General features: G+C 47.3%; 11 protein-coding genes; 5 read left to right on the forward strand and 6 right to left on the reverse strand.

The window, feature by feature from the left end:
• Positions 1-7,296: 7,296 nt before the first annotated feature.
• On the reverse strand, positions 7,297-9,494 carry GSTUM_00004241001 (uncharacterized protein). XM_002835489.2 has 4 exons: positions 8,924-9,494; positions 8,749-8,849; positions 7,603-8,697; positions 7,297-7,512 (listed from the first exon to the last, which is right to left on the reverse strand). The coding sequence occupies exons 1-4, from the start codon at positions 8,964-8,966 to the stop codon at positions 7,483-7,485; spliced, it is 1,269 nt and encodes a 422-aa protein (XP_002835535.1). The 5' UTR covers positions 8,967-9,494; the 3' UTR covers positions 7,297-7,482.
• Positions 9,495-10,180: 686 nt separating this feature from the next.
• On the reverse strand, positions 10,181-13,883 carry GSTUM_00004242001 (uncharacterized protein). XM_002835490.2 has 6 exons: positions 12,641-13,883; positions 12,380-12,571; positions 12,203-12,293; positions 11,968-12,128; positions 11,611-11,902; positions 10,181-11,550 (listed from the first exon to the last, which is right to left on the reverse strand). Exons 2-6 carry the CDS (start codon positions 12,387-12,389, stop codon positions 11,130-11,132), a joined length of 975 nt encoding a protein of 324 aa, XP_002835536.1. The 5' UTR covers positions 12,390-12,571; positions 12,641-13,883; the 3' UTR covers positions 10,181-11,129.
• Positions 13,884-15,223: 1,340 nt separating this feature from the next.
• Positions 15,224-16,712, reverse strand: GSTUM_00004243001 (uncharacterized protein; the record flags this gene model as incomplete). XM_002835491.2 has 3 exons in its annotated part: positions 15,224-15,865; positions 15,922-16,013; positions 16,077-16,712. 3 exons carry the CDS (start codon positions 16,710-16,712, stop codon positions 15,352-15,354), a joined length of 1,242 nt encoding a protein of 413 aa, XP_002835537.1. The 3' UTR covers positions 15,224-15,351.
• A 1,245-nt stretch (positions 16,713-17,957) lies between these two features.
• Positions 17,958-19,443, forward strand: GSTUM_00004244001 (uncharacterized protein; the record flags this gene model as incomplete). XM_002835492.2 has 5 exons in its annotated part: positions 17,958-18,235; positions 18,284-18,667; positions 18,721-18,969; positions 19,034-19,350; positions 19,408-19,443. The coding sequence occupies exons 2-5, from the start codon at positions 18,598-18,600 to the stop codon at positions 19,441-19,443; spliced, it is 672 nt and encodes a 223-aa protein (XP_002835538.1). The 5' UTR covers positions 17,958-18,235; positions 18,284-18,597.
• Positions 19,444-21,964: 2,521 nt separating this feature from the next.
• GSTUM_00004245001 (uncharacterized protein) lies at positions 21,965-24,385 on the forward strand (the record flags this gene model as incomplete). XM_002835493.2 has 7 exons in its annotated part: positions 21,965-22,253; positions 22,330-22,756; positions 22,819-22,944; positions 23,008-23,395; positions 23,489-23,887; positions 23,944-24,002; positions 24,063-24,385. 7 exons carry the CDS (start codon positions 21,965-21,967, stop codon positions 24,115-24,117), a joined length of 1,743 nt encoding a protein of 580 aa, XP_002835539.1. The 3' UTR covers positions 24,118-24,385.
• Positions 24,386-29,677: 5,292 nt separating this feature from the next.
• GSTUM_00004246001 (uncharacterized protein) lies at positions 29,678-30,819 on the reverse strand (the record flags this gene model as incomplete). XM_002835494.2 has 1 exon in its annotated part: positions 29,678-30,819. One exon carries the CDS (start codon positions 30,817-30,819, stop codon positions 29,860-29,862), a length of 960 nt encoding a protein of 319 aa, XP_002835540.1. The 3' UTR covers positions 29,678-29,859.
• Positions 30,820-33,211: 2,392 nt separating this feature from the next.
• GSTUM_00004247001 (uncharacterized protein) lies at positions 33,212-35,972 on the reverse strand (the record flags this gene model as incomplete). XM_002835495.2 has 6 exons in its annotated part: positions 35,739-35,972; positions 35,450-35,661; positions 35,314-35,383; positions 34,868-35,236; positions 34,172-34,722; positions 33,212-33,500 (listed from the first exon to the last, which is right to left on the reverse strand). Exons 1-6 carry the CDS (start codon positions 35,808-35,810, stop codon positions 33,212-33,214), a joined length of 1,563 nt encoding a protein of 520 aa, XP_002835541.1. The 5' UTR covers positions 35,811-35,972.
• Positions 35,973-36,629: 657 nt separating this feature from the next.
• Positions 36,630-40,472, forward strand: GSTUM_00004248001 (uncharacterized protein; the record flags this gene model as incomplete). XM_002835496.2 has 6 exons in its annotated part: positions 36,630-36,662; positions 36,724-38,978; positions 39,028-39,364; positions 39,419-39,948; positions 40,004-40,122; positions 40,174-40,472. 6 exons carry the CDS (start codon positions 36,630-36,632, stop codon positions 40,410-40,412), a joined length of 3,513 nt encoding a protein of 1,170 aa, XP_002835542.1. The 3' UTR covers positions 40,413-40,472.
• Positions 40,473-46,501: 6,029 nt separating this feature from the next.
• Positions 46,502-47,937, reverse strand: GSTUM_00004249001 (40S ribosomal protein S5). XM_002835497.2 has 4 exons: positions 47,858-47,937; positions 47,596-47,761; positions 46,945-47,424; positions 46,502-46,886 (listed from the first exon to the last, which is right to left on the reverse strand). The coding sequence occupies exons 2-4, from the start codon at positions 47,733-47,735 to the stop codon at positions 46,865-46,867; spliced, it is 642 nt and encodes a 213-aa protein (XP_002835543.1). The 5' UTR covers positions 47,736-47,761; positions 47,858-47,937; the 3' UTR covers positions 46,502-46,864.
• Positions 47,938-48,185: 248 nt separating this feature from the next.
• On the forward strand, positions 48,186-48,517 carry GSTUM_00004250001 (uncharacterized protein; the record flags this gene model as incomplete). The annotated part of the gene is made up of 2 exons (XM_002835498.1): positions 48,186-48,427; positions 48,511-48,517. The coding sequence occupies 2 exons, from the start codon at positions 48,186-48,188 to the stop codon at positions 48,515-48,517; spliced, it is 249 nt and encodes an 82-aa protein (XP_002835544.1).
• Positions 48,518-48,528: 11 nt separating this feature from the next.
• GSTUM_00004251001 (uncharacterized protein) lies at positions 48,529-50,866 on the forward strand. XM_002835499.2 has 8 exons: positions 48,529-48,607; positions 48,673-48,715; positions 48,777-48,843; positions 48,913-49,158; positions 49,211-49,378; positions 49,431-49,739; positions 49,794-50,282; positions 50,354-50,866. Exons 1-8 carry the CDS (start codon positions 48,593-48,595, stop codon positions 50,616-50,618), a joined length of 1,602 nt encoding a protein of 533 aa, XP_002835545.1. The 5' UTR covers positions 48,529-48,592; the 3' UTR covers positions 50,619-50,866.
• Positions 50,867-60,948: the final 10,082 nt, after the last annotated feature.

Consider the following 60,948-nt stretch of genomic DNA (forward strand, 5'->3'; position numbering starts at 1 on the left):
ATACTCATTCATGAGGCTAACCGACGAAGAAATCAGAGAGAGAAAAACAAGCACAGCATAACGCCATGTCATGGACAGTATGCTATGATGACAGTTGCTAAATATATTTTGGCAATAAAGAAGGCTCAGGATAGTTCCTGAGGGAATGTCGAAAGCGTGGTCTGCACCTGGACCACATCCTGAAGCATTGGCAACAATGCTTCAGAAATGAGTACAGGATGCACAGGGCACAGAAAGTCTCTGCGGGATTCTACCCACAGAAGGATGGAAGCAGGAAAGAGTTGGAAGAAGAAGACGCCAGGAAGGCATGGGCCGCGAGGACGCAGTCCAGCGAGGGAGGGGCCCAAAACTCCTCAGCAGACACAGAACAATGTCAGGAGCCTACACAGGTAAATCTGGGGACTCCAAGAACTTGGCCAAGCCGAGGCCATAATTTCAGCAAACGACAAAACAATCACGGAGCTAAGACAGCTGAATGACAATCAGTGGCACATGATCAAAATGGCGAATCTGACCCTAGAATCAGTAAGGGTCAGATGGAGGATGGCAGATGAAATGTTCCACAAGCTGAGAAGGACCATGCGCTCAGCAGGACGGGAACTATTGAAACTGGGAGAAAAAGCCTAATGGGACTCAGGCTTAGGAGGAGGGGAGCTAATGTCACAAATGTGGCTTGGCATGAAAAAGGTTTTCACGTGACCCATGGTTATGAGTCACAGGTATGTTATTGTTACACACATATGACTTATTCAAGTCATATGATTTGTTATGTGTGGGATTTGTGATGCTTTTGCACATGGCTCAAATATGAGTCATGGGACGTGCACCTGGTGAGTATGCCTTGCGAGTATACCTTACGGGTAAGCCTTGCGCATATGATTTATGTTTCGTACATGACCTCATTATGAGGTCATGGGTTTCACGCATATGACTCAGTCAAGTCATATGACTTGTTTATTGTATTATGATGTGGTTTCACACATGTGACCACTTTGGGTCACATGACTACGGGCGGGAAGAATACTATATAAGGAGGCCAATGCGGCCGAGGAGGATAGGTTCTTCACGCTTTGTTCTAAGTACCTTTCCTACTCATTACTTTAATGAATATAAAACACCTTTACAATTTTTATCTTTATTGCAACGTTATTGTTACGCCAAGGAAAGCTCTTCACAAAGCAGAGTTAGAGAAAGCTTACCATAGGAGTTCCCCATAGAAGACAGTGGTCTTGTACTATCGGTAACGTAGGCAGAGGCCTAGTGCTATCATAAGACAAAGAAACCAGAAGAAAGAGAAGAGAAGTATCGTTCCCCATCGCTAAGAACTAACCATCCAAGGAGGGATCATTACACAACTGGTGATTTCATATGTTGACAATAGGGTTATAATGGTAGTGGCAGAGTCTTGTAAAGCCACTCAATACCATGCAGGAGAGATATTTGCAGACTGTGATCGCATAGCCAGAGCCAGGGGAATAGGGTTCAGTGCCCTCAGACTCAGTGGATAGGGTTTGGAGATAGGGCATAGGGAGAAATAGAAATATTAGGAGAAATGGTGTTGCCTTTAGAGGACTTGCGGATTCTTGGATATAGGTTTAATGTATTTCTTAACTTTTCTTCTCATATAATGTATTAGTTGGAAAGAGGATTGGGAGTTAGGAGAAGGATTTCAGTGTTGGGGAGGAGGTTTGGAAGTGTTGGTGGGTTAGGAGCGTAGGAGACATACAGCTTAGTGCAGGCAGCCTACCTTCTGATCATCTACTATGGACTTGAGTTTGTAAACGACCATGCATCGTATATGAAGCAAATTCAGGTCGACATCAACGACTGTCTCCGATCAGTATTCCAAACACCAATGAAGCTAGCAAACAATATACTGTTAGCAGAGTTCAGGGTACCGCCCATCCCTATTCAGGGAAAGTACCTACAACGGAGGTGTTACAGCTGGTTCATCAATTACCGATACTGTGACCAGCATCCCTGGTTTGGGGAAATATGGTTGGAATGGAAAGAGGAAGGTGGTAGCACATCAGCAGACTTGAGATAAGGAGCTCACCTGCTGCCCAGCGGTTTCAATTGAGAAAGGTAAGACGGCAATGGCTGTACAATGCCATGTACTGTACACAGACCTCTGTAAATCCTCAGATGTAGTAATATACACAGATGGGTCTAAGAGCTCTGAAGGAGGTGGCATGGCCTAGGCGGTTTTTGAGAAAGAGACCTTGACCCGTGTTGACAGGTGCTCAGTTCATCCATCTTAGACCATTGTGGAATGCGAGTTGTTCGCTGTTGTATGCGCCCTCTGATACGCTCAGGGTATGGCCAGGGGGCATCCAGTTCACGTATTTTTGGATTGCATATGGGCCCTCATCATGGTGGATAGTATGTTTGCGGATGGTGATTCAGCTGAGTTGTGTAAGGTAATGGTACCCTTGTTGAATGCATTCTTACACATCAGTTTTGGTTGAGTCCCTAGTCACATAGGCATTGATGGCAATGAGATGGTCAACCTGAAGGCTAAGGCCTATATCGGATGCCTCTTGTGCACCCTACTTTGGGAAGGTATGAGTTTCGGGATTGATCATGCAGTCCTGGCTTGTAAGATTTGTAAGGAGGAATGGGGAAGCTGGCATGTTAGGGAAGGACATGATTATTATACCCAAGAACCGAAAGCACCCTGACACCTCTGAGGCCTCACCCCGATGGATTCATCTGTTTTAATAAGGATCCGTAGTGGGATGGGCATAGTCAGCCATGACAGCTGTGGAGGGAAGGAAGACAGACACCACTGGACTCAATATCCCCACTATGCTAGAGGCCATCCTTCTGATGAAGACTTGTATAAGGACTCGGCAGTCTCAAGGTGGAAATGATAGTGGGTTGATCATCAGTGGTTGGACCTTGGAATCTCTCATCATGTTGGGGTCGCGAATGGGGAGTTAGTTGTGGCAGGTAACCCCTTTGATGGCACACGGATAGTGGAGAGAAATGGTGGGACAGTATCGATAAGGGATCCTACAACTTGCACCCAGTGTGTGAGAAGATACAACTGTAGTCGCTGCCTCTTGCCAGGTGAGGTGACACTGCCAAAGAAGTAGTTCTTTTTACCTAACCAGTGTCAGTAGGAGTATTCCTGCTGTGGTACTGCCATTTCCACTGTGGCCATCAAGAAACACGCCATATTCATGGAGCACTTCAAGAGATGGCCCTGATGTTTACAGATATGTCACAATCAATTTTGACATTCTCAGCACCAGCAGTGGGACAAGCTGAACTTGGCAATATGGACATCAGTGGTTTTGAGGTAGGCTAAGGTAAACGGGTTGCTGAAAGAGCCCTGTTGCCCCTTTTGTGGATTGCTATTGGCAGAGGGCAATTTGGATCTCGAGTTGCATTATAAGAGAACAGAGGGATGTTGGGATAGACTGTATATTTCTTTTATCGAGTTTGTAGGACAAATTGTGTTGAAGGCAGATAGGAGTGAGGGTATGAGATAGTGGCTAGGTAGCAGGGTAGGAAGACATGTTAATCTAGGGCGGCACTAGTTACTGTGAGCGCCCGTTAGCCCACATGAGTAGTGATTTTTGGATTTACATTTGGGAGGAGTGGTTTTGGGGCGGAATGAGTCCGTGGTAGTGTGTATTTTAGATAGTTTGTTTTATGGAGCGTGGGGGGAGACTAGTCATATGTCAGTGTTGGTGGTACTAGTATAAATAAAATTAGATTGAATTCAAAGTACTTTTTCTACTTATTACTTTAACGAATATAAAACACCTTTATGCTCTTTATCATTACTACCCTCTTTATTGCTACTATGATAAGAATACTCTTCAAAAAGAAGAGTTAGAGAAAGCTTACAATAGGCATTCCTGATAGAAGACAAAGGTCTTGTACTATCGGTAATGTAGGCAGAATCCTAGTGCTATCGTAAGGTGAGAAGAAGAAAGAAAAAAAGAAGTATCATTCCCCATTGCCAAGAACTAACCATCCGAAGGGGGATCATTACACTGTTTCTGATGGAGGTTAAGGCTGGTTGGAAGAAGATAGTAAATTTGAGAAAGCATTACAAGAAGATAATGAAGGCATTGTGTATAGAGATTAGGAGGAAAGGGCGTAAAAGGTGCTGTGTGAGATAAATAATAACAGTTTTATAGCCAAATAAAAATTATGATATTCAAAAATTATTGTTGAGTATGAAATTATTGTTGAGCTGTCGGGCACTCCTCGGGAGTGCCCAAGGTTTGTAAGCGTGCGAGCAACCGGGGGTTGTGGCTGGTGAGCCACAACCTTGGCACGTGTAGTACCACGGTAGAGTTGCCGAGTAATCTCTGCTCTAGTCAACAGCTCAATTGCTTAATGAACCCATATCAAAATATTACGTCGTAGTCAATGACAAAACCTATGCATATTCGGAAGTCATATTACAACAAGGTTGTCGTGCAGGGCACTGAGTGATGGTCGATGACGCCTAAACTCGTTCCGCTCCTTGGGGGAGGGGGATATATTGACGGGGGGGGGACGATATCGTTCCTGCCCTGCATGAGCGAGCGACGAGATCTGACATGCAAGCAGTGTTTAAGAAAAGGTTGTGAGTTTATCTTGAGCGCTGGTATAATACCTGAAAGGATTACTCTGCTTCTCTCATATCATACCTCGGGTATGATGATACAGGCACCAGAGTGTTCAATTGTCTTGGCGAGCAACGGCGACAAAAATATTGAGGTTAGATGTGTGGACTACGGTATCCATCGTCGGCGATGGGAGGGGAAATTCCAGTAACGGTTCTGGGGTCTACAGGTTCTGGATATCGTGCTGGGTTTATTCTATGCCGTATCGAGAGCATGTGCAGCGATCGTTCACGAGCATCTCCTGCATTGGAAGTACCGGTACTGTACCATCCCCATGAAACACTTTTTGGTTCACTAACAGGATGAACTTGGCGCGTTCAAATCCCTAGCTACACAGTAGTTGCTGAGAGATAAACCGGGGGGTTGGGCACATTGCCGGATCGGCGCTCCCATGGGGACTTTTCCCTGATCTATTCCGTCCTCGGCTCCGGTACCGTCGAATCGATCGATGTATGGTATAGGACCCTTTTTGCGAAAATCTCTCACGGTGACGGTGGGGAGGAGCGCAGGAAGTCCCACGTAACATGATGCAGAATGCGGATCCCCTCCTCCTCCGCCTCTTCCCCCTCCTAGACCCTTAATGTTACTCTGAACCGCGGAGTGAGAGTAGGGAGGAGAGTACAGTAGGAGCACGGGGTTTTACGATCACAAGGGACGACATAAATGATTAGGAATCTCTCACCTTTTTTTTCTGTTTTGCTTTTCCGTTCTGTGGTGGTGTGTGCCTGTGTCTGTGTTTCTGTGTCTCTCTCCACAAGGCTGCAAGTACTAACTATCATGCTGTGCTCGTACAATACTGTACAGAATCGAAGTGCAATTATCAGCTGAATATTGTATTTTGGGATTCCTCCCCGAGACTCTTTTAATATAATCCACACATACGCACATACCACCCACGCCCCCCCCTCCTCTCCTCCACTCGCTGCTGCCCCGCTCTATTGGCATTCCCCCGGCAGTTTTTTTGGTGGACTATTACTTCGGAGCTCTAAGCATTCCTGAAAACGAAAGAGGTTCGGTTCAACCTGTGGGATGAAACATTGCTTCTGATCCGATCCCATCATCATCTCAACATCGAACGCGCTATCTACTGTCAACCCCGCCCGGGACTTGACAGCGACAGACATCGTAAAGTATATATTCCCCTCCGTTCGCACTCTCGTGCGCGAAACTATCCTTACGCTCGAGTTACAGAATAAAAACGAGAAGGACCCTTCAAACCTCCCTCCTCCCCCCCGCGAAGGATACAAATAACGGTGGATAAATAGATAAATAAATAAAAGCTCTATCTATTGCGCACATACCCCAAATAACACAAACGGGAAATAAACGAATTAAATGCCGCACTCCCACAATTACCCCGCCAACCAACACCCCGACAACCAAAACCCGATCCCGACCCCATCACGCCGCCACCACCGCTGGCAACGGCAGACCACAAACCTCGCGCCCCAAAAGCGTGCTACTAGGTCCCTAGAATCATGGCTCCTCTCCGACCTCGGCCGTCTCAGCATGACCACCGCCGTCCCCAACCCTACCCGACCACCCCCCAACAACGACAGCGACGGCGCAAGGTCGAGAACCCCACCGAGAACCTGCTATACCCATACCCATTACACCTCTTCCTCACCTTCATGCGAACATTCGTGCTCGTCGTCTTTGGCTTCCGCATCCTCCTCCCTCCCGCGATCACGAGGCCGGACGCCGTCCACTTCTAGCAGTGGCAGCAGCAGCAGCAGCATCAGCAGTGGTGGTGGTGCTCGGGGAGAACGCGCGGAGGATGGTGATGGATTACCAACGTACGGATCCACCATGGAATTACGAGGACGGGAGAATGAAGCGTTGTGCGCACCACGACGATGACGGGGAGTGGTGGTGGTGCAGATGCTTCGGGAAATTGAAAGTGGGAGCGATAGTGATGATGACGACGACGGGTTGGAGAGGGAGAGGGGGGGAGGAAGAATATGTTTAGGAGGTAATGTTTATTGTCTATTATTATTTATTGATTTCTGTCTCACCATCTATATCGTTTTGGCTTTCGCCTATTTGTTTGTCTTGTTTTTGAACCTCGTTAGTCCCCCCCTCCCCGTTACCTTGTATCGCTACGGAGGGAGGGAGGGCGTTGGCGACGTTCATTTTCATTTTCAATGGGTTCACAGGAGTTTACGGCGTACCATACACCAACGGTCGGTGTCAGTGTTAGTGGCTACTATCCATTTTTCCTTCATTTTCCTTATTTTTCTCGGGCGTTAGGGCTAGATGGATTGATGGATCGTCTGGTGTAGACTTAGACTTAGACTTGGGCTTGATCTAGGTGTTCGAGTGAGTTTGCATGATTGGGCGGCGTTGGTTGGTGAACCGGTTGGAGTTTTATTTATTTCCTGGGTGTATCATATATTGGTAAATAAAATTTGGGTTTGGTATGGTGTGATACATGGATGGGCGAATGGATGGTTGAATTGGTGTTTAAATGTTGGGTTCTCATGTTTGGAGAAAGGGGACCTTGAGTACCGTAAATGGTGGGCGGGGAGCAGGATCGATATCACCAAGCGAGCCAACCAGCACGGGGAATCCCCGGTATAGCGACGTACAGTACAAGCGAGTACCGTAAATGAATGGGTGGACAAGATGATTTGAATAACCGCAGGCAAAAAGCAATGAATGGGGTAGGTAAGTGGGTAGAAAATATCATGTGAAAAAAGCCGGACGGAATCGTGGTAACGTAAGTACCATGAATTAGGATACATGACTTGGGGGGGAGAAATTGGGGGATATGAAAGAAAATGAACGAATGAATGAAAGATAGAGTAGACTGAATGGATGGATGGAGAGAGTTTTTGTCTTGTTGGTCAATTAATCAATACCGATACGCCACTGGTCCGGGGGTCTGCAACATTGTATCCTCGTTAACACTTGCTTCTTTTTTTATATATAAAAAAAAAACATGGGACAAGATATAGTAAAGCATAGTACATACCGCAGGGCTAACTGGACTATCCGGTACCATCTCCCTCTCTCTCTGCCCATCCCTCTGCACATTCACCCCCGGACCCGCACCCCTCCTACCGCTCTCCCCCGGCGTACTTGGTTCATCACCAATACCACCACCACCCCCCATCGCATCCATACCTCTCCCCGCAACATCGGTAATCCTAGCCCCCTCCACAGTCTTATGCACCTCCTGCTTCTCGAGCGCCTCCTTGACAGCACGGGCATGCTTGCCAACAGCCATGGTTAGTAAGTCATTTGTCATTATCAACGTTGTCAGCGTGTCCTCGTCGATTCCACTGCCATCCCCGGCGCCGTCGCCACCTCCGCTGGCAACAGATATGTATCTCTGCATGGAGCGCGAGGCAGTTTTGCAGCGGTCGGCAAACTCGCGGATAAGTTCATTGCGCGGGATTTCCGGGTGCGGGGTAGATTGTAGCACTTGTTCGAGGAGTTTGGCGGAGGTTTGGGCTTCGGAGATGCGTGCTGCTAGTTCTTCCATGTTTGGGAGGTCCGGTTGGGTTTGGTAGTAGTGGTGAGGTCGGTATTGACCGTTGGTGTTGTTGGGGTTACCGGTGAAGAGACCGCCACCACCGCCGGAGGCGGGGGCAGACTTGGACAGCTTTGCCATGTTCCTCTTCTCCTTGGCCCATACCTCCACAAGTCCCTTCAATCCCTCCACCTCTTCATCCCCATGCCCCCCGACTCCGACTCCGACTCCGGCCCTCGCCGTCACCCTCCCGTCAAAGTGCTCCAGCGTCTCGACCAGTTTCAGTCGCACGCTCGGCTCTCGCCCATGCTTTAGTAGCTCCTTCACCGCCGCAACGAACTTGGCCTCGGCTAGATTGCGCGTGAAGGCGCAGCTTGGGTTGTCGCTGAGAATGCGTGTCAGCATGATGGCGTTGCACTGTGTGTGCGGCCGCAAACTGTTATTCTTCTTTGTCTCTAGGTACTTGCGTATCGTGTGCGCCGCCGCGCGCGCTGCCGTCGGCGAGGATTCGGCCAAGTCGACGATGGTGGGGAGGTAGAGCACCTCCTCGCCCGGGTTTTGGTTTTGCGGACCGCCAGATTCGCAGAACGATTTCTGGGTCGATTAGATAAGGATGGGAAGTGGGGCAGGGGAAGGGACGGGTACAGTAGCGATCACGATCCTCCCCTCCGGGGAATCATCCTCCGCTAGTGAAGCTGAAGAACCGCTTCTTCCGCGATCTCCTGCGTCCCTGTATCTTTCGCTTGCTGCGTTATCCCTCTCCCGATTAGCACCTCCAACCTCTCACGCTAAAGGCGAATAAAAGAGGGATAAGACAAACCATCCCCTTTCTCCCTCTTGAACGTTGTCAATATCCTCTTCATCTCCAATCCAGTCCACCTCTCTCTCTCTCTCTCTCTCTCTATCACACTTGTAGTCGTTGTCGTCGTCGTCGTCGTCGCTGTGTGTGTAGGGGAGCAAAGATGGCAAACGGTGGATGATTCTCTCCACAAACAAAGGAGTAAATAAAGAAAAATCAGACGTCGGTGGCTGGTTGACTGGGTGGATACGGTACTGTCCGAATCAAAGGGTACTGTACTTGTACGTACAGCACCGGTACGGTAGGGCTGCTGTAGGTAGCCCAAGTTATGTTATGTTATGCTATTAAATTACGGTAATCTACTAAGCGCGGGGTGGGGTGAAACGTAGAAATATGATACAAGCTCGAGATCGCCCGGCGCTTGTGTGTGTCTGGGGTTGTTAAGAGGCGGTGATGGGCACCTATCTTTCTCTTAAAACTTTCGGGCTCATGATATTATGGTAGATATCTTCAAATATATAGAAAAATCATCTCACATAAAAGTCCGCGTAATACTCTGCTCTATCATCGTGGAGTACCTGTCCTAGTTATGGTGGGTTGGACGTGATGATGGTGGCGATGATTATGATGATGGTGCAGTGGCTGAGCATACGGTACCACACCCTCACAACCCTTTGCCGCGTAAGTTAGGAGGTCATTACACTACGATAGAGGTATCACACCAAGCCTTAATTACTCTCGAGCAATCTTTCCCAAAGTCTAAGAATCCAATATGGAAGAGGTTTGCGTGGACAAGTGAAGGAGATAAAAAGATATCGTATTCTTGTTGCTTGTATAGTGCGGGTACAGTGGCCTATGTCCCGGATTGGATAGTTTTGGGTTGGATTCAATGGGTTGCGAGTGAGGGGCTATGTTTGCCTCGATTGAGGTGTGTGCGTGAGTGTGATTGTGGGTGTGGATGTGGGGTAGGCGGCTGTATAATACCGGTACTCGAGTAAGAGTACAAGTACCGTAGCGTCAGATGGGAGTGTGGAAGGAGAAGGGAAGGAAGGAAGGAAGGAAGAAGCGGTAAGGCAATGGTTTATTTATTTAAAACATCCTTACTATCACAATCCACTATCGTACAGCTCCCGCCGGGCTGAAGCATTTGCTAATTGGTGGCCGAGGGTGCCGTACCCGAATAGTTTACCGTACGATACGGTACCGTAGTAAGCCACCACGAAGATATCGGCAGGCCGGCGCAGGAACAACGCAAGAAAAGGCGGAAACCAGCCAGAGTTGTCATATCCTTATTAAACTCCAGACACCAAGTACCCGCCCCTTTCCATACTAATATCTTACAAAAATTTCCAAAACTTCCGAAAAAGCGCACAAGACGGATACAGAAAAAGAAAGGAGAAAAAGATCAAAAAAATACGAACTTTATACATGAAGGTTACCCATACCGCTACTCTGCTCTATCCAACTACGGCTCGGGTACCGAAATGATCTTGGAGGGACAACAAGTAAGGAAAAGAAGGCACGGACCATGACCACATTCCCCCCTCTCCCTCAACATCCGACGGACTGGAACCGGTTCGTGTCACAACCACTCACTTTGTCCATCGCCGAATCCAAAAGCAGAAGGAGGGGTAGATAAACGGAAGGGGAAAAAGAAAAACGACTTTTTTCTACAACGACAACTCCTCCCCGGTGTTTATGTTGTCCCCCCTCCCCTTCCCTTCAACCGGGTCACCCATCAACCCTCCGCACACATACCCACCGAATCTCTTCGCTGGCCAACACAATGGACCCCCAAGCCCAGAGGAAGGTGGGGAAAAAAAAGAAGAGTAGGTAGGACACCACGTGCAAGCCTCTCCGTGTAAAGAGGGGAGGACACCGCGTGGGGAACAGGAGGAAATATCTGGGGACGGGAAAAGGCGCCGGGGAAGGATATTACATATGAGGGAAAGGAAAAAGAAAAAGAGGAAAGAGGGCATAAGCACAAACTTTCTACAACCAATCCAGACCACCAACCCCACCGCCCCGTCCTCAGGTTTCCAACCAGCCAGCCCCAACACCGACAGCGGAAAGAGGGGGGGGAGGAGAAAATGCCCCAGTGCCAACGGGAGTCACAAGAGGGAGAAAGGAAAAAGAAAAAGAAAAGCAAGAAGGAAACCTTGATAAAGAAAAACCCCAAAGAAATTCGTTCCCATGATAAGAGAAAAAGCGAGAATAACCCCTTAGATCATCGATTGTGTAGTCTTCCCAAGCCATCATCACTGTCGCTATCATCGTCCTCCGCCAGGTCTGTCAACCCCACAGCAGCCTCCTCGTCCAGATGCCTCTCCAGCAGTCTTGCTCCAATACTACTCCGTGACCCACCAACGTCTGAGCGTCGCAGCTGCATGCTTCGCCGGACCTGCAAGCCGGTGATTCCATCCGTGGGCACCCCTTCACCATACGACGCCGATCCATTTGCTGCAAGCCGGTGGCCATTTGGGTCAGAGCGGGAGAGGTTGAGCAGGTAGACGCCCCCGAAAATAATCAAGAACCCACAAAGAAGCGAAATGGTGTTGACAGGATCAGTAGTGTTGAATCCCTGGAAGAGGATGAAGGATGCAATCAGGGTAGCAGTAGTGAACGTAACATAGTACAGCGGCGTCACTCTGACAAACATTAGCATATCATCTTATCGTTATCGAAATCTTGGGAAAGAGGCGACTAACAGTGAGCTCGAAAACTGACTCAATGCCTTATTGAAGTAGTTCATCTGCGTCAGGATGCAAACCGCCACAACTATAATAAAGACATAAGTGCTTGGATGCGTGAACTGGTTATTCCCCGCAAATGTCAATTTGACCGCAATTCCGAAAGCCTTGGAGCTCATAACCGTCAAAGACCCAACGCTCCCGCAGATCGAAATGTAGATCAGGGGATTCTTTTTTCCGTACTTGGGGGACACTTTGTAGATCATTATGGAAGAAAACGCCGACACTATGGCAACGTACGCTAAAAAGCCTGGAGGATAAACCAGTTAGATCGACCTCCGGAAACATGCAACCCACCAGAAAGACTGTGATTACCGGGCTGAATCGCATAGTACAGGATCTCATCAATCGTCTGAATGTCCTCGTCTGGAGGGGCATGCAGAACAATAATGACACTCCCGATCAAACAAATGGCGCACCCTAATTTGCCTAATACCCCGAGTTCTTCCCGGAGAAAATATGTCCCTAGTACCGCACTATAACCATCAGACGGTCCAAGTTAGATAGCGCCATCCAAAAGAAAGCCCGGTCCAGCTTCGGAAAAACCCACCCAACCAATACGCTCAGCGCTCCCAATGGTGTCACTAGAATGGCGGGGGCAAAGGCATATGCAGCAAAGTTTGCAATCTCTCCCAATATCACTACAATCCAAGTCGAACGGAATTCCGATGTCAGTCCAAATAATCCGTATACGAATTGAAGGCGTCTAGTGCAGCGGGTCTCCTACTTGTTATCATCCCTGCCCACCATATAGGATTTTTCAAATACTTGAAGCCTTCCCCTTCAAAGCCATGTCTATCCGCAGTCTCTATTAACCCCTAAAAGCGGCCTCCGTGGGCGCCGGATTAGTTCATATCCGCAGCGAAACAATAGACCTCATCGGGAGTGGCTACTTTTTTAGTCAATATGAAGCTCGTTCCTGCGCCAGCAAAAGAATCAGCAATGGTGTGACAACGGCAGCAGCGGCAGAGGACAGGTATTAACAAACCTATAGCCATACTCGAGGTGATAGCGAGGGCAAGCCCGATATATCTACGTCACGTTTGCGCGCGCCATCAGCTCACCAGTTCCCTCTTGTAGGCAACGTATGGGGGCGCACTTCTCTTCTACCAGCATCTTTGCCGTTCACTTCTATCCCAACAGCCTAGTCTGAAATCAATTCCGTCGTGCGCGCCCGCGGCCAACGGGTTCGGGAAAGACGGTCAAGTAAAGAGACCGAGAATATCCACTTCTAGAGTGACCACCTGAACCAAAGGAGAGGAAGCTATTCGCCGTCGTGGCGGTGGTAGTCGTTGTCGTGGGGAAAGGGAGATGGGGGGATGAAACGAATGACGCCGGTATAGATGCCAAGAGTGGGCGATGGGTGAAAAGACCAACAGATGTCGATGGTTTGTAGATCGATAACACGGTTGGGGTCGATTCAGTCAAAGGTAGATATGAAGGATAGGAAGGAGCCTAATTGAAGGAGGCAGGAGCCACGCGGCAGGCACAGATGGGGGGAACCTTCTTGCCCTGAGAACTGGAGTGGAGCGAGCACGAGTCTATTCTTCCGCTGCAAAAGCTGGGGTCTACTCGAGTAGGTGCAAGAGGCTCTGGCTTGGGTTAGGCTCGGGCTCACGAGAGAAAAATAGATGGTGGGTGGATGGATGTATGATAATTATGATAAAAGTCGGTTGGGTGAGCCCGCCGCCAACAATGGCTTTCTTTAAAGCCTTCTGTGAGGGAGGGGGCAAGTTCCTTTTCCTTTTCCTTTTTTTTCTTCTTCTTTTCTTCTTCCTCTTTCCCACCTTCACGAATCACGAACCCGCATGAGCCAGGGGGAGGGAGTTTAATGGAATCAAGCCGGTAGGCAGGGGGGCACGAAAGAAGGAAGATGACTAGCGGTTAAAGCGGTGGAGAAAGCTTGAGATGAGTTAGAGAGAGCGGGAAAGTACAATAGAATACCGGAAGTGAATGAAGAGGATAAAAAGAAGAAAGAGAAGAAAAAGAAATAGAATAGATGGAGATGATGATGATGATGGGAAAAGGGAATGAAGGCTCGTCTCTACTCGAGTACCACGAAGGGGTGAGAGAGGGGGGAAAATCGGTTTGTTACCCAAAAAAAAGTTTCGAAATAGTCCAGGTACGATATTTTGTGTGGATGGGTGGATAGATGGGGCTGCGGGAAAGGTGGTCTTTTCTGGTTGTGTGTGTGCGAAATCTGCGAGTTGGCGATCTTTCTTACACCGTGCAGAAACCCGAACCTTTCCTGGGAATGGATGAATGGATGAACGATCGAATGAATAAATAGAAAAAGTAGTATGATATCTATTTTTGTAACAAGCTGGGGCAGTAATTGGCTGGTCAAAAAAGGGGGGCTGAAAACCATGTTTCTTCTTGCCCTTCCAAGAACTCCCACTTGTACGAGTACTCGTACAGTACGGTACTCGAGTATGTACAGTACAGCATGATACAGTACCCTACAAAAGCTCAACAAAAAACGGGAACAAAAGATGACATGCCAATATTGTACTAGTACAGTACACAGACTCGAGCGGTCTAACTTGGCCTCAACTGCAGTATAACCATTCACGACATCAAACGCAGGGACCGCTACCAAGAACCGGAGGAAGAAGAGGAAGCGTCCCTTGTTCTCGAATCCTCTAGTTTCAACAATCATCTTTCACACAACGTTTCATCCTTCCCTCATCCGCACCTCCACTGCTCCATCCGACTCCATCACTTTCCTAGATTAGCGAAATGGATATGTGCGTGCAAGTATGATATCGCACGGTGCCACAAGCCGGTTCCCGTGAGACGCTTCATAATGAAAGTGATTGTGCGCCACGGCATCAAGCACGATGTCAAAACCCCCAGGATCTACGAGTATACTAAATCCCCGGTGGCCATGGCAAACTCAGCCCTACCAACATACACCCGGGGCGTGCTATTATTATTGAAAAATTGCAGGAAAAAAATACCTCCCAATGACCTGGCCTCGGAAGGGTCAGGAATTTGCACCAGCGGAAGTCATATGGTATCGTGATGAAGAACTAGGTACGATGCGCGGAAGTACTCGGCTATGACAACAATACTTGTACCATACTTTAGAACCCCACCACTCGATCCATCAATCATACGCAGGCAAACTTGCGCTATGGTTCCTGAAATATATCATACTACGGCAAGGCTCGGGACTCTTGCACCACTTCGGCGGGTGGCGCTTTTTTTTGTTTTCTTCTCCGGGCCGAGTTTGCTGGCTTGAACCCCAAGGAAAGATACGGCGTGATACCCGCACCATACCGGTACTAGTACCTTACCGCATCATACCTGTGCTCACTGGGACGGAACTTGCCGGGATGGTTGATCATAGTAAATCACTCGTGTCATTTGTTAATGGCCACATCTCTCTCGGGCGGTTGGGAGGTGATGTGCTGTACTGAGCATAACATCACTTTTGTGGTGCCGGAATTTCATTGTGATGTGTTTGCATTATCTCAGGTTCAGGGGGCCAAAACACAGGAACTCACCCTTCTACTTAACAATCCAGCTCTGCCGGGCCTTGTGACGTCACGAGAATCGAATGCGCATATAAGGGTACGATAATCGAATTCAAAAAAGACCTAGCCGGAGCACAAGATGAAAAAGGAAAAGAGGAAAAAAAAGAGAGATGTTTAGTACAATTCTTTCCAACACTGTCCAGAATGTCGTGCCGACGCTTCAATGCGCAGCAGCCAAGCTCCTACGCTCCAACTCCCCGATGACCGCCCCAATCCTCTCGACGACTCCACCCCCTATGGGAAAACCAGACACCATGGTCTTAACAGTGCCCAGAATCTCGTTTCTGCTATCCGCATATTCCAAGCAGCCAGCCTTGACCCTGGCCTCGGAAATCATAACAGTACAGTTCATGGTGTGCGTCCTAATCGCTGAAATCTCGCTCGACAGCGTGGCAGTCTTCCCGTTTAGCGAGGGCACCTGCGTGCCAAGATCTGCCACACGGGCTTCTAGGTTGACCAGTATCTGCTTCTCTGCTCGCTGGGCCGACTGTTCGCGCTCGAGAGCTGCCTTTTCTTGCTCAGCTTGGGATCGCTCGTTCTGGGATCTCTGGAGGTCGTGGTTGTGCGCTGCCAACCGGTCGTTTTGGCCACCGATCTGAATTTCTAGGGTTTGGCATTCCTGTCGGAGGACGTTTGCTTCGTTTTGGCGAGCACGGGCGACATTATCTTGATCACTGCGGATGATTTAGCTTGATCCTCATTGTGGTGCAGGGACGTGCGCAATACCCACCTAGCGTAAGCAAGACTTCCTGCCGTAGCGGCGAAGACGACTGGGGCCAATGGGCCCGCAAATATGGAGAGGATTCCAAGACCAACACCGGCCTAACTTGTCAGTGTCTTTTCTGGCATGGTGTCTTGAGGTCTTGTGGGTGAGTTTAGACTCACTGCCCTGGCGCCATCTCTCCGCTCTCTCGCCCTTGCACTTTCTGCATTAGCTGCGTCTCGCTGTCTCTCCTTGTTGTGCAGCTCGTTTCTCTTGTTATTCAAAGTACTCTGGGTTGAATCCTTCTGTACTTGAACATCTCTGATAGCATTGTTTGTCGTCCGGATTCTGTTTTGAATTCCCCCAATTTGGCGCTCGAGATGTGCCAATCTTTCATTGGTCTGACTTGAGAGCGTATCAAGTCGACTTTTACCTGCGCTAATCTGCTCTCTTAGCCGTGCGAGCCCGATTGTTTGGAATTCGGCTATTTCAGTGGCTAGTCTATTGATATGGTCTAGTCCGAGGCTGCTGGCGCCTTCGGCTTCGTGAAAGCGGTCATGGACAGATGCGGCCTGGTTTTCAAACTCAGGTTCAATATGTGTTTCCTGAGCCCCTGCGTCTAAGAGTCTATCGTCTGTCGCTTTCAGGTATTCGAGGAGGCCGAGCACCTGCGAAAGTGCTGCGGAAAGCTTGTCTTTCGCTACTGCAAAGTCCGTCGCATCGACTGTGGCCAGGCGGGCTTTGTAGCCTTCGTAAGCGTTGAGCTGATGGCCGAGAAGGCTTTCTAACGATTGGATAGTGTCGTGGAGTGAAGACATGGCGAATTTTTGCTATCCCAAGGTGTTGAGAGTTGGATATTGTAAAGGTTCCACTGCGGGGTTCTGAGCTCCTGGGATTTATAATTAAGGCCCACACTAGGTATCCATCTCCCCCTATTCCCCGAGGGGCCCACAGTTCCTGTGTGGGAAGATTTCCCAGTATTTTCTTTCTTTTTTTTGCTCCCCCCCTCTTTTGAATTAGTCTACGGGTAGGGGGACTGGCTATCCACCATAATCACAAACTCTGCCTCTTACCGAATTGCTCTCCAACCAATTGCGCATCAAACCCACTTCTCAAAGGATCTTTTCTTCCGAGAGAGTGGGTGCATCGGGGTCCCAGCCCCGCCTCTTTCTGAAAGGGCTCGTGCCCGTGGGATTGCCTGGAACTGGATTAGCGTAATGAATTTGTCCTGGCATTACTGTAAAACCGGAGAAGCACATTGCTATCATGGGGGTTTAGGAAGCCTGCGGGAGGTAGTGACATATGCTACTCCAACGGATGAAACACATGATCCCATACGGACAGACCTCTACAATATCACGAAGATCGTACTCAGGGAAAAGGTCATCGAGGCGGTGCCCGGTATGTGCGGGCCGGCCCGCGATTCGTTAACATCCATTGCTGCGATACTCGATCACTCCTCGAATATGGTATTCATGCACTGTAATGTCTACAGCATATACGTACGCAGGAAATTTAGATTGGCAATCGGCAAACTGAACACTGCCTGGGTGTGTATGATACGAGGGCTAAGCAGTTCTTGTTTTTTCAGAAAAGTCGTTTCTGAGATTCAGCGAATGGCCTTTAGACACGAACCCAAAATACAGCAATAGTGGATGGTGGGGATGGGGGGGGGGTTGATACTGTCGATACAGATCATTACACCCCCGCATTCAATCACAATAACCATTCCTTTAGCTTCTTTTGAGCAGGATTGCTGTATTCGTAGCCATATCAAGGGGAGGTGATGTGGGTTGGTTGGTTAGGTTTTATTGGTTGGGAACGGCTGTGCCGTAAGCGCCTTGGTAACACAAAAGTTGCGGGTGGCCTAGTTGGTGGCCTAGCTAAGATCTGCGCATATTAGTTGGCAGAGGACATAACAAACCACCGCAGATCACAATCCCTGATAACAAACAACTTTATTGGCCATTGTCCCCAGTATTTTGCCAGTAGTCTACTGTACATTACCGGAGGGGATGGATATAATAGAGCATTTTGCCCTTCTCCGCTCCGCAGAGTGGGAAATCACTTAAACGAAGATATTGTTTTTGAGATCTTGCCTTTTAGCCATGCCTTCCTCAGTCGACCCAAATGATGAACGCCAACAACAACTCATACAGGAAATGCCCGGGATTACAATGGAGATCATCCAGAGCGGCTTGATGAGGTCCAATTGGGCAGATCTCCTAAGCGCAGCCCCCCTCTCGGTTTCTATATTGGGACAGTGCTTTATTGCCGCTTCGGCGCCGGTAGCATTGACGATGACTTTGGAGAAAGGTGGTGAGGAGGGTTCGCTCATACCGTGAGATTCTATTTGTACCCTTTCAAATACCAAAGTTGATGAAACCAGTCACCGTTCCTTACGGGCCAACTTGTTCCACTGTGGAAATATCGGGCAGCGGGCATTCATGGACGCTCAATCGAGGATGCAAACTTTGACCACGCTATCCAACCATATTTGCAGGAATAATGGGGTTGTAAGGATAAAGCCTATTCCTTCTTCCTCTTGTTCTCCCCAAATGGGGCCTGCTCACAGATTTCTTTGGATAGATCAATCAAATACTCGCAGTGTTGGATGACCCGAAAACCGCGAAAAAAACACTTCGTCGGTTGATGAGTAGACTTGAAACATCATCTCGTCGATGTAAGGAGGAAGCGGAAGCAATGGAGAAACAATTTGATTCCTGGAAGGAGTTTGTCTCAAATCTCCGATTAGCTGTCACGGATAGCGAAAGTGTGTGCCCTGGCGCTCCTTAGGAATAAGTGTTAGACTGACGATTGTGATAGCGGAGAAAGCAAACTTGATGAAGCAAAACGAGGAGCAGCGCATTGTCCGGCAAGCTAACATAGAACAAAGGGAGAGGGCGGAAGAGGAAGCCCGGAAGGCGGTTTTAGCACTGCAGGATGCCTTCAGGGACGCTAGTAAGTCACTGCAAACTGCCATGTCAGGTGTCAACCAGGCAACAGAGTCGCTGGGGAAGAGCCCGGACCCGGCATCAATTCCCAAGGTCAACCTTTATAGGCCGAGTGAGCACAGTATGTATTCCTGGGATATATGAGAGTTTATCCTCGATTTAAAGCTGCTGACAGACTTCTGTAGGGGTCAAGGACGGGTTGCTGGGACAGACGGTCGATTGGATAACAGGTGGAAGTCGTGCTGCTCGGCGAGCCGAAAGGGAATACAATGAAGCTCAGCTGAGAGCTGGTGAAATTCAGAAGGAGTTTCTGAGAGACCACTACGAAGCAGCAAGAAAGAGGGTTGAAGAGGCTAGGAAAAATGCAGCGGAAACCCAAAGAATACACATGGCCATACTCGAGAAACAAAGGACGGCGGAAGAGGAGTTGCAGAAGGCTTCTGAGGCCATAATTGAGTCCACTTTGGATTTGAGTAATCTGGATACCGAGAAGTTAACATTGGTATGTTTGCCCAACAAGACTTTGAAGAATTCTCCGGCGTGGACCTTTCTCACATAGAACACCGTCGATAGACACAGATACAAGATATCCTAAAAGAATCTCTTAGTGCACTAACCTATCTTAAGGCCCAAGTAACAAGAATTGTGGACTTCTATTCCGGCATCACACTCATGGTCAAAGATGCGTCAGAACATGCTTGTGATGAGTTCCTTGATACAATTAACACGGGGTTCGAAGATGGGGATGACGAAGCAAAGACAATCGAAAGGATGGAGCTGCATGAAATGCAGAAACGAGTGAGCGTTCATGGGATACAAAAATCAAGAATTCCAACTGATAAAGATCGGAATAGGATGTGCAAACAACCGCGCTAAGAGTCCAGAGTTACTTCTCAGTCATCCAGGAAGTCTCGTCCATTTATGTCCAGGTCTCGAGGCGTCACATCCTCCCGGGAATTAGTATGATAGACGAGCTCGGGCTCCAGGATGGGCCGGATCCGGGAGAAAACGCAAGAAAGAGACAGACGCTAGACGACTATGCCCACACAACCAGGACCGAAGTCCAGATGGTGGCCACTGTGGTATGAGCCCTTTCCCTCACACTGCCCCAAACCAGTGAATAATGGCCCTCGGTTGTACATGTGAAGAAGGAAAGTAAATACTGACGTGAGTCTATTTGTTTAGAAACAAGAAGAAATCAGGAGCGGTTTGTGGAGAAGGGTTAGACAGTTCGCGACGCAAGCTAAATTGCTACCACCTCCTACCCGCGAGGAGTTGGCACAGGAGGAGGAAGATGCGGAAACTTACTACCCAGCTGAATAGCTACCCGCCGTACAGGTATGTAGGTAATCGTGGGAAGGTGGTTAGGAATTTGTGGGTTCTGGATTTGCTTTTATTCTTGTTGTGTTTCGATGGGGTCGAATCGGTGGGGATTTCAGAATCCCGGGTGATGCTATTTGGGTGCTTAGGAACCAAGATTCGACGATGAATATTATCTTATATTACACCTCAAGCACTCCACAATGTAGTTTCTGTGACACGTACTAACTAACCCTCGAATAGAGGAGCCTTTCAGGTGTCTAGCCCTCACGGGTCGAGTGACCGAGAGTGTACTGTACATGCACCTGATGAGCATCGTGGACTATTGAGGTGACCAGCACATAAGGACAGTATTATGGTAGGTTTCAACCCACGAGCTCTAGTTATTTCCATCTCCCGGGAGCGTGAGTTGCATGGTCTCCGTGGTTCGGGCAGCCGCCCACCCACAACGAAGGAGGAGGCGAAGCAACAAATTCCAGCTAAGCAGCTACGGTAAGTTACACCAACGCCAGCATCAACAACCACGTTGCGCTAAAAACGAGAGAGGAGCGCTCTGGCACCATACCGGTACGAGTACTGTACTCGTATTTCAGCATAACGCTATCGCTAAATGCTATCCCCTGGCTCATGGGAAATCAGAGCACATAATTCGGGCGCGAGTCTGTTCGACGACCCAGCCATTTCACCTTAACCGCGAGCGGGAACCCAACTTCCTTGGCAAACTCCTGGTTAAAGCGCAGTGGTGTGCTGACTCGAGGGCGAATAGCCAATGTTTACGTGTGCAAAGCCAGAGAGAGCTGGACGTGTTCCTAATACTGTAAATATAAGCTCTATGATATTCAGAAGACGAGGCTTGCGACCAAATCTCGGACAACGGATGAATTACGGCAGGGGTTGAGCCTCCATAAGAACTTGAGAGTTGTGGCTTGCGGTGGCTTATTCCATGCGAATGATTTGGAATCATCCCCGTAGGCCTGGAGAATGAAAGATTCAGATTACCGTAAGCGAAATCTAGGGCGAAACCGTTACCGTTACTGGCACTTCGCCTAAGGAAAGAGCCGATATCCTATCTCCAGAAGCACACAGCCCGAACGGCTGGGGGAGTGTTGCACCAGTACCGGTATGATACCGGTACACGAGTACAGTACCAGAGCCCATCCATCACACATGCGAGCATGTTTTGACAGCCGCGACACTCTGCAGTGCTATTATGGTGGCTCAGAGGTGTAGGCTTTGTCGATGCGAGCACAACCTCATCTGACATGGGGTCAACCTTACCGCTGATTAGTCCGGGGGTTTTGGTTGAAATTGACCTCATGTTTCTCTTGGAACGGTGGGACTTTTGGGCGGTTACAGTGACGGCTGAGACCGTGCCCCTTGACTTCGTCTCCTATTCGCCGCAGAGGAAGTGACGGTCTTTAATTGTGGTTTAGAATTCTCTAATGTTGCCAGCAATTAACCCTCTCCGTTTTCCAATGGTAGCTTCTGAGGATCCTTCCAATCATGAGAGAAAGCATCATAGGTTAACTTTTTATAATCGCATTTAACCATTGTCGATAATCCATTAGGTTAGGCTAACGCATAAGAACTTGAAGGGATTCAAGGGCCATGTGACGCCTGTTGCAGTATTTGGGGATATTCTCATCCTAATTCCAAACATGATTGGATTATGGCTGTACGAGTGCTGTAAAGAACTGAGCAGGCATTCCCAGAAGTGGTACAGCGGAAATCAGCCATGGTCAATGAAGCTGTGCAGCAAGTTCTTCTCACGGCCCAATCATTTGGAATATTGCAGAATGACGCGTGGAGAATACCGGGATCAGTCAAAGATTCTCGTTGGCCATACACCCGTTCCCACATTCTTGGGGGTTCTCTATCCACGTTCTACGATTCCACGGGGACACGAAATACTCCATCTCTTTCCCTTTATATCTTCCAACCCCCCCCCCCCCCCAAGAACTCGTGGTTCAAAGAAGCTTTCTTCTTGCCAACCCTCATCGAGCCCTCGGCCCTGCACTTTCCAAAACTCTAAGTCAATTCCTTATCATTGTACCAGATTTGCTACCGGTAGCCAAGTAGTAATGCGTGAGTAGGAGGAGGCACCCTTTACACTTGTTGAACATTCCCCCAGGGAAACCTAACAAATGAATTGGTTTTCTAGATCGACTCAATCGAGCTGCGAGCTGTGAGGCAGACACCGAAGGATTTAATCCCTTTTGTCGACTGCGTCAACACCGTCGGAGAAAAGCACTCTCTCGGTTAAGGAACAGGTATTCTTCACAGGATGGGCCGAATAAGGATAGGGAAAGGGTAGCCACGGCAAGATCGCCCCCGACAGCCGAGGAGAGCTTTGGTTCTCAAGCCACCGTTGTTCCCGAGGGGCCTAATCGAGTGGACACCATAACCATGGAGGAAGGTCGACCACAGATGGCAAACATACAGAGAATGTCTCATTACTCAGAAAAGGAGATGGAAGAACACAAAACCATCTGGGGACAGTTCAAAGCTGCAATATTTAACAGTTGGATTAACGTGTTGCTCGTGTTTGCTCCCGTGGGAATTGCTACACATTATGCTGGGGTTGATCCGTGAATACCCCTTTCCTTGCCAGCTAACGATGAATAATTGCTAACGTGTGAGGACGTCCCAGGACAATCGTTTTTGTAATGAATTTTGTTGCTATTATACCTTTAGCCGCCTTATTGTCATACGGAACGGAAGAGATTGCGTTGTATTGTGGTGATGTTTTGGGTGGTCTGTTGAATGCTAGTTTTGGGTAGGTTTCTTTCCTTTTCTTTTCAATTTGGGAATTGCTGGATGGAGCTAACTATTCTCATAGTAATGCGGTGGAACTCATAATCTCGATACTCGCACTGGTTAAGGGTGAGATAGTGATTGTCCAAACATCACTCATTGGAAGCATTCTCAGCAATCTGCTACTCGTGCTTGGCTTGTCTTTCATCGCGGGCGGTTACAATCGTATCCAGCAAAGCTTCAACACTACCGTTGCTCAAACTGCCAGTAGTCTTCTGGCCCTTGCGGTAGGTAGCCTGGTCGTACCCACAGCATTCCACATGGCTGGACCTTCCAACACGGGTATTACAGAACTTAGCCGTGGCACTGCCGTCATCCTACTGTTGGTTTACGCATCCTATCTTCTATTTCAGCTCAAAACCCACAGTGACATTTACAACGAACCCTCGGAGAAATCACCCAAGCGAAACCACGTTGAGCCGGCTGGAAAGTCACTCGTTCATGCGAGTGCCAGTGTCTCACATGCAGTAGTTATGGGAAAACCGAGACCAGATGACCCGGTTGAGGAAGAAAGGGAGGAACCGGACCTTACGTTGTGGGCTGCTGTTATTTTGTTGGCTGTGAGCACGGCGCTTGTTGCTATCTGCGCCGAATGCTTGGTTGACTCAATCGATCATCTCGTCACCAGCGCAGGTATCAGCAGGGTCTTTGTTGGGCTGATTCTGCTCCCGATTGTGGGAAACGCTGCAGAGCATGCTACTGCCGTTACTGTGGCAATAAAGGATAAAATGGATCTTTCGATTGGCGTCGCTGTTGGATCTTCGATGCAGATCGCCCTTCTTGTTATTCCGTTTATTGTTGTGCTTGGCTGGATCATTGGAGAAGATGAGATGACATTATACTTTGACGGGTTCCAAGTTATGATTCTGTTTGTATCGGTCCTGTTGGTGAATTATCTGATCCAGGTACCCTTTCTGTCCTCTCTTGGTCTTGAGCATATACTAACGGAGATTGTCTGCAGGATGGCAAATCAAATTATCTTGAGGGAAATTTGTTAGTTGCGCTATATGCGATTGTTAGGTATGTACCCCCGTACTCTGCGTATATTCTTGGAAGTATTTCAGCTAATTGTGAATGTAGCCTCGCATCTTTCTTCTATCCAGAGGAGGGTCCATTAGCGCAGGTTTCCGAATAACGTCATACTCTTTCCTTCACTCCTTCTCTCAAAGCTCATATGTTTAATCGTTTGGGATATGGTTGTTTTTTGTTTATTGTTTGTCTATTTTGTAATCATACTGTGTCGCAATTCCCTGTATGCCGAGTCTTTTGTTTTCATATTTGGTGTAGAATGTATCATAGTATATCACTCGAGAGCTTCATCGGTGGATCGTGTCTGCCGTAGCAATGTGCAGTGGCTATAGAAGAAATGTTAGTAGACATAAAATAAATTAATCAAATAGGAAGTAGTGAGCAACAGAAAGGGAAATAGACTGCTATCTATCGAGCTCGCCCGAGCTCATCATCCACACACTGACTTGTTCGGACACCCTCATCAATAAGACACTAACCAAAGTTAGCACCAAGTATTGAACAAAAGAAAAGAGGAACGACACACTAACCGAGGAAGAGATGTGATAACATCAAATACCCCTGGCTAGGACCCTTAGTTGTGAATAGAATAAGACTTTAACGAAGAACTTGAGAGCATAAAGAGATCTACGGTTACTTGTGACTAATCCCGCGTTATACTAGCTATGTGGTATTTACAAACTTCAAATTGAAGCCCAAAAACACAAATTTCAGTGACTCGATATGTGCCCTATTCCCTTGAGTCACAATCAAGCCATGAGCAAGGGAGCCGCCACATATATGGCCAATCCAGGTCAGGCTCCACGACACGTAAATATCATAATATTATGTGGTTTGCCAGGCCAATCCACCGCACATCATCAGCACGCTTATGCGGGGCAGTGTAATAAATGCACTTTTCTGTTTTCTCAGGGCAGCATATTTCGTAAGTACCCCATAGCAAAAAACTGTCGAAAGGCCGCCGGGAAGATACCGCTGCCCTTGGGTAGTAGTACCACACTGCGCAATAATGGTTTTTAGGAAATTAGATATCAGCTCGAGGTACATTTTCCGGGTGGGAAGTGCCCGAGGCTTTCTTTAGGTATCGTATACTTTCTGACAATCAGGGCGGGCAAGGTTCCAGTTGACTGCAGGATTCCACGGCCCGGTTGCCGTGGAGTTATAAAGAAAGAGGGTTTCCGTATATCTTTATATCCGCGGCCTCCTGCTGCAGTGGGGGTATTTATTTTCGGACCTGTGAATGGCTACGCTATCGATTATGGTGCGACTAGGGGACGTGGTCTCAATATTGGGGGTATTCGGTGGGTCTTTATGTATTTAATCACAGTGGGTTTTACCGCACCTGAACAACGATCCTCTCGCCACCTTATACAGGAGTGTCTCCCACAGTATCCAGGTTATAGTGCTCCCATAGTATGAAGATTTTTCTCCTCTTTTTCTTCTTCTTTCGCTATGGTACAATTTAATATACGGTATTCCGCAGATGTCTCGACTCCTCCTCCTGCGTTGTGAAACGGGTATGATAGCCCGGGTTTCAGGGACCCCCACATAGATGTATTGCGCACTTTGGTGGTCCGAGGTACGGTAGGGTATGATAGGACAAAAGCCACGGGTGAAAAAACCGAGAGGGGAACACTCAACCCGGACAACCGTTATGTCAAACATATCACTCGGGAGGGGCTTGGATGTCCGAGTGAGGATCAAAACCTCACCACTCCTCTCTCTCTCTCTTTCCCGGCAAGAAAAAGACATTATATCATCGACGATTGCTCCCCCCACCGCCTCTTCCCAATCGTGACTCGTTCGTTCCCTTAACACTCCTGATATCCGCCAGGAAATGTACATACAGTACCCATTCACCCCATGAAGCATACCAACTGCGCTGACGAATGCAGAGGCTTGCATCAGAGGCTTGCATAAAAATGGGGGGAATCCGTATCGTGCGGGTGAACTGCCTGTACGCCGCCTCATGGTAATACAACTGATATGGTGGCGAGCTGGATTGTGTTCTGAAGCATGGATGCTTTGGATGGTGGTACTCGAGTGCGGTAGTCATGTATTGCCAAGCACGATACGGGGACTCAGTAGAACTAAGCAAATATTCTAAACAAACAAAACAAAACACAGATATTCTCCTAACATATGATGTCAAGGATAATCATTACTCGGCGCGCCGATACCTGCATTTCCTAGCAATCGGGGTGCAAAATTCCGGTACTGGCAAAGCAAGACGGAATGTGCAAGACCATACACGGAAGGGGAAAAAGATCAACAGAACAAAGAAAAGAGAGGGGGAGAAGAGAGAGAGGGCCTCACCTCACGCACAGCGCAGGGGAAATTTCAAGCAGAATTTCCTCCTCCTCCCCACCTTACTCACTCATCCAGCCAATCGCTTGCTCGCTCGTGGTGGGAGAGCACTGCTGCTTGCAGAAAACCAGGCCAAGCTGAGTCCGCAACTGCCACCATACCACGCCGTATAGTCTTCTCGGCAGCCTCACGATTGCCGTTCGAGCAAGAAGGGGGGGGGAAAGAATTTCGGGGCTTTGGATGAAGAAAATCCCCCTAGGAATGAGAGACGGCGTGGTTCTCGGCGATGCCACGAGGTACCGCATGTACTGTATCATAAGTACCGATACCGTACGGTACTCGAGCACAGTACTCGTGCAGCCCTATAGAATGGCGTACGGTGGCGTGCCCTACGTGCCGGGGTTGCAACTTGATCTCGGCGACCTGTGCATAAAGTACGGTTTACCGGTATGTGCATTTTGCTGAAAAGAGAATTATAGGTTTATCGCCGCCTGATTACGATCAAGGAGGAAGGGAGGTTGGAGGGAAAACGGGAAGTGTGTGTGCAAAGGCGATAAGGGGATTTACCGACGGGGATCTTTTCCCTGCTGGGATGTCCTAGGGATTGGGAATTGGGCTGCTGACGGGTGGAAGGGATGTCGGGGATTTGGGGATTTTGGTTTCTCTCATCCTTCATTTCTCCCCTCTTGTTATCCACTCACACTCGAGCATTGTAGGGAGTGGGTTTATGATATGACGGTGGATGGTGACGATGAACGGAGCCAAATACCGTGCCCGATCGTTCTGTCAGTCATTGGTACGGATAGGTTGGGTGGTGTTATGCGGTAGTGATATAATCCGTACCTGGATGATAACACTCTGTAGGGGAAGAGCAGTTTGTTAGAGGGGGGTTGGGGGAAAGAAGGTACAGTATCATACCGAATGATTTTGTATGGCTCGCCCCATCACTCACGTCGCATGGTACCATAACTTAGTCTACTTGCAATGTTGCAACGAAGGCCTTGGCGGGCCCTTCGAGTAGGGGGTTCGCCGAGGCTGATTCTGGGCGAATCTCCTAGCCCGTAACTCTGCTTGGTTATAGACTGATATGCAGGCAAAATAACGTTGAAGAGGAAGAGGAGTTCTCTTCTGCACTTCTGGAGCCGTTCGAGTGTGATACGCTAGTGGAGGTGAAGGTACGTGTATGTGGGCAGGGGACGGAGGGATATACGGTATTCTGGGTTACTTTTTTTGCCCATGGCGCAGTTCCAATTAAGTTATTTACCACAGCGTGTTCCTATGGGGGGTTCATAAACGCGAGCTCTACGAGTAAGGCCCTTGATGATTTCCATCACTACCGGTAACCTACCCTTCGTGCTAACACTGGATACCTGTATCACAATATCATGCTCGAACACGATGCCGGTATGATACTCAGGTATCATTGGGTTCTGCCCATCCCCCTCCCCCTACGGTAGTCCACGTGATGACTGGTGCAGAGGCCCACTATTCAAGTATCCTATGGCGCTAACAGCCTTACTATTGATCCAGCTGCACATCGAATTGGTCTAACATTCCGGTGCTGTACTCGAGTGCTTAGGGTGTGAGCTTAAGTCTGTCGAAGTTTCGCTCATTCGTCGAAATTACTATGAGCGTAGCCATTTTTTTTCTTTTCTGTTGCAATACGGCCAATCTACGCTAAATTTTGGTGAATGAAGGAAGTCTGTCGAGCTCCCGGCACAGTGTCTGGAGCAAATAAGTTACCGTTCTTTGAACGGTCGGGAAGGCATGGAGCCAACTAGAGGATGTTCGACAAACTTACCCTAGATACCCGGTACATTTATCATATCTCACACCCCCCTCCCAATGAAGCGTGCACTTTCCGCTGCTGCCGTCGCTGCCGAGGAATGAGATTCGATGGGTACCGACACCATCCTCCCTCGAGCACGGTCAGGTATACGCGGATGAGCATTCCATCCATTCATCAACACAATGTCAGTTTTTCTCAGTCTATTGGCCCTCGTTGATAGAGATGCACGGGAAGCGGTGGTGCCTGTGTGATGGGCGAGCGATACCGCACCAACCCGTGCTTGTCCCTCAAACCATGTTAGCGAGCCAAGTGAGCAATGAAGGGCAACTATTCTCGTAATCATGGTTGGGCACGTTGTATAAACAAGCGTCTCCTACTGTTGTGGAAAAAAAGAAAGTGCAGAAATCAAAAAGATTTTCGTTGGACGGATATAGTTTTGCGCGCATCGTTCCCTGTTTCTCAATACAAGTAGCGATATCCTATCCGCAACCCCCCCCACCGGCTGGGCTGTTCCTTCCTGCTTCGATTGGGGTAGAATTAAATTTACACTGTCAGGCCATGTTTCTACAAGTTGTTCGTTCTTTTCCGCCGTATGATAAAAGTGTGGTTTTTGAAGGAAAGGGAAAAAAAGAAGAAAAAAAAAAAAGAAGAAAAAAAAGCCACCCGCCGGGACGACATGTGCTGATTCGCAAAGAGTTAGATATTCAAGCTGGAAGGAGGAAAGCACAAGTGTCCGTGATGGAAAAACGTGAGCAAACTAGAATTGTACACCCCCCCCCACTTCCCTTCCCTTCGCTATATCGTGGCCCACCTATCTATCATACATTCAAGTGCAGCATCACGCGGACTCCACCCCCTTTCCCGAGACTCCCAATAATAATAACTTGACCCTGTTTCGGAATTAACAATGTTTATATTCCAATCCTCGCTATTTGCATACAAGTGCTCTGGAAGGGTGTGCCCAAGTTGTGTTGTGGGATGGGAGGGTCGATTTCTTTAGGACTTACTTTCTCCACCTCCACCACCAACACCACCACCACCACCACCGCGGGTGGTGTGTGTGTGTGAAATGTCACCGTGGAAATTGTTTTGGTTTTTCATGATGGATAAATAATTATTATATTGAGCGTCAGAGAAGGTTAATACCGTAGTAATCCTTGTGGGTTCCCACTGGAACACGGTTCCTTCCTTCCTCCCTCCCTTCCGGAAAACTATGGACCGGTACCGTATTGTACTGTACGGTACTCTACTGAAGAATGTGCTCTTTCACTGGGTTTTTTAAAGTCTTGTCTAAATGTGAGTTTCAAGATTTACGTTAGTAAACCATTTGTCGTTTGTTGAATGATGAACCCCCCTGAGCTATGTTTATCAACTAAGAATATAGGCTTTTTTTTTTTCATCGATAAAATTATTGAATTTGGAGGCCCCTTCCCTCCCTTCTGAAAAAAAACTCATCGAATGAATGAATGGATCGTAATTTTCAAAATATAATAATAATAATAGTAGTAATAGTAATAGTAATAGTAATGATATTATGGTAATAATAATATGAAATCACGATAGAGACTATGAAAAATCCGACACACAAAGACCTTCGTGGTACAAGTATATTTCACTCTTATTTGTATACGATTCCCTCACAAGACATATCCTAACTTCGTACACTTGTTGAAATCAATGACCGTCAAAATACGAAAAAAGAACGACATGATAGCATGAACATCAAAGCCCCCCCCAACGTTCCCTCCCTCCCTAAGCCATCGCTGCTAGAACAGCGACTACAGCAACAATGATACCAGCAACACAAGGTCTGTTGATCGAACCAGCACCGGGGTAGACGGATGCGGAGTGGCTGGGCGCATATGTGGTATTTGACGGTGGTGTCACGATGGCTGGGGACTTGGTGGTGGTTGGTGGTGGTGGAAGAGGGGTATATGTAGTTCCTGGAGGTGCAGAGATATATGTGGTGGTTGGCTTAGATGGGGGTGGGGGGGGAATGTGAGTGGTTCCTGGGGGAGGAGGGAAAACATATGTGTTGTTGTGCGAGGGTGGTGCCCAGAAAGTATAAGTGGTCCCAGGGATGGTGTACGTCTTTGTGTAGTAGGCGGTTGTCTCGTTGCAGATCGGGCAAGGCTTGGTGATGACATATGTCTTTGTGGCGGTAGTGGTGGGCGGGTACACCGTTGTGATCACTGGCGGAGGGACCTTAATTGTGGGAACAGGCAGTGGTGTGACTGTAGGTGGGCAATCAGTAGTCACTGTGACCACAGTCTTTGTAAGAGTTGTTGTGAGTGAGGAAACGGAAGTATACGTAGTCCATCCAGTTGTGCAAATCGTGGTCACGGGAATCCAGGTGGTGATGGTGATAAGACTTGTAATTGTCTTTGCGGTTGCCGTTGGCGGGTATACAATAGTAGTGTTCCAACTTGGGGGTGGGTTGTGGGTGGTAGGTTGATGCTGAGGAGTGGACACCGGGGGAGGGGAGTGGGGTTTTGTCGTAGGATAAATAGGAGTCGTAGTCGTGAGCCATGTAGCAGTTGAAGTCGGAGGAGGAGGAGGAGGATGCTTCACAGTAGTGTTGTCGGGAGACCCCCATTCCTTATCCCGCTTCACGAATTGCCCGGGAGCATTAACAAGGTCTCCTTCGCTGGCAGCACCGAGAGATCCTGCAATAAGGGCAAAGAAGGAGAAGATATGAACGGAGTTAACCATTTTCACTTCGATTTAGGCCTTAGTTTGGAGTTCCTTTCCCTTTCTTCCGAGTGGTTTTCAGAGGAAAGCTAATTGACTTTTTCAAGCGAATGATGCAAGTCAACTAATTCGAACTGAAGGTAACGAGAGATAACAAGCGACAAACAAAGCGAATGTGTTTTCGAATGAAGGACGCTTAATAGCTAGCGAAAGTTACCCAACGAGAGCTAAAGAAGGGATGGAAGAGAAAGGTCAAAAGGGACCGCGTGCTATGAGGCGGGCAGGCATTTATAAGATATTCCCTCTATGATACCCACCACCCAGACCTTGTTTCCAGGGAGACAAAAAAAAAATCAATGGGAGAGCGGGGGGCAATGACCTCGAGAAGGTTCTGAACTCCTAATCGGGGAGAGGGAATAAGCTGGCAGTTGGCATCAGCTATGGGCCGCTGGCCATGATGCACAAAGTACTTTGCGAGGATGCAGCCTTTCTATATTTGCTAGTTTGATGTGCGGTAGCTAGCGGAGTCCGGGTTGGGCGGTGGTGTGTGGTACTGGCAAGGTACCTGTACTCGAGTACTGATGGTGGTACTGACCGATGGCTGGTTCGATTAATAGAGTTGATGTAAACCATATCGCTAGCGATAGGATGTGCCAGCGCCCGAGACAAATGTTAAGGAAACGGCGCAGGTGGAGTCGGTCAGACTAGGTACTCCCGCAAAGGGTAGAAAAATGTTGCACTAAACGCCCAATTCGGCATACATCCGGACTGAAACCGTTGATGACGTGCATTCTCCAGCACAATTTCGAGTCCCGAACAGGGGTTGTAGGAAGAGATCTTCCTATGAATCCTAATACCCAGCCTACCACAGTAGCCAGTCCAAATGGACTAGAATCAAGTCAATAGTATCGTACTCAATCCAAACAGCGGACACGAGTATGGTAATGCTAGCTCATAGTTCACCCGGCGTGAGAATTGATATCGGACCTGCATCAGAAGAGCCATCGTGATAGGCATTGCTCGATCAGAGCTCGGGACACTTGTACCGGCAAATTGGGGGAGTACGGTAGGATATTGTATGTGAGGATAGAGTCCTTACTAAGTAAGACAGACATTCAACTGGCTCCGACTTCGATAGCTTAAGATTCTCCGGAACTGGATAACCAGCCAACACAACTGGTATAGTACTGTACATTACTCGAGTATATTATAAGTGAGGGTTTTTCGACCCTGCACTATACAAACAGAGTACCGGTATCCTGCTAGGAGGCAGGAAGTCCCCGTGTGAGTAAGTGAGGTAGGACAACTAGCAAACCTCTTGCGATCAAGAAGCAAACTACTGTACTCGAGTAGTGCGCTGAGGCGAAGGTGTTGTTCTGCGATTCCGCAAGGATCCTGCAACAGTATCAAGCATGAGTGGATCATCATGCATGTCAACCAATCAGCTGGGGTGAAGGATTGCCCCCAAAATGGTTATAAGCAATCCTAAAGCGAAGTCATGCATCTTAGAGAAATCGAGATAGAAAATCGCCGGAGAAAAAGCCCAATTCTGCGATAGGCACCTCTTCTGCTCCATGCGAGCGAGCTCTCTCAGCGCACCCAGTTGGCGCCTCCATCACCTCTCTTCGAGTAAGTCCTGCTGCCGTACGGCGTACTGGAGTAGATAGTAGTCTACGGTAGACTGGCCCTTCCCTATCACGTACCCTTACAAGTACTCAGGGCACCCTAGATCAACAATATTCACCCCCCAGCGAGCGCTTTAATAAGCCGCCACACTCCCTCCGCCCTTGCTCGTGCCGGTATCTAAAGAGCCGTCCTGTTCCGATCATAATATTATCATAGTTGATAATCGCCTTGTCTCCATCGTCAGACACAGCCCTCATCTTGTCTCAAGATATCATCCCACAGCAGCCGTACTATACCGACGCTCAAGTGATGGTTCCCATTCAAGCCTACCAGTACCCCATGAGACGCACAATACCATATCCGCACCATAGTTTCTCGGCTATTGAGTGTACAAGTACCGTAGCCTTCCTGTGACTAGCTTTTATTCCAGAGCAAAAAAGCTTGATTCACCCCTCGCGCGGAGGTCCGCGGGAGAAAAAAAACAAGGCTAAATCCATCAGTGCTCGAGTACCGTACTCGTAGACAGCCCTATTTGTTTTTTCTTCTCTCTCCTCGCTCGGCTGGCAGCGCGGGAGAAATATTTCTTCCCAACCCTGGGGGTAGTTTGTTGTGACATTACGGGAAGAAAAGAAAAAAAAAGGAACCTATGATATATTCCCTCCCAAATATAGGAAATCCGTTGAAAATCGCTCCGTCGCGTACCGGTATACGAAAAACAGAGCTCAATCTGATGAAACAACATTCATTTTTTACCCTTCTTCCCGCCAAAACCTCTCCCCTTTTTCCATCAGTCGTCATAATCATCAGAGCCACTATTCCACCCCGTTTCAAATCCTTCGATAAACTCCCCTAGGTCATTTAGGATTGCTTCCCGCTCGTCCACCCCAACCACCCGCGATACAACATTCTTTATGCTCTTCAGTCGCGGCATCACTTGCGATGACGTTGTGAGCCTCGCACTGACAGCTAGTCTCTGGTCCCCCCCAGTTGCGTCGCCCTCTACGGGTATTATGCGGTCTGTGGAGAAGATACTCGGGAAGCTATCAATGACAGGGTAAGTGAAAGAGGTATGGTATCTACCGAAGCAGCACAATAGTCAGCGAGAGACATGAGTAAGTGCGAGGCGTGACAGGACGAGATGGAGGGTAAAATGAAAGCAGCTGCTTGCAAGTTTCCGCTCAGCAGTTCCCCATCCGCGTAGGATGAACTTCCTGCGTTACTGCATGGCTAAGCAGACTACCAGTAGCATCTTCACCAAGTAATTAAAACACAATGCAAATACAAGAAGAGAATATCGGTCATAGATGAGGCAAGGCAATCAAGCCAACCAACACAACTACCGGCACCACATATACGGTGCTCGAGTACTATCTCGTGGTGGTCTCGTACCCCCACGATCAGAGACAAAAACATCCCGAGAAGGAACACTGCCTTCCATATGGTATACCTTGAGTACTCGAGTAAGCTGAGCCCGCAGGCCTACTCAGCTAAGTCCATTGCGGTTTAGTACAGCGATTTCCGCCACGCAATCCGACAGTGGAGTTTTACGGCACCAGTTTTCAATGAATAGGTGTGTGATGGGTAGCTGGTAGTCATGTGACTCAATGCGTGGGGGACGTCGCCAGGGCAACTAAGTTGACCAAGCGTGCAAGCTTTCCTTCCCTTCAGAGGCCACAATACTAGTACACGGAGGGGGGGTGGGACAAAAAAATCCGCAACGGAAAAGAATGAAAAATCTGAACCTCACCTTTCAAAAACTGCATCGTGGTGATCATTGGGAAGTTCGGGTGAGTCCCCCGCTGTCATATCTTTAGTTCGATCATGATTTGATACTCTCACAACCTCTGTCACGGCAAAAGTGTGACTCTCGTGGCTCTGAACACCCCGAGCCCTCATGGCCATCCCGCCAAATTCATACCCACCTGAGTCCCAGGACAGCCCGAACCCTTTGTCGGAGAGGCTCGGTTCACCTGACCTTGGTGCACTTGGATTTGGTTTATGAACAGTCATTGAGAGTGTTGCGATTTTTTGACCCCCATTGACATTAAGAAGCGATGCCAAGTCATCCAATTTCCCCAATCGACCAGCACCGAAACCATCACGAAGACGAGTGGGGAGGGTGCACGACTCTACCGCAACTGAAAGTAGCGCACTCTTATGCCACTGCAGGGCTGTATCTAAGTGAACATATCCCGGGAGTTTGGATTGGGGGAATCCCAAAGGAATGTATAACGAAGTTAGCGGAATAATATTCGACAAGGTGTATGCAAGGTTGACCGTATGGTTTATCTGCCTTTCCTATTTCAACTTAGTAACCCCAACCTTCCCTTCGCACTTAAGCAAAGAAGAAAAGGATTAGAGGGGAACGTTATGAAAGTGAAGGAGTATACAAGATGGGAAACCGAGTTGGAGAGGCAGATAGGGACCGATCACGAATACTCACTCTAGTGGTTTTCTCAAAATCCTGCAGTCCCCAAGTCATAATTCCGGTTTTCGGATACTCGTCTCTTAAGGCAGCAACATACTCAGCTGCGAAGCCACCCCAAGCATCTTCTGCGGATGTGAATATCTGCACACCCTGCATTTGGTCACACTCTTCTGCAAAGAGTCTGAAGTCTCTATCGAGCATGTCATGTTCTCTGTTCAATTGGTTGAAGAGATCTCTGCCCAAACTAATATTTTCGAAGGGCATGACTTTTGAATTGAGGTCATATTGGTTTAGTTGGATGGAAGAACGCGGATGATAAAAGACCTTATTGAAATCGCTCCAATAGCGAACAGATGCCGGCTCTAGGCGGGCTGGAAGGAGGCCCTATATCAATTACCCAAGCTGTAAACCCCAATAACGAGGAAAACGGGCCGGTATCGCAGGGGCTTGTCGGAACCTACAGTGTCGAGGGATCTCTGATATTCAATTGGCTCAACTAGAGGCTCTCGCTGAATGGTCATTCCATTATCCCTAATTTTCCGAAAACATTTTTGTAAGTGGATTTTCCGCGGTAAATCGGTCCGCCATCCAACATACCACAGTCCTTGTGGAATCCCAGCATCTGAGTCCCGCTCCACTTCATAAAGAGCATTGATTTTCTTCATAGACCCAAATCCGCCTTTGAGATCATATATAAGAGTTCTAGGTGTAAAAGTCTCTCCTCCGTCAACCCCAATGCCGGGCCGGAAGTGAACGTTATGATCCACGGGGCTAGGTGAAGCATCTTCGGCATAAGTGAAGTATGATTCCTATGGTTTCCACAAATCAACCAATGATCCCCTGACAGGCCTCGAGCCATATTAAAACACCCTTAGGTCCCACGTACCTGAGTATTCCAGAAGTGAGTCCCAAGGTAGTTGGCCTGGTGTCCCAACTGTAGCGTAATGATTTCGTGCATCCTGAAGTGGGCTCTGGGGGGTAGTTATGATATCGGAAAGAAGGGGTGATCTTCTTTGAGGTCTTGACACAGCCCCGGATGATTCGTAAGATTCTACATGCAAGTTGGGGAGTATCCTATGAGATATCGGGAACCGAATCAAGGCGTCAAGGCAGAAAGTGCTGAAAAAGTGAAGAGATATGGTGCCGGTAAATTATGATAAATCTTGCGGCTCTAGACTTGCTTTTTGCCCCTCCATCATTATCTTATCTTATCTTATCTTTTACTTTCCTATTTTGTGTTAGCGTAGTTATGTTCGGGTTAGGGTTAAACTCAATGCTCCTCACTGATCACCCTTGATTGTCCTTCTATGATGCTCGAGTATCATGCACCGAACACAATTCGATTAATAGTATAATAATATGTATATGGTAATAATTTGGTGCGGAGTATGTATCATACACAAAAAGCCACAAATATTCAGCAAAAGAGGACTGCTGCCATGCCTAATTAGACCCAAGGCCCCCCCACAGAAGGGTCAACCCTTTTAATTGCCTTCCAACAAGATCCTGCACTTAACCCCAGGACCGAACCGACAATTTCATTAGGCCCAGCCCGGGAATTGGTGCTAGTACGTATCATATCAGGGTAACTGGAGGGTACTAAGCCAAGGCGGTGTTTGCAGGCAGTCGGGACGCTCTTGATTAAATCAAGAAACGAGTGATAGTGAGTGAACACCCGCGGTTGAAATTTACTGGGCAACTATAACCGAGGAGGCTCACTAGCAATGTCACTTCAACATTCTAGTCACAGTCTCGAGCAGCAGCCTGGTACCAGAGAATGGCTTCCCCCAAGCCAGAAAACAAGCCTACGGTAAGGATAAACTCTCCCGAGATTATCCGCAGGGTGATGTTTACTAATTTATTGTGCTTAGGGATCTGCGCCTCGCGTTATCCCAAAGTTCTCCAGTTTCAAACCATTAGCGAAGGTCGTAACAGAGGAGCCCGAACCGGCTCCAAGCCGGGCTGGAGGAGAGCATTCTAAACGTGACAGAAGGGAGAGGGGCCATAGGCGTCGGTCGCGCTCAAGAAGCCGAGAGCGGAACCGGGATAGGGATAGTGATGGGCGAAGAGAAAGGAACAAAGAGAGAAACCGCGAGGAGGGGAGGGACAGGTATAGACATCAAGGATCTGATCACCGCCGCCGCAGTGAGAAAAGCAGCAGGCGCGAAAAGCCTAGATCACCGACGAGAACAACTGCTGTCGCTACTGGCAGGTCGCGTCCCCCATCTCCGGAGGTGGCTTCTCAGAGGGCATTCTATACAGATACCCGTGGTGATCCCGATAATGTCACCTATGGCTCTATCCACAGATATTCTATCCCGGACTACCGCCGTCGAGGGGGCGGAAGTGTGCTCGGACTATCGCCGGGGATTCGGATTGATCGAGAAAAGGGCGATGGCAAAGGCTTGGTGTTGCAAGAGCGGGAGAGACGAAGTGGGACAAACACGCGGAAACTCTTTGCTGCGCTTGAGAGTGGAGTGAGGGTGTTAAGGATTAAAAAAGATGGGGGGGATTCAACAATTAAGGTCTTTGAAAGTGGGATGGATTTTGTACCGCTTTTCGGTAGTGGCAGAGGAAGAAAGCGTGGGATCACCGACTTTGAGCAGGAAGAGTCTGAAAGGGAGGATAACCACTACCGTTCTCTCGAAGGGCTAAAAAAGCTGGGGGAGAATCCTGAAGACAGAGACTTGGAGTACGCGTCCGCTTCAGGGTCTGAGGGTGATTATGTTACTGCAGAGGGATGGGACAATAGGCAAAAAACAGTGGAGCTGGCCCGGAAAGTAGATGCAGCGCCAGGGAATGTCAGTGCATGGCTGGACTACGTAAATCATCAGGATACGTTACTTGCGTCTACTGGAAGAAGGACAACAATGGCAGAACGGAAGAGCACAGCGGAGGTGAAACTGGATATTCTGGGGAAGGCCTTGGAAAAATGTCCTGGTAACGAGGAGTTACTGGTGAAGTATATGGATATTGCTCAGGTGGTTTGGGACTCGCGGAAGATGATGACGAAATGGCAACAGATGCTGAAGGAGAACCCGACCGCCATTGGCCTATGGACAAAATACATCAATTTCCGGCAAACCGATTTCCTCAGTTTCACATACTCGGAGTGTGTGGGATGTTTTAGCGAATGCCTCGCCACGCTAAGGGGCGCTGCCGTGAAGGCCGTTGATAAAAGTGAGGATAAAGAAAAGATTGAGGAGATTATCTTACACGTTTTTCTCAGAACTGCGCTCTTGATGAAAGAGGCTGGATTTGTTGAGAATGCGATTGCTGCATTCCAGCTGATGATCGAACTAAATTTCTTTTCCCCACCTCAAATAACAGCTCCGGGGTCCCTCAGCGAGCATGAGGAGGTTCTCGAGCTACTGGATACTTTCTGGGATAGCGAGGTCTTGCGTGTTGGGGAGATGGGCGCTGAAGGGTGGCTTTCATTCGTGCAGTTAGGTGGCAAAGGAAAGGCTCCAGAAGCCGGGAAAGGAGCAGTTTCGCCGGATTCATTGGATACTCGCAACCCGTTTGGATCGTGGATAGCAGCAGAGGAAGGACGAATGGAGATCCCCAAGATGCCTTCTAGGACAATGGATGAAGTGGAGGAAGATGATCCTTATCGTGTTGTGCTATTCTCAGATCTAAGGGAATTTATGTTCTTTTTTGCGAGTGAAGCTGTTAAGCAGAAACTGATCGATGCTTTTTTGATATTTTCAGGCTTGAGGCCGCTCTATGAGGGGGTGCGCATGTCTTCAGGGGGGGCGGAAGCTACAGATATCTTCTTGAGAAATGAACTAGGACATACGACGGATGAGTGTCTTGGGAGGTGGTTCTGGCCCGAGAGCGAGGGGCATAATAATGAGTCGATAGGATGGGGGGGTATGGAGCCGGAGAAGAAAGCACTATTCGGGGAGAGGCCATTCCAATTTAGCTTGCGGAATTTCCCTCTGAGTGAGGAGATGCTGTTTGCTAAGTCTGAGTATTGGGTGTCAGCAATCGATGACCTAGGGGGCTTGAAGGGGGGAAATATCGAGTTTGTGGGAAATGTACTGAAGATGTTGGTCGCCCAACTGAGCGATGAGCAACTGGCATTGTATTTCCTGGCTTGGACATGGAAGAACCGTCCCTCTAGGTAAGAATGAAACCCTGTGGTTTCTCATCAATGGCTAATATCCGAGAAGTGTTAAAAAGGTAGCAAAAGGACTTTTGAAGAAGTTTCGTACTAGTTTGTTACTTTGGAATGGCTACGCTCAGATCGAATGGAGGGCTGGTAGTACCGACAGTGCAAGGAACATTTTCTCTACGGCACTAGGGATGAGTGCGGATTTTCCTGAAGCAACTCGCCAGGATTCAATATTTCTATGGAGGACCTGGGTGTGGGAGGAACTCATGCATGGTGATGTTTCGCGAGCGGTCCGTGTGCTTTTATCGATTGATACTGGGAGGCTATTGATAGATGGAGATGATGAGTTGAATTCACGTGGGCTTCCATCGGCCTTAGTGCTGAAGGCTCGAAGGGTGAGTGTGTCGACAAATTTAGTGAAAATTACTGACTTTTTCCACTTGGTAAAGCATTTGGAGGACTCAAAAGGGTTGATGCTTTCTCTCGGCCGTGTCAACCATGCAATCGCCTTTGTCGAAACGAGGGCCCTACTTGAGTACCTTGTTTCTAATCGAGAAGTGGCGGCATCGTTGCCAATATATGCCGACTTCCTTTCCGAGCTTGATAGACGCGGTCTGTGCGGTCCAAATTCGGCAGTTCATGAAAGGTGTTTGATGACAGAAGCGAGGTTACTATACTATCACTCAAGTACCTCACGACTATTCAAAATTAAGACCATGAGAGACTTTCTTAATAACTCTCTGCAAATGTTTCCGAATAATTCTGTTTTTTTGGAATTGTTCGTTCGGAACGAGGCAAAGACCAAAATAGAAAACAGGACCAGGATGCTCATGCGAGATGTAGTATTAAAGGAAGGGTCAGAGACAATCCTGGGATATGGCTTTGCTATATGGGCAGAAATGCGAATGATAGGCGCAGGCGGGCGTTACAATCCCCACGCTGTTCGAGCTTTGTTCGAACAGGCAGTGGAAACCGACAGGTTTGCTTTTAGTCCATCTCTTGCTAGGCAAATTCGTGCTAACATATGACACTAGGACAAAATATAATTTCGGTTTGTGGGCGATATACGTGGGGTTTGAAATCCAAGAGAGAGAATTGAAGAGGGCCAAAGAGGTGCTCTTCAGGGGTATTAGGAATTGTCCATGGTCGAAAGGTGTGCACCGCTATATGTTTGGTCTCACTGTTTTCACTAATCATTGAGTAGACTTACTTCTCTTGGCCTTTCAACGGTTACGCACAGTGTTGACCTATGAAGAGATGCGAAAGCTGCTTTCGATCGTTTCCTCAGAGAAGGAACTACGGGTTCACGACGCCACAGAGCTGGAGGATTATATTGACGGGTTGACGGACGAGCAGCGAAGCAAACTTGGGGGGACTGAAGCGGAGGGGCTTCGGTTTCTTCAATTGCCCAGTGATGCGTCAGATGGGGAGATGGGAGATTAATCTAGCCAATGATGGGAGGTTTCTGCTGATTCTGAATCACTATCAAAATTGAATAACCTAGTGGATAATAGCGAGTGTGCGGCGTATTCAATGCTCAAGGCCACTATGATCCGAGATGTTCCCATGGGATTCCTTTGTGTCTTTGTATCATACCTTCTTTGTACCTTCTAATACGTTCCTCGCGTGCTTGATTACTTTTCCATTGCTCTATCAATCTGGGACAGAGGATTCACTACTTACGATATGTGATATGAGGTTGTGACTGACAGAGTTAGATATGCAAGAGAATTAGTGGCTCTAATTTTCTGGCGCTGGGATTATGGCGGTAACCAGAAACAAGGTACCGATTATCGCAGGGGGTGCGCACCGTGATAGGCAATTGGGGCCTGAGTCCTAGGGTAATGTTTTTTCAAGTCTGTATCGTATTCTAATAGTAGGGTTAAAGGCCCTAATATGGCCCTAACCGCATCACTGATTCAATCCTGTGTTCACAGTGGCACTAATTCCTCTATGATCTCTGCGCTATAAAACGCACAGCCCAATCTTCCCCATCTTTGTTTCCAGTACCTCTTTCTTTGCCCCCCCCCACACATCTTCCTGGCTCTGATACGGCTATTTTCCACCAAAAGAAACTGTGGGCCTCTCCGTTCGAGCTTTTGATTCTTGATTGATTGCTCTTACCTTTGCTACCATCGCACCCAGAGCCTTGGACACTACAAATATGAGTACCAAGTCTATATTCGGCGAGTACTCAGACGGAGTAATCCGTGTTTCCCTTGCTGATATCGCCGAGAAGACAATTTATATACTTGCTAGTACCAAAAATCCAAATGTTAGAATAATTAAAGATTCGACCAAAACTGAAATCAATTGGGATAAGGAACACCGTCTTGCCTCTATTTACGGTAACCGGGAGAATGCGATAAAAGCCTATGATGATCTTATGGGATATATTAGGACCTTCACAGACGCCATTGTGGATGTCGTGGACTATACTCCTAGAGTCTCATCAACTATCTACGGTCCGGAGCTTGCGAGAGGGCTCTGTTTTTGTTTGCGCAAGCCCAACGGGGTACTTAAGACATCACCAAGTTGCAACCCACTGGATGCTGGGCAGAAGGAGGAGACAGAAAAAGGGTTCCGCACTTTTCAGTTGTACCCGGCTCATTTGAGTGCCCAGGAGAAAATCATAAGTCGAACCATCTCAAGTAGTTTGCGTTCTTCCCAAATTTCAGTGGGTGGAATGAGAGGATTTCTTATCGATGATATCACTACCATTTTAGATAAGTACAGAGAGAAGCTTCCTTCCAGCGATAGCGTTTACATCAAAGCGGAGGTATTTTTTAAGCTATTCCTTCTTTTTTCATTGGCCACTTGTTTTAATCAATTGAAATTCTGATGGTATTTTGTGGGTTAGGTGACACTCGGAAAGAATTTTTTTCTCGAACAAGACATTAAAAACTATAATCTCGCTACCCTTAAGCTTGATATCCATGATTTCTGTTTAATGCGTCTGGAGAACGAGATCAAAAGGGTTTTCCAGCCACGATGGATGGGGGAATGGATGGGTAAATTGGAGACAAACTTGTCAGTTTTGGGATATGAGATGTTGGGGACCCCCCAAACTGCTATGGAGATTTGCCTCCAGGAGGAGCGTAGCAATGGCCAATTTTATAACACCGTTTGGTTAGCTAGTCTCGTCCCCGGGGAAGAGCAAGAAGGTATGTTATCACTGGTCAGGTATCCCTTCATTTATAACATTATTCATAATGTCATGTGATTAAACTGTTTTTGTAGACCAAATGTTAAGGTTTCTCGAGTCCCGTATTCAGCTCAGATCGTGCTACAAGGCAGATATATTCAACGGAGGAGGGAAGCTCGACATGATATTTGAATCCACCATCCATAAGAACGAACGCCGGTCTGCCTGCAAGAATATTTCGCGCCTAGTGAGCAGCAAGATCTGTTACAGTCCGAGGTGGGGATTGATTTTGGGGAAAGGGGTGAAGGAAGAATACTTCCATTCTGCCGGTATTTTTTTTAAGAGGCATAAAAAACAAACAAAGACTAAGTGGGTTCGGAAAAGTATCATTGTTACTATTACAGAGGAGGTGGGAGGGGATGGAAGAACTTTTTGCGCAGTTAAGGTTTCAAGCAAGCATTTGGAAGGTCTCTTGAACAATAGATCTAAGGCAGCACCGTTTTCTGAGATTCTCAATGCCGTCGCGGAGTATCTAAATGCTTGTGATGAGATAGCTTCCCGGTTTCGACTCCTAGGAGGTGTATCTGGCCAGGATCCTGTCAGAGAGCCGTGTTCCTTCCAAGACCATGAAATTAATGAACGCTACCAACCGGAGGCCAGCCTCAAGAATTCCTCGACCGAGAGAAGTCAATTGACCGCGCAGGCTTTGGGGAGACGTCAGACCATCGACGACAGCCAGGAGGGAATGGAATGTGATATTGAACCAGAGTTTGGTTTAATGTCAGACAATATGAATGATGCTGTGGAGCTTGATCTCGCTGGAAGTCACATGCCACCTGTTGATTTCCCCCCACTTTTGCATAGGGCTGGGTCGGAAGAATTATGTGACATTATGGGGGCTCGGGACACTGCTTTGCTTGATTATCCAGCTCTTCTACCTGTTATCACTGGCGGTAGAAAGACAGCTACAACTAGCCCGGAAATTGGAAACACTCCTACCAAACCAGCATCGCACTCCAGCAGGGTAGGATTTCATGATTGGTTTGGTGAAACTAGTCTTGCAGATAATCCAACATCACACCTAACTCTTATCAATAATGGAGTTGAATTTGGTGCTGGCAGCGGGAAGCTGAGGGACTCTAGTGGAATTGAGGAGGCTGGAATGGAGAATTCTTTCAATAGTTTGAAGGCAGAGAGTCTTTTTGGAGGCGGACCTATGTCCATGTCTACAGAAAGTAGTGAGGACGCAGGACTAGTTACTAGTCACGAGGCAATTATCACCAAAGGTAGCTTCGCCGAAAATCTACTGACAGTAGAAGAACCTGGAGGGCCCAGCATTGAGTTTGTTAATAGCGGGGGTCTGGGTAGCGTTCAAGAGGAGAAGGAGCCTACTGGAACTATTCATAGTCAGTTGACCAATTCCCTTCAGAGTCAGCCGGAAGGTACTGCAGTTGCTGGATACCTTAAAGCTATTCTGTCCGGGAGGAGATTTGGTAGCCTCACGGATGCAGTAACTGCCGATTGGGATAGGCAAAGAGGCCACCTTTCCACCGGACATGGTGTCAAGAATGCTCAGGAAAATGCAAAATCAACTAGCATCCTTGATCACTCCAATGGAACCTCAATAGCTCGTACCCTTAACCAGCCCTCCGGCTGTTCCTCCTTAGATTTCGGGATTCCTATGAGTCTTGGTAAAGAACTCTGTGAGCTGGAGGTGGAAATAAGTGCTTTGAATGAGGCGACAGGGGTTATCTAGATGGGTCGGAAAACAGGAGAGCTGGATCCAAAAATCTCTTGGCAGTAGGGTTGTGGCTGTGGGAGGATGGAAGCTGGTTAACTGTTAGCGGGGGTGGGGGGTAGGCTCTTGGGGTTCTGGATAATACGGGATATGTTGTGTGCTAGATGCTTTTATTAATTTCTCGTGCTTCTATTTCCCAGATTTTTACTTTTCCCACTTCCCTTTCTCACCACCCCCATGCACCTTTCCCGCCAAATAAATCTAATAGGATCAAATTAGAACTTTGGGTTGGCAGTTTTGAAATTTTGTGTTGTAGCGTTATGTCCGGTTGTGATATCTTACTATCTTGGGATTCCAACCCATTATGATACTATCACGGGGCCTCTGCGGTATTCTAGCACTATGAGGTTCCTCTACATAATTGTGCCACGGTTGTGGCTCAACACAACTTTTTGTGACTTGATATTATGGCTCAACATAACAATGTGGCTTAATATGAAATTATAAGTTTAAGGTACAAAATACTCTAGTTTACATTTATTTTTCCCAACCTGACTTGTCTCCTAATTTGTGTAACAATAAGCTTAGATACTTTCTTCTTATAGATTTGAGTATTTTTTTTTTCTCTTGAATATAATTTCAGCTCATTAAGAAGAGGCTTCTGCTCTGCATGCAGCGCTTTTTTCAAGTTCTTTGCATTTTGTGCTTTCTGTTGCAGTTTTTCAGCCTTAGTTTCAACAATAATGGTATACTTAAGTTCAATGGCAAAGCTTCATTGAGCTGCCAAATTCTATTAGACTATCAAGCTCTATTGTAATACAAACTACTGTAAAACCATCAAACTTTTATTGTACTTAAAAGTACTAATAGCCTGTAAAACTATATTGAACTACAATGTTCAAGTTACATCAAGATGTAAAGTTACATTTAACCTTAAAGCTATATTAACCTTTAAGATTACATTTAACTTTAATGTCATATTATTTTGAAGTTGGATCATGAGTAAAGTGTGAAGTTTTATTGAGCCACAATATTCTGCTAAGCCACAATTTCGAGCCACAAAAAGTTGTGTTAAGCCACAACCGTGGCACGATTACATGCTGAATAGCACCATGAATACTATTCAAGTAGCTCTTACAGATTTTGCTGAAATTCAATAAACTCTGTGACCTTGTTTCCTTTCTTTTTTGGGGGGGAGGGAAGGACAGGGTAGGTAACTTAAGCTCTGGCTTGGAATTGTGCGTTCACTAGAAGAGGAGAGAAAAAAAAAAAAAGACTGTTATATCCATATCTCACGGTCAGCATATCGCTTGTAGTGTTAGGCCGCACAGGAGAAAAAGCGGCCCGCCAGCTCCATGTAATCCCCTGGTATTTTCACCAGGACTGGGAATCACCGAGTGATCGACAGTGAGGGACTTGGCTATGGGCGTGGGCTCTCTTGAGATCTCCTTTCGGTAGAATATCATACATGTGCAGCGACCCCATAACATCATACCCGACCGGATAGAGCCGCTTCTCAGCTCTGGCCTACTGATTGACTTATCTATTTACTTATTTATCGCCATTTCCTTGTACTCTGTTCTGGTGAAATACCTAGGCTGCAATGTTAATAACTAATGAAGCAGGATGTAAATTGGCATTCTTTCAGGGGTATTATGGGTCCGGTAAAGCACTTTCTGCGCGCTATGGTTTTGCTTTGTGCTGCTGTTTTGAGAAAGGGAAATACCAATTTATCGTGTTGGTAGGTGTGTTGGTAGGTAAGGTATCTGTAAATATTATTTGAACTAGTGGGGGTATTGTGGATCCTCGGTTGAGGATGGTGACGTTCTTTTCGGGCAATGGCAAACAGGTAAACGATGACCCACAATAGAGGATGGACCAATTCTCCGGTAACCTTGAAGTAGTAGTCTCTGTTAGCCTCACTGGGGGTTTATTGTTCTCACCTCTTTGGGTTTGATTACAATAATCGGTAGTAGGTCTCTAAGCAGATTGCAGAAAGGTCAAGAGTAGAGAGCAGATGAAAGTCACCAACGCTGGTTAGATGGAGATGATGGAAATTCACTAGTCGATGATCTCTCGGCCCTGGAACTGAAAACCTCTCAGAAACCCAGAGACTTTCTACTGCTCCTCGGAGGTATTCTTGTCTTCGTTCCCTCTCTCTCGGGGATCCCCTGAACTAGCTACATATAGGGGTAGTCCCCTTGCCCATAGTCTATCTGAGTGCTGACGACAATACCTCTTGGCTATATGCTGACAACACGTAACCACCACTCTCTGTTCATTCTCATACCTAACAGTATCATAGTCTCTAAGTTAGCGCTCTGCTTGTACTTCCGTCTGTCATCATGTCTCATCACTCGTACAAGTGACTACTAGTCCCTCATGGCCTTTTATTAAACAGTATCACCCGTAGCGCAGGTGGCTAATGTGAAGTATTATTCCTTAACAAAATAGTGCAGGATGTCATTGTATATGCAAAGTTCCTAAAGAAAATTATGTTGGGTTGTGCTCCGATAGATTGGAGGGCCGAGGGCAGGTTGTGTAGTGAATATAAGAATGACGCGGTCGGCTGATGTGGTAGGCCAGTAGCTTACAACTATTTGTTAAATCTATGAATGGGAGATTAACGGGGGACTGTGGCCCATCGCGTAGTTGATACATCAGACCCAAGGAACTCAAATTTTAACTTTGATACCGCATCTGTAGACGGATACTAGGGGGAACTAGGAAACAGAAACTATACACAAAGGTGACTTGTAGAGGAAAAGGAAAAGCGACCAGCCCCCAGATGCCCAGAAAAGGAGAATGTTTTGATGATTTTTATCATTGTTAATCACATCATTATAGATACGTCACGCCACCTCTAGCTATTCCCATACCAGCTAAAAGGTAACCCGGATGATAAGACATACCTGTCCGCAATATCCCGGGTTTAGTTTTACCGCACGAAATGAATGAACTTTTTATTTTATTTGAAAGAAGAACCCCCGCATGACCCCAGAAATGCCCAGATTAACGGTTGGATTTGGCGACACTATGGTAAAAATGTTAGTTTTGGGGGCGGGGGATGTAAGCGGGTCAAGAATTCCTACCGTTCTAGCTCGTCCTTCTTCTTGATGGCATAAGAGTTAGATGACCCCTTGGCAGCATTGATCAGCTCCTCGGCTAAGCATTCGGCAATGCTCTTGACATTCCTGAAGCTGGCCTCACGAGCACCAATGGTAAGAAGGGCGATAGCCTGGTTGACTCGACGAAGGGGAGAAACATCGACGGCCTGCCTGCGAACAGTACCGGCGGATCCGATACGGGTGGAGTCCTCACGGGGGCCGCAGTTGGCAATGGCATCGATTGCAACCTGGATGGGGTTCTGGTCCGTGGTGAGATGGATGATAGAGAAGGCGTGGTCGACGATGCGGACAGCCATGAGTTTCTTTCCATTGTTACGACCGTTCATCATTAGGGAGTTGGTAAGACGCTCGATGATTGGGCATTGAGCCTTGCGAAATCGCTTTACTGCATAACGGCCGGCAGAGTGGGAGAGATAGACGGGGGTACGGATACTCATGTAATCGCTAGAGTGAGTTGATATTTGATGTCAGCATCTAGTTCGCATATCCGTCTGCCTAATATTTTTGGTGCAGCTCTTGTTGCTTTCCCTTCTCTTCCAGCCAAGTATGGCCCCATTTGCGCTTTGCTCTATTCTTCCTTAAACATCCAAGCAAACATTCAGAAGGGTTTCCTACGTCAAAGAAATATCCCTAATCTCGACATCATCGTAGCTCCACTTATTGAACAATTTGGTGCTTCCAATCTCATCGGTAACTTCCCTGGGCAAAACGGAGTAATTGGCCGGGGCGACCTCGACTTCTCCGCTGTCAGACATGTTGATCGTCGTAGGGTGTTCTTGTTCTAAGTGTAGGAGTTAGCCTGTGGAGTGGGTGAGAAAAAGTAGGAAATTTTTGGGAAAGATGGATCAGAAGGCGTTCAAGGGAAGAATCAACATACTTTGGGTGAGCTATTCGTTAGTGGCAGCGGGGGGTTGTTCGCTCAGGTTGCCGTGCTGTGTAATTCGTAAAGTGTTATCGTCGTCAAACTAGAGAATTATTTCCTTGCGGCGGAACGTGTGTGGGACCACCAGGTGGGATGCACAATCTGATTAGATCTTAGTGACTGTTGTTTGTTAAGGGCCCGGCCCTTATCCTCCAACTTGAATTTCAATAGCCACTTTGCCCGAAAACCAAATGTAAAAAAAGACATAAATTTGGCTTAATATACCTGCAAATAGAATAAAATATATCATAGTAATAACATCTGCATAAGATCTAGGAATTTGATGTTTTTGAACATTTGTCAGCAGTTGTGTCGGATCGAGGCTATTTTCTTTCGCCTCCTTCCTCTTCTGCCATGCCCATCGCATCTTTCTTGTCTCGAACACCCACGATATCAGCGTTTTGATCATCCACAGCCTTACGCCCTTCTAACAGTCATAGGGATATCCTATTTTCTCCTTCGACAACTCTGTTCACTTTTGGTTTCTGCCGGACTGATATTCTATCCGAATATTCATAAGAAAGGGTTCGAATCTCATCGCTTCCTCCCTCTGCCGCGCTCGCACGGCGAAATAACAATATCCTAACAACTTATACCCCCGCTTACAGTGAATAAGCTCCCCATACCCAGCGTTTCTCCCAAAGTTTCGAGCAGAACAAAGAAAAAAAGAAAATATAAAAAAAAGGCAAGATGTCTGGTCTAGACGTAGAAGCCCTTCTCGAAGCCTCCGAAGGGACTAAGCCAAGACAGCAACCTGATCGTCACGATAGTGCTGCTTCTACTCCGAGGCCCGACCGCAACGGCGGCGGGAGCGTTAAATCTTCTTCTTCTAGAAGGGACCGAGACGGCGAACGAGACAGAGACCGCGATAGAGACGACAGAAGCCCGCGTAGTGAACGCCATCGTGAACGCAGGAGAAGCAGAAGCAGGGATAGCGATAGGTAAGTTTCCGTGCCCCTTCGAATCTTTTCGCCTCGGTCGGACCCAGAAGTTGCTGACATTATTTCAAGACGCCGTTTAGGTCGTAGAGATTCCTACTATGATGGTGATGAATACTATGAGTCTTCATCTCGATACAGCAGGCACCGCTCCTGCGAAAGGGATGATGACAGGTATTACTCTGGACGCGGTCGAGATCGCAGATATAGGGATTACTACGACGAGCGTGACAGAGATGATTATTACAGAGGAGATAGGCGTGACCGTGATCGAAGATCAAGGAGTCCAAGGAGGCGAGGTGGCCGAGGAAGGACTAGGTAAGTTTGATTAGACTATCCTATGGGAAGGGGTTCGTGCTAATGTTAATAGGTCTCGCTCTCCTCAGTTGACTGAAGATGAACGCGATCGTCGTACTGTCTTTGTCCAACAGTTGGCTGCAAGGCTCAGGACCAAGGAACTGATTACATTCTTTGAGAAGGTTGGCCCAGTTAAAGAAGCCCAAATCGTTAAAGATCGTGTTAGTGGTAGATCTAAAGGGTGAGTTTCTTCCTGGGTAAGATTGGGAGCTCAGCTAACGCTTAAAAAATAGTGTGGGATATGTCGAATTCAAAGATGAGGCCTCAGTGCCCAAAGCAATTCAGTTGACAGGACAGAAGCTCCTCGGAATTCCGATCATCGCACAGCTTACAGAGGCAGAGAAGAACCGCCAAGCCCGCGTTAGCGCCGCTGAGGCAACGACTACGAATCAAATTCCTTTTCATAGGCTTTATGTCGGAAATATTCACTTTAGTATCACCGAGAGCGATTTACAAAACGTATTCGAGCCATTTGGGGAACTTGAGTTCGTTCAGTTGCAGAAGGAGGAGGGAGGCAGGAGTAGAGGCTATGGTTTTGTCCAGTAAGTTGCATGACCATGGCATTTCTCAATAATGCGCTAACAGCTCTTTTTTAGGTATCGTGATCCCAATCAAGCTCGCGAAGCTTTGGAGAAGATGAACGGTTTTGACCTTGCTGGCCGCCCTATTCGTGTCGGTCTTGGCAATGACAAGTTCACTCCCGAATCTACTGCTCAGATGCTCCAGCGATTTTCTGGTTACCAGGGATTTCAGGGATCTGCATTTGATTCCCGTGGCCGTGGGGGCAATGACCGGGTTGGCCGTGCTGACGATAAAGCTAGTGGAGCTGGCGCTAGTGCCCTTGATGATACCGATGTCGCTGGGGTAAACTTCAATAATTATAGTAGGGACTTGCTCATGAGGAAATTGGCGAGACAGGATGAACCAGCACCTACCGACAAGAAAACGAAATCACCGGCCGCTTCGAACGGCAAAGACTTGCCCTTAAGACAAAAGTTACCGGAGAAGGTTACTAAAACTCTCCCTCTCGATGTACCTATGGCGAGTAGATGTGTCGTATTAAAAAACATGTTTGATCCGGCAGAGTAAGTCTGGGCTCTGGAGCTCCATTTCATGTTTAGTCGTTTAGTAGCTAATACTAGTTGCGTGCCTATAGAGAAACTGGTGACGCCTGGATTAAAGATCTGGAAGATGACGTTAAAACAGAATGCGAGAACAAGTATGGACATGTCGTTCACATTGCCTTGGACCCCAACAGTCAAGGAGAAATTTACATCAAGTTCGAAAAGGTACAGGGAGGCGAAAAAGCGATCCAAGGCTTGAACGGCAGGTTCTTCGGTGGCAGGAGGATATCAGCAAGTCCTGTTGTCGATGCTGTATACGCCAGCTTGTTTGGAAGATCCAACAGTAAAACCATTTAATTGATGTGCGCCTATATTGGAAGTTGGGCTGACGGTACGTTGTGTGCTGAATTTCTCTCTTCTCTCGAAGTGGCAAATCATCCATTATTCCCTCATTTCATTTTTTATGGCTTTTAAAACCTTGGTTTTCTTTTTGTAGTATGGGTTTCCCTTATATACTTGCCTGTTAACTTTTTTCACCTGCGTTGCGGATATAAGTTCGTTGCTGTTTATAAGGTCCTGGAAATTAATAATCGAAATATCGTAAATTCGGTAGTTTTCTGCCTTGTTACACTACACGCTCGCGATATTCTTTTAGTGATGGAAAGTTAAAATATTGACTTTTGGGAGACTTGCGATATATTGAGGTGAGACGCCCTCGCTGACTCGATACAGAAACATTGAACCTACGAGTACGGTAGGTTTTGGGGGCTCTAAGTTAACCACTCGAGCACATGTGCCTCGGCACAGATTAAGTTCTATTCGTGGGTGAGTGGCAATGGTGACAACATGGCCCGCCCACTAGACTAATCTTGCTGTACTTATAAACCGATAAACAGAAGCAGCTATCGGTACCGGTAGGCTGCACCGTAAAGTTGAAGGACTTGCCGTAACGTGGCAGAAGGAGTGAATCGTTTTGTTTGAATAGCGCTCGAGATTGTATTTATACCATTTTGTATAATATCGTATAATACCGTATAAAAACCGTATTTTATTTTTAAAAACGTATTTTATTCCGAGTTTCAAAATAGGTATAAAATATTTTATCCAAGATACTGTAGCACAGTTATGTAGAAAAAATAGAAATGCTACTTTCAATTGTAATGTAATAATACAAGGTTTCAAATATAAGATTGTTGCTAGCTACTACTATGCACAATTGTTATACCTTGCCCTCTTTGATCCTCTTGCCTGACTTTCAAGTGATTCACTATTGTCAGAATGTTCAAAAGGATTGTCGGTAGCAGATTCCCCTTCCTGGTGTATTTCATGTCCAGTCTCTTCCCCATTTCCATCTTCCTCTACGTTAGCAAGAATGATAGTAGTAAATTAGGAAATTAAAAAGGGTATTTCTATTAAAAGAGATTATGATTACAATACCTTCATCACTTTCAGCCTCAATTGTGTCCTGGAGTTCCACAATAACATCTTCAAGCTGAATTTCCGCCTTGCCAGAGAGCTCTTGCCACTGGTGTGGTTCATCAGCCTTGTGGTCCAAAACACGACGGTTGAGATAGATATAGGTAAGCTTATCTACTCGAGTAGAGTCAAGCCTATTGTGGACCTTGTTGTGAATCAGATTCTGAGCAGAAAAGGAGCACTCGCTAATGACTGAATTGGCTGTGGTATGAAATAATCTAGTCGCTAGTAGGGAAAGTTCTGGAGCAAAGGTATGTTGGGCATGCCAGAAAGTAGTGGGGCTAGTGATATTCCATGCAAGATTGTAAGAACCAAATGGCCTATCCTTGGCTCAGCACATGTAATATTGCTCCTGGATACGGTTCTGGCTGGGAGGGTCAGGGTATACATTCCAAAGGTATTCAATAACTATGTTTTGCTGCTCAACAGTTGTGGCTACCCCAATATTCGTTGGTGTAAGAAAGTAGGTTGTTCAATGTAGAGCTAAGACTTGACGCTCTATTCTCTTCTCAAGATTTCCTGTACAGGAGCATGGGTGTCGGCGATGTGCTGGAGGTGGCTGCAAATTGCAAGCCAGCGAGATACAACTAGTCCAAGATGTGCATTGGCAGATTCTGATTGAACTTAGACCTTGTGGATAGGAAGAATGAGATCCTGGAGCTCTTAGACATTGTTCCAGAAATCACGTGACGAGATTAACTTCTTAACTTCATGATCGAGTTGAATACGATCATCAAGTATATAGCACTTAAAGGCATCCTTATTCTTGTAAACAGATTCAATAGCACATGCTTGAGTGCCCCAACAGGTAATGACGGCAAGGATCAAGGCACTAGTTTTCCCATAGCAGGCTTTTTGTTTCTCCCGAAGAATTGATAGTTGAAGAGGAGACCGACGAAAGGTATTGATAACCAACATGGTCTTGGATTGGATTACCTTATAGTAAAGAAGTCCAAGGAGATCCTTGATGAGAAGTTGGAGGCCGTGGAAGTCACAGGGAACAAAGAGTGCCTTGGAGAGTTGCAACCTTTCGTTAGCTGCAAGGATTCTCCATAGAAGAAGCATAGTAGAACAAGTATCAGTAGCAAAGCTGTTGATTCATTTCCAATCGCCTTTCACAAGGATGCCAAGCTTTGCCATAAGCCATGAAGCCAGATTCTCTGCAGTAAACTGCATGGATCCTGCATTCTCTGAGCAGTAATGGAATGTTCCACAGTCAGTATTAATAGAGATGTTGACAATCCGATACTTGGATTCATTTTCACTTTCGTCGGTAATGATGTTAAGATAGTAGGTCGATTGAATCACTTGGTCGACGTCCAGCTTAACCAGAAGATATGTCTGATCAAGTAAAGTAGTATGTAAGAGGAATGGACTTGGCGGCTTATAGGCAGGTGAAATCTTTTGAAATAGGGCGACAAAGTATGGCTATTGAGTGACATTGAATGGCAGATTGTTCATATATACAGCTAAGGTGAATGAGAGATCAGCATCATACTTTTCAGTAGGTGATAGGCATTGGACTTGGCTAGTAATGCGTGTTTGACTAGTAGCTAGGTTTGATGTTCCAATGCTTGCCTTCCCTTCTAGGCTCATCTGCTTCTGATATTTGATACAGGTGGATAAATGCTCACGTTGACAGGTTGGACTTTTGGCAAAGGTCTTTCCACATGCGATACACTAAACTAATTCAAGCTATCTCACCTTTAGTAAATTAAAATTGTCATTTTGTCAAATGGAAAGAATGGTTACCTTTTTTCCACTCTCAGGAGGAATGGTCTCGAAAGCACTATGTAGCTGGGGATCCTTTGTACGGCCCATGTTCGCAAAGTTTGTGTTGGTATTCTGTGGAGTTTGTATCAAGTGATAATGGTATTTCTTAAGTACTGGAATAGCTGATAGGGGGAAAAATTCTCTGCCAAACTCTTAGAGTAAAATCTTATTTTACAACTAATTGTAATTGATTTAGGGTTTAAGGTTTAGGATTTAGGTTCAAATATTTTAGGGCACGTATGTATTGTATGTATGGTATAAAATTTATTGTCAAAAATACCGTATTTTATAATAATATACGTATTTTATAAAACCCTATGATTGAGCCACATTTGCCTGGACCGCATTTGTCCCACCGATTGCTGGCATGTTTCTGTTCTCTCCTGAATAATAGCATCGATGGCTAAGATTTTACCCCATACATGAGGGGTGGGAGCTGCCATTGCTGTATCGCAATAGTGTATCGGGGGTTAAAGCCTATTATCTAGTTTATCCGTATAATATTATAAAGTTTAGAGTTCGTCTTCTGAGTGTGCACATGTATAATACCTATCTGTCGCGTAGAAGCCTTTTTTTACATATTATCATACCAACTTTTTTTTGTTGGCCTTGGAACTAGCAATTGATGAAAATCGCCCTGGGCAATCTTCCTTTCCACAAACAAAAATATCTCGGCATATTGTTTCTTTGATGGTCGTGGTTTGCCCTTTCTTTGACGGATGAGGTGTGTGTGTGTGTGTATCGTACGCGGTTGTTGGGGGGGTTGGATCACCAGATATGATGCGGTCGACAAAAGTCCTCGTGGTCTACCGATATACGTTAACCAATACCAGATACTTCTTTTGCGCTGTAGATCACGTCGAAATGCGAGATAAACCGCATTATAGCAGTCATGTGCTGTTGTAAGAGACCCATTCACCTTCCGTCATGGTATTCCCTCCAATTGCGTATGCAACCTGCGTAAGGATGCGGATGAAAGGCCTGCGGCCAGGCAACGTTTAAGGGGCCCGGGGAGCCAGGCCTTGTACTATCAGGGGCGGCGAAAACCCGCTCATTCCCGAAGGGTACCGTGAGATCTCGTGGAATCCATTATCTCCCGCTGCTCACAATCTCAGTGACTAGGCCTTGTACGGTATGTAACCTTGGAGGATAAGCGCAGTCTTGCACCAGAAGCGAGATTTGACAGATCCCACGATACCGCATTTAGTAGCCGCTATTCCTTCCCAAGCTAGCGCTTCGTCAGAGTGGAGATAGTGGATTTCATAAGATTTTACGGTATATTAGTACTAGAAGGTCACCGCCATCAGCGATCGCAGTTGGCCGCGAAATTTATCTGCCTGGGGGGCGGCGGGGGGTCGGGCAATGACCTCATGTACCTAAGCCCGACCCTTGTTCTCTTCGGGCGTTTGCCAATGTGCCCGTCATGCCAAAGCATTGACGCATGTAAATTATCACTAGAAGGGGAGATAGTCGGGTTGTAAATGAGCACATATATGAATCTTGTTCCGTCATGGATTGTGATTCGCTCCTTTTTGGGCTACGTATTCTGTATTATAGCCGTTTTCAGAGCCGCGCTCGGAGCCATTGTTGGACATTGGTACACGGCTGCGCCCCGAACCACGGAGCGTCCGTTTGATGCTCTTGGGAATTGCTCCACCCTGTTTGACAAGGGGTTTTCATATAGTATTAGGGATTGGGCGGTCCGTAGGGCGCCCATGCGGGTACCAGGTGCGGGGAGCCGGCCTAGTTCTCCTCCTCCCCGCCACCCCCCCCACCTCACTTCTGATTGCCTGCTCATCGCTCTCATCGATCTCATCGTTTTCATCGTTTACTTGGTCATAATCATCGGCTATCTTTCAATTCTCGTTACCGAAGCCATCGTACAGTCGGGAGGTTGGGGATATACTTACATTATCTCTCCAAATCAGTTCTTTGCGTATTCTTAGTCTTAAAGAATGCCGATTGAGAGTAAGCTCCTTCAAAGTCATTTCCAATTCATGCTTCTGAAACATGGTTAAATATTTCTAGTAATTGGGCAGGATGTGGCTGCCTCCAGGAGGAAGCTTGGAAAAAGGAGTGCCGTAAGTCGTGTCCACCTTTCCGTTTCCCCGCCGACAAGTGGCTGCAGGGAGGCTTCATTCTCTTGTCTCTACCTGTAGTCATCCATTGACGGCAGCTGACTTGAAGGACCATGGATAGTCCAGAGCGGCCACCCATGCAGGTTCAGGCCGTGGTGGGAAAAGAAATCGTCAACAAAGGCCACCCGCGCTGAGCTCGCAGCGAGAGTATCCCCCTTTGGTGCGCAAAATGGAACATTCCATCACTAGGAGGGCTATGGAGCTGACTCAACTCTCTCTGCAGGGAGGATCAAAACGTCCTATCAGTACGCCTGGCGGTGCATGGTCCGTGGCGGGCAGTTCTCAGAGTGTCAACCCCCAGCCGACCAGATCTGAGCCAATGAATTCAACGACTTTTGGGGGGATATCTCACCCAGAGCCCCGGCAGCTGTATCCTGCGCGGGGGGGCATATATGGATCCCAGGTTCCGGTTGGCCAAACCCTCAACGGGGGGTTAAGCTCACTTAATGATGGTCTAACGGGGGCTAAAGGGAAAGGAAAGGCTCCTGATTATCAGAACCAGGACGGGTCAGTTTTCCGGAGCACCCTCAATCCTAATACGGCACCCTATGTCCCGGCGTCGCAACAAGATTTATATGGCTTTCTGCGTGCTGGCCTGGACTCTTTTTCATCCACTCCACTTACCACAAATCACCACACCCCGAGAAATCCTCAAAATCAACTTTTATCTTCGTCTTATCTCAATTCAATGACTTCCTTGCCGACCCCCAAGGCTTCTCACCCGGAGCACAACCGTGTGAGTTCTTCACTTCTAAGCAGCCCGACGGCGACTCAGGGCCAACCGGGTCCGGCAGTATACCAGAACGCAGTACTCTTTGCTGGCGCACAGAAGGAGCATCAGGAGGAAATGGGCTGCGTTTACGATCATAACGGCGTGTCTTCTACTAACCCTAGTGGGCATTTGGTCTGCGGACAAGTGTTGCAAGACTTGAAGGTCCGAAATGCTGAGCTAAAAGCAGAAATTCAAGCGAGTAAAGCTAGGGAAGCGGAGCTGAAGCATGAGAATAATGCGCTCAAAAATTATTGCTCTACCATGGAATTGACATTGCTATCGGCTGGACCTCAAAAGACCATTTCGGCTGGAGATTTTACCAAAATGATGGACGATTTGGTTCATTTGCGTGCTATAGCTGAGCAAATGGGGCCAATGATTGATACTGTCAATGGATACCGGCAAGAGATTGCCATTCTCAGAGCTAGGCTTTTGGCAAACGGGATCGATCCTACAATCAATGCCGCTCAGGTTGCTCTGGCTCCCCAGGGGCCCGTTGCTGCCTCGTCGGCTGCCATCCGGGGAGCGCCTGTTTCTAGACCTATCGCTGCTGTCGGGCCGGGGGAGAATGGGAGATTCCCCTCGAACAAGTTCTTCTTTGAGGAGTTTGGTATGCTTTTCCGCTCAATTGCCAACCTCGGGCGTTGCAATTACCAATTCACCAAACAAATGCCTGTTACCAACGTCCAGGTCCCGCCCCGGGTTCGTGAGAAGTTGGAGACCATCGTTCAAGGGAACGAGCTTCTTCTCGACTGGCTATTGGATGACTCCAACAAGACCAAGTTCCTTCTTGTGTCCGGCTTGTTTGCCCGTTTGATTAATAGCGAAGTCATGTCTGAGACTTTTGTCGATCAACTCATCATCAAAATGGGCGAAGATCCGTCTGAGAGACTTAGGATTTTGAACGCTTGGATTGGGCGTAAGTTTCCCTTCCTGCATTTCGTCAATATGCACGGCCAGCTAACGGAGAAAAACAGGCAACCCGGTCATTTCCAAAAAGGTCTGGGCAGTCCTCGTCGAGATGTCGGAAGCCCTGGGGGCGCAGCTCCACGACAAATATGTCTCGCTCCTCTCGCGCCCTACCGACGTCCGTCACCTCGAGGAATCCCTCCGCTCGCTCGTCGGAATCATCGAACACGCCGGACGCCTCACCCTCGGAATGGCTCAACTCGGCTGGGGGAACTGGAAATTCGTGTTCCACGGGATCGGCACTCCCTTCCAGACTGCCAAAATGACTATTTGCGATCGCGGCACTGAGGGACTCCTCAACTACCGCCACGACACTAGATGCCTCGACGGGAGAGAGATCGGGCTCTGTGTTTTCCCCATGATTTACAGGAGGGACAACACTGGGGCTTGGAAGGTCCTCTCTAAGGCAACTGCGTTGATCTAATTGGTCCCTTGCGGAGGAATCGGCTAAGGGGGGGTATCTCATCTTGGTTGTCGTTTTTTTTTCCTCCTAGCTTTGACTAGTTTTCGTGTTCTCAATCTGTTCTGCTTTCGTCATTGTTTCTTTTTTGTCGGGTTCATTTGTTTTCACCGGATTCGTCTGAGTCCGCCCGCGTGCTCCGATACCCCTCTTTTTCCTGTTGTTACTTTTCGGGAAGCGGATCTGACTGTTTTACTACTTTTTTAAAATGTTTCCTTGGTGGGATATGTAGAAAGTTGGCTGTCATCTGCTCGGGGATATGGTACAGATAATTGCTGGAATTTATGATATCACAAAAAAAACAAAAAACAATTTATCCTTACTTTTAAATGTTACATGTCTATGTGCGTAGTGATCTCTTGGAGTGGAAGTGGATGACTCCATTCGTGTTAGAAGTTAGGAAATCTTCAGTCACGATCCTGGGATCGCGCAGCATTCCCGAAGGCGCATATACGGTGGTAGTATCTAATTACTGTCTTTCACATCTAATTCGTCCCCAATTAATTATCCCTATTTTGTTCCTTTTTATTACCGGACAGTTGTCCACTGAAGATATTTTCTTTAACTTTGTATCTATTTGTCACAAGCCCCTCGAATATACACATGAGGTGGGGGGTGAATGAAAACGCCGTCGTAGAAAACATCAGCTTTTTTTCCTTTTCCCCTCACATAATATCCCTTTTCGACAATCCTGGGCTGGCAGAGCGGTTGTCTTGAGGCCGAGTGATCTCAAGTGACGCTTGACTCCACGATCATTAGGTAAGACATTCTGGTCACCCCTCGTAGTGAGATTCCGTGACTTTTTTTCTCTCAACCGAGGCCAAGTTCTACTCTTATTTTCTCCCCATGCATTGGGAAGGGGAGAAGTTATTTCATGTCCACCGAAAGTGGTCGATTTTAATTAAACATACTCAACTCATCTAAAAGCGATATGGGGAATTAACAAGAAAAAACAAACCCCCAATTTCCATCGTGCAGGGAATTGTCAGCCTGACTTTCCGGGTAGAGATTACCAGTAATTTTCCCACCTCCACTGTGAGGGCTGAGAGCTGAGGTGGGCAGAGTTGATACCGTTGCGATAAATGAAACTTTTCGTATGGGAACCCGTATAGAATAAGTATTTATCCTTTACTCCACTAACGGTATTTCTGGTATCGTACCGTGGGCATTAACTAACGGAGCTTATCACTCATGAACGATAATATCTAGATGGCTTTTTTTTTAAAGGCTCTAGAAAAAGCTTTTTCTTCTTTCTTTCTCAGAATGACCCTTACACCCGACTACAGGTGTTTGACTACAGCGATTTGGACTAAGCCAGCCCAAGTGATTACTAAAGAGCTTTTCTTCTTGAACTGCATAGTGTATTGATGAAACAACTAATTTTAACCTTCGATTACACGGCACCACAGCACTGCACGCGGGTATCATTGCCTTGGGTCTGGGCCATGCGCAGTCGGGAGGATGTCATCGTGCTCCGTTTGACACAATTCCGGTCAGTGGGGGATGATCTGGGTGCTGAAGACGTAAGTTCTTCAAGGTGGGTATCAATTTGTGGCCAATACTTGAACCACAGAGCACCAGTTGTCATGTCCCGTTCTTATAAATCAGCCCCAACCTTGCATGGAAGTATCGTAGCACTCTGGTACTATCATCGTGCATGGGTTAATCATAGCTACCGCCTCCCTGCCTAATGCTGTCTGTCTGGTACACCGGATAGGAGAAAAGAGGGGACGCGGTCGCTGGCATCTTAGTGGGGTTGACCACTGTACTGGGGTGCGATTGTTGTTCCCAGATCTAGATCTCACTTTGACGTTTCATGAAATAAGCGATGGGTCACTTTTGAGCCGCCGATTGGCAGTTCTGGGGTGCGCAGCGGCTGGTTCCGGTGATTCACTCGATGGCGTTGTTTCCAGGAGTTTGACGAACAGCAAAGCTTTCGAGTACCGTACTGGTACTCCGATTGCCCTACTGTAGAAGCACTGGAAAAGATGGTGGAGTGTATCATATTGCTTAACCTTCTTTCTTGAGGTGCGAATCACATCATTCGCCTATCGTATCCCGTGCGTATTTGGATGGGAAGCTCACTTCGAATAGCACACAACACAAAGGGCTGTTTGGCACGACGTGGTTGGGCTATCAAACCATGGCTTGGGACACTTGGATAAGGAAACTGACCAATGGGAACATCAAATTCGATTATGTAAGTGTCCTAAATCAGGGTTTGAAAACCAAACCACGTCGTGCCAAACAGCCCCAGAGAGACCGAATGCGATCCATGCATGCTTTTTGTACTCGAGCAGACTACCGTACCGTATGATACACTACTTGATTCATTCCCCGAGAGTTACAGTACGGTACTGTGCTTGACAGCAGTAGATATCTCGATGAGGCTCAGTGCGCGGGTAATCTTCTAATAAGAAGCATAATATTATGATACTAAAGTGCCCGGAGGAGGGGGGAGCGCGGAGGGGGCGCAAGTGTCAAGTAGTTACTAGCCAACATTAGAGTATTAGTGTGAGATCTCTACGTCACAATTCAGTTGGAAGATAAAATATATCCACTGGTTGGATTCACTATTAGCGATAATGCAGTACTGAAAAATCTTTCATCTTACCTTCAGCCTATCTCTCGGAGCTTCTCTCAAAAAAATTTCACTGTTCCTTTGAAAACCATGTTTAGCAATCAGTCTACTTCAGTACATTACGGTTCATCCAACAAAAGCCTCGAAACTCGATTCCAGAAAGCACGTGAGGCATTAGAAAAGGGAGAGGTGAAAAACAAAACAGAGGCAGCAGCTTTGATTCCTTGAATCCAACTACCTTTAACCATCATTTCAATGGAAGAAAGCTTGCCAAAAGGCGTGGACCGATATGCAAGCTCTCTCACCTTAATAAGAAGATATATTTCTTGAACGGTACTCACAGTTGAGCATATGTGGATTTCCACCAAGTATTTGGAAGGTTAATGATATGGTAGTTGAAATTGGTCATGAGCGGGATACTAATTTCACTTTAAGTGAATATTAGATGGATAAAGGTGGATTTTATAAGAGGCATCTAGAAGCTTAGCATGGTTATAGTTGTCCAACTGATTCAGTAC

This window comes from Tuber melanosporum (assembly GCF_000151645.1).
Source record: "Tuber melanosporum whole genome shotgun sequence assembly, scaffold_11, strain Mel28".
NCBI classification, from domain to species: domain Eukaryota; kingdom Fungi; phylum Ascomycota; class Pezizomycetes; order Pezizales; family Tuberaceae; genus Tuber; species Tuber melanosporum.

What these genes read in the sequence shown, in the direction of transcription:
- GSTUM_00004241001 (XM_002835489.2), bottom strand. Translation starts at nt 8,966, where the DNA reads ATGAAGAGGATATTGACAACGTTCAAGAGGGAGAAAGGGGATG. An exon ending in GGAGGATCGTGATCGCTACT is followed by an intron (nt 8,698 to 8,748) that starts GTACCCGTCCCT and finishes TAATCGACCCAG; the next exon opens with AAATCGTTCTGCGAATCTGG. An exon ending in ATAGTCCAGTTAGCCCTGCG is followed by an intron (nt 7,513 to 7,602) that starts GTATGTACTATG and finishes ACAATGTTGCAG; the next exon opens with ACCCCCGGACCAGTGGCGTA.
- GSTUM_00004242001 (XM_002835490.2), bottom strand. An exon ending in GTACTATGCGATTCAGCCCG is followed by an intron (nt 11,903 to 11,967) that starts GTAATCACAGTC and finishes TTTATCCTCCAG; the next exon opens with GCTTTTTAGCGTACGTTGCC. An exon ending in AGTCAGTTTTCGAGCTCACT is followed by an intron (nt 11,551 to 11,610) that starts GTTAGTCGCCTC and finishes AATGTTTGTCAG; the next exon opens with AGTGACGCCGCTGTACTATG.
- GSTUM_00004249001 (XM_002835497.2), bottom strand. Translation starts at nt 47,735, where the DNA reads ATGTCTGACAGCGGAGAAGTCGAGGTCGCCCCGGCCAATTACTCCGTT. An exon ending in ATTAGGGATATTTCTTTGAC is followed by an intron (nt 47,425 to 47,595) that starts GTAGGAAACCCT and finishes AACTCACTCTAG; the next exon opens with CGATTACATGAGTATCCGTA. An exon ending in AAGAAGGACGAGCTAGAACG is followed by an intron (nt 46,887 to 46,944) that starts GTAGGAATTCTT and finishes TTTTTACCATAG; the next exon opens with TGTCGCCAAATCCAACCGTT.
- GSTUM_00004251001 (XM_002835499.2), top strand. An exon ending in GTTAGTGGTAGATCTAAAGG is followed by an intron (nt 49,379 to 49,430) that starts GTGAGTTTCTTC and finishes CTTAAAAAATAG; the next exon opens with TGTGGGATATGTCGAATTCA. An exon ending in AGAGGCTATGGTTTTGTCCA is followed by an intron (nt 49,740 to 49,793) that starts GTAAGTTGCATG and finishes GCTCTTTTTTAG; the next exon opens with GTATCGTGATCCCAATCAAG.